We start from the raw sequence: 72089 nt of genomic DNA on the forward strand, positions 1-72089 counted from the left end.
TGATTAATCAATAGAAGTGAGTCCGTCACCATGAAAAGTTTGAGAAATATTGTCATCAATATTGCCATCTCAAATAAACTATGAACAAGGAGATGACTCATTGAGAGTCTAGAGAAGTCAGAACAAGTGGGCAGAGTTGGTAAACTCATCTTAGAAAATGTGACTACTCAGTGGACTTGGAACTCAGGAAATTGTCAGTGCTACAAAAGATCTGAGACTTGTAACACCAGAGACAAATTTCAAAACAGGAAGAGAGAGAGGAGTTGAGAGCTCCTAAAGGAAACATTTTAAGGAAGACAGACTCCTAGAATAAAGGTCTCCTCATAAGCCAGAAGCCTAGTACTTATATTAGTCACAGATTAAAAACAAACAAAAATAAGACATGAGTATTTGAATGACAAAAGAAATGTAAGAAATTAATGATTGAATGCATAAATTATACCCAGCCTCTTCTAGGGAGGAGATAAAGATTCTCTGAGGGAAAAAGATGGTGACTCTGTTGCTGGTGGAAACAATCATATAGATCTCCTAATATTTATGTATCTGGAAAGCCCATATCCATAAAATTAAATATGACTTCTAAGGGGAACTTTGAAATATAACCTGTTTAATAATTATACTTTTATAAAATCAAATTAGTTTTGTTTGCATATAACCAAGAAATTTTGTTGCAAGTTGATGACCATAACAATTAAAGAGAAATATTAGTTTTCCCAAATTCAATTAAATCTATACATGCCCAGGGTCTTTTTAAATATTGTTTCCTCTCATAAATATCATTACTGATATCTCCAAAGAGGAATTCAGGAAGAATGAGGTGATGATAATCTTTGCACCACTTCCATTTCATAAAAACAAGAATAGATTTTTACCTTGAGAATTTGCACATGGTAACCATCTCTAATAATGAGCAGTGGAGATTTGTGGGAGACAGATAGAGGAAAGGTTAATGTGCTGTGGAAATGATCACCACTTCAAGGAAATACTGTCAATGACAAAAAGGTCAGTCTTGGCTCTGAAGTGACAGATACTTTGTTGATGTAGCTCCTGATAAGATTGCCAACCAACTTGATTCATCTTGACAACACTTACCTACCTCCACCTCTACACAGGAGTGATGGGTATATCATCATAAATTATAACTCCCACCTGCCCCATCCCCTTAACCTTCCAACATTGCCTTTCTAATAAAATTGTGGAATGAAGAGATGGAGAATGGATAAAGGACACAATCTATTGTATAGGATAGGGACAAATGATCTATTTGGTCCAGCTGTTACTGAGAAAGTGGACTGGAGGGAGAAAATAAGAGGAAATCCAAACTTGCTTAGACTACATGGTGCTGCGAAAATCTGAACTATGAGTATTGGATTTTGCTTGGGTTTTGGAATTTGACATGAGCAGGGTTTAGGTACCCAAACTGTGTAGTAATCCCTTTGGGAACAGCTATTACAATTCGTTAATATTTTTTGATTGACATAAGTTAAAAGAATACCATATTCATTATCTGCAGTACCTAATATCAGCCACCCTAGCATTTAATTATGATAAATTTGACACTGCCAGGAACTATCCACATTTCCCAAATATGCCAGGTGAAATAACTGCCCAATTTAGGGAATCTGTTAATATGTGGTGTGTGACATTAGTGCCGGTGGTAACTTCAGTGGAATTTCTCATCTCCATCAGGCTAGCCCAGAGGCTCCATCAGGGATTCAGAGATGACTGGAATTTACTATCCCTTCACCCCACTGAGAGGGTCTTGTTTGAACTGATTCTCTAAAAATACCTAGCCCTGAATCCGCAGTAGTTTTGTAGAGTCACACAGAGATATCATTCAGAGTTTCTTCAACTTGCTGTGCTGACTAGAGGCTTGGGAACTGTTCTAGAAATCAGTTAGGAAGACATAAGAGTTGAAAGAGAATGGAAAAAGAAGAGAGCACATTAGGATCATATTGAGAAAATGGGAAAATCTTCTCTTTACTTCTGTATAACCTGCATGCACCCTATAAAATCAGTGTCTCCTGACTCCATTTCATTCACTCTTAACTATTGTCTGAGAATTTCTGTTGCTTTAGAACATGACTCTGTTCCTTTAGTTAATTACATGCATGCATATGTATATATAGATGTGTGTATATGTATAGAGATGTGTGTGTGTGTATATCAACTAATAAGGAATAATAGGAAGCCATGGACTGAAGACAACAATATTAAAGATCTCAACTTTTAAGTGATCATTTAAATCATACCTTAGTTATAAATTAAGATGGGAAATTAGATATGGGGAGAAAAGCTGTGAAGCTAGGAAAACCTCTATTTTATGTCAGAAAGAAAAGAGATCTGAAAGGAGATAGACAAAGAAGCAGGCAGAAATATGAGGTTAGTAAAGGTGATCTGTAATTACAAAGGTCACTGGGAAAAAAAAATATAGAAGTAGCTACTGCTGTAGTTTAACAGTGAAAAATGTCATAGAATTGCCAAGTAAGAAAAATGGAAAATATCCATTTTTTTTGGTAAATAGGCCTTTGGTGATCTTGACAGTTTCAATAGAACAGTAGGAATAGATGTCTAATGATTTTGAAATGGAAAGTGTATAAATAACAAGAAAGTGAAAACAACATAGCATTTACATTCTTCAGATGAGAAAACTGAGCCTTCACAAAGTCAAATAATTTGTCCAAGGTCCACATACATGGCGTACAGGAATTCAGACAGTTTTATCTGCCCCCAAACTCATGTTCTCAACCATCTTTTGAATATAAATGTAGTTGTCCTTCCAAGCTTGCCTTTCCATATGCTGTCCCCTTTCCTGAATTTTTCATTTCATTAAAAAAATTAAAAAGACAAGACTTTAATTCTTTCTTATCCTTTACAGAAGAACTGCATAAGCCATGTAGAAGAGTTACTGTCAGGCATCCTTGCTGCATTTAAACCCCTGGGCTTTCTTACCTGAGCTGGAGCTTTCTCTTTGTGGTTCCTGAGCATGATCTGCGGATAGGTGTGTTGCTGTATCTTCAGTGTGTGTTCAGAGTCCTAATGAGAGTTGTACTTGTTAAAGAAATTATTCCCAGGGGAGTCATTCTAGCTCATTTCCACATAGGCTATCTGGGAATACCAAATGATCCTCTTTTCCTCTTCCGTCTTAGAAAGACCCAGACCACTGAAGTTGGTCCCCAGGTCCTCCATTCTCTGGATGGAGAATCTCTCAGAGAAGAAGTATCTCTAACGTCAGATGGAGCATGGCCTATCTAAGTCATGCTCAAGTGTTCTATGGGTCATACAATGGGGAGATCAGCCAGTTTTTCCTCTTAAATGTTGACATTTGGGGAATAATATTACATTCCTCTTTTTTAAAACCGTTCATGAATTATATTCTCACACACCATAGTATTTTTAAGAATGACAATCTGAAGAGGCCCTCCAATCCAACTCTTTACCAAATCCTTGAACCACCACCTAACAATTTGACTAGGCATCTATTTGTTTCCAAATGAAGTAATCTATTCCATTTTGACTGTATATTATATATATATATATATCATATAAATAAATATGTATTTAAATATAAATCTACTTCACTGAGATATCTACCCTCTTTTCCTAGTTCTGATCTCTGGAATCAAATAGATCAGGTCTAAACCATTTCATTCACGTATTCCGTCTAAACGTTATAAAGAGATCTACATTAATATTTCTGAGACTTCTTTCTTGATGGCTGATCATCTGCTAATATGTTAATTGTTTGTCACAGAATGACTCCTAGTTCTGACTCATCTCCTACTATTCTGTTTGTAATTGTACTTCTTAATCCAGGTGTTGTCAAATCAGTCTCATTCTGAAAATCTCCTCCTCTAGATCACAAGCTTAGCTTCTATTTAAGAAGTCTATGATTATGAAGGTTTACAACTACGTATCCAGAAACCTTGTCTCAAGATACATTTCAGAATTCAGTCTTTTATATTTAAAAAGGAGATAAAATGTATATTCTGCATATTATATATGGTACCCCTAGCAGGTTGCATCCTGGAAACTATTATCTGTTTAAATTAAGAGGATAAGGAAAGACTAATTATCCTCTCATAAATTCGGGTCAGATTTGCCAAAATGTTCTTTTACATCGTGTCAGATTATGCCAAAAAACGCATTTAATAATTAATTTTGCAAAACATTTTGGCTTCAGATTTATAATCAAGGGGTTGTAGATTTTTAATAACGTTATTATCAAGTTAATTCACATTGAACTTATAATACACTAAAACTTCTGAAAGATTTTTAAAATAGTTTCATTTTCAGTGCATAGCACAGAGCTTGACTTGTGGTTGGTGCTCAGAATCATGTGCTCTGAATCATTTTATCAAGCAACTGGCTTTGTGGCCAAATTGTACATTTTTTTTTTACTTGTATCTATAATGAGACTAACAGTTTTAGATTCAGCCCCTTGCTCAAGCACATCAAATCATGATCTCTGCTTTTCTTTGTTTTTTATCATTTATATATCTCCAATTTTTATGTCAACCATATTACAGAAAGGAATGCATAAAAAGACAGGGTCAAGAATACAAATTTATGTGTCTTTTTCTTCCTGAATGTTTTGGTTGAATAGTGAGACTTAAGGTGAGGTTTTTCAACCACCTATTATAGAATTTATATTTCTTCATCCTGAATGAAAGACTGCTTTGAAAAGTGTTGTGTTGATGTTTAAATACACTAAGTCTACCTATTCTCATAATCTATCCAGATTATTAAATGACTGGACTAATACCCAGAAGAGACTTTTAGTTTCAGTAAAGTATTCTACCCAGAGGATACCGTACCACAGTTTAAATTTATTTTTTTCCTCTCTGTGTTAGCTATGTCATCGTATAGGTAGAGACAGAAAGTCATAATTGGAATCACTAAGTAAAGGCTCACATATAGGCAGGATAATTAGACCTAATGGTCCAGGGACAAGGTTGAAATGAGATGTTTTAGTATGTTGAGGATTTTAAGGGAGGTTTCCCTCTGGAGAATATAATGAAAGAAGGAGTTATAGCAAGTCTGATCCAATTAGGTTATGGAGGGCAGAATGACTAACCACTGCTTGCTTTTTTTGTTGACATGATATCTGGGAAGTCTATCTCTCTATTGATCTGTCGATCTACCATCTATTGAACAGTCAATAATATGGAGCATGTACACTTTGTATTTCCACTGAGTAGGAATTTGTGTCAACTAAACACAATACTAGGGAATTATATTCTCTGAGTCATTTTGAAACAATTCTTCTTCAGCACTAAGGGTAGCACTTAAAACAGAGCACTCAATCTCCAATGCAAAGTTTGGGGATAGCCTCACGAATAAATCGATCTCCCAGCAGTCTGCTTCCTCCATCGTGGGAACAGCCATGTTTATTCAACAGCCAGTAGCCCTCTTGAACCCCTTCAGGGGCACTCAAATTTTCTCAGGTTTCCAACCTACTATGTACCCAACAAGCATGCCAATGATGCAAGTCCACTATAGTTCAAATTCCCCATTCTTCTTAGACATAAATTACAGGTGCCTGAATAAACTTTAACTTGATCCATGCCAGGTAGGTGGGATCTATCTCACTTAGCATAAGGGAACTAACTGAGTGTTAGCATGAAAGACCTTGACTAGTTTAACTGGGGTTTCTTCCATCAAATTTAATATTGTAAGGGAGGCATCCCATCCCTAAAACTTAACTATCAGAATGGGATATAATATCACAGTAACTGGTGACCAACACAGGAGTCATAGGTTTCCCATAGCTTCTATTCTTCAAATATGACTTGCAAAACTAGTCTTTCCTCAAACACAAGAACCTCTTCACCAAGGTTAGCAAATCAAGATGTGAACAATCTGGAGTGGGATTCTCTGATAAGACACTTGTAAACATTAAACCATATTTTAGGATTTTGGTTGATATTTGACATTAGTAGCTTAAGCATTGCACTCTAGGGCACATTGCTCCAACTTATCACATTGTGGAGGAAAAATTCAGTTTCACTACTAAAAAAGTCTGAAAAAGTTCTAGTACACAGCCATACAGACAACTTCTCCCAGAAACTATTTCTTAAACTTGCAGTGATTGGATTCTACTCCACTCCATATTGTCCTATCTTCTCAATATGAAATTTTATACAGAGGAGGCCAGAGAAAATATTTATTGCAAAGACATCACCAGTTCTAATCTTATTCCCTGAAGATGGACCTATAAAATATGGAGGTCTTATGTTTCTACTTCTGGAATGATTATATTTTCTTTTTATTTATGTTGCCCTCCCACACCATTCCTAGTCAAGGGAAAAGTTTATTTACATAATCCAAAGTGCAAACTTCTTTGAACAAGCTCTCTGCTCCTTTCTCCCTTTCTTCTTCCCCTGGAATATCTATAATCCCCACGTTGCATTTCCTAATTGAGTCAGATATTAGAGAATTTCTTCCTTTCTTTTTGATCTTAGTTCTCTTTCCTCCTCCATCCACAGCATTTCTATATTTCTGTCCTCAAAATTACTAATTCTCTCCTCCATAATATCAGCTTTGATTTTCAAGGATTTCAGATTTTTCTTTATCTCCTTCATTGCTTTTTTCAACTCCATTTCTAACTTTTTAAAAAAAGTTTCAATCTCTTTTGTGAAGAATTCCCTCTGTTCATTAATTTTATTTATGAGATTATTAAACTATCTTTCTGAGTTTTCTTATAACTGATTGAGTTTCTTTATGATATCTGTTTTGAATTCTCCATCATTAAGATTGTAAATTTCTGAGACTTCAGGATTGATTTCTGGATACTTGTCAGTTTTGTTCTGATATACAGTGTTAATATACCTCTTCATGCTGTTTGATGGGGTGGACTTTTCAGTCACACAGTGGTAGTATCTGATCACAGATTCCACCTGCCATCCCTGGGGCAGGGATAGGAGCTGTGTTTTCTGAGCCTGCTGTGACCACTGGCATATGTGCCTGTCAGTTGGAAGCTGTCCTGCCAGGGCCTGTCTGTGTTTGCCTGCTGGCCACTGCTGCTGTACACACATCGGCACAGGTGCTTTGACAGGGAATCCCCTGCTCTGGCCAACTGTCTGAGCTGATTCACCAGGCAGGGTCGGGGGAGAGGCATTTTCTTTTGTGTGTGCAATCCCACCCATTCCTGCTCTATAATCACTGTCTGCCAGCCTAGACTACTTGGCTTGGTGTGGACACCCCTTGATTGATTAGCCAACTTTGTTTGGGGCATTCTCACAGGCTGGGAGGCAACTCTGAGAGCACAAACATTCCCAGAGAGGGCTGCCTTTACCCCCTTCTCCTCTAGGAGTGATACACTGGTGGCCATGGAAGGTCCAGGCTCCTAGATGGCTGCTGCTCAGGAGAGAAAGGCTATCTGCTTACCTCCTTCCACTGCCTTCTGGGGGCGGTGGGGCCCAGTACCACCACCTTCAGACATATGACTGTGTGGATTCCTCAGATGTCTATTGTGTTGTGTGAATATCCTCTGCTGATTTATGAATGTCGTTTTCATTGTATCTTAAGGAGGAGAGACTAAGGGAAGTGCTAACTTCACCAGGATGCTGACATCACTCCTTGAACTACAAACTTCTTTCCTCCAGGAAGTTTGTCTAGTTTTCTCCTTCAACGACTCAGTTTGGGCACTTTAACATTCAAAGTGAGAGGATGAGGGTAGATATATTTAGGTAAGATTTAGGTATAATGAAAGGAAGGCATGAATAATTTACTAATGATTTTATGGAAGTATTTGTGAGGAATTTATGACTTTATTAGGAAAACGTGAAATGCAAATTAGGGGCTCACGGAGTCCTCAAACTCAGACTTGAGGAGTTCCAGAAGAACATCTAGAAACACTGGTTTAAAAATAATTCAGTACACATTTCTCAAAAAAAGATATACAAAAGCCCAATAAGCACATGAAAATGTGATCAATGTCATCAGATATTAGAAAAAAACAAATCAAAAGCATAGGATACCATTTCATACCTAGTAGGATGGCTATAATCAAAATAACAGAAAACGACAAGTATTGGTGAGTATGTAGACAAACTGGAACCCTGTACAGTTCTGGTGGAAATGTGAAATGGTTCATGCTCTATGGAAAACAGTTCAGCATTTCCTCAAAAAGGTAAACATAAAGTTACCGTATGACCTATCAATTCCACTCCTAGGTATATATCCAAAATGGATGAAAATAAGTACTCAAATTGATACTTCTATGCCAATGTTCATTACAACATTATTCACAATAGCCACAATGATGTACACCTGAAATTTATATAATCTGATAAACCAATGTTTTCTCAATAAAAAATAAATTAAAAAAGTAAATTGATCACATAATAAAAATATATATGACAGGGTATTATAAATGTCTTGGATAAGAAATGAATTGGCAAAAATTGAAAATTAATCTGGGAACAATGTAAGAACGAATAATTTCTGATTATGAGGTCAATTAACTTATAACTTTGTCTCTCCCCAATTGAGATTTGTTTATAATAAAATTGATCATCTACTTTTATGTGATAATTTTCCATTCAATTATATTAGTCATGATTCACAATTATCTTCAGTTCCTGATGAAAAAAGGAATATGGAAAACTTTGGATGTTTTAAATTGTTTAGCATTTAAGTCCTTGCACTCAAGAAAATAAACGGTGCATTACTTATTTTTTAAAAAAAGAAAAATCCACTCCCTCCTGCCCCAGGGGCATTCCTGGCTGCCTATCCTAACTGGCTTGGGTGGCACCCAGCACCCTGCACTCTTGGGGCAGCTGAGGGCTCCATCTTGCCTGAGACCCTGTTGGGCTGTGATACTACTCTTGGGGGTCAGGTGAGGAAATGTGCCCACTACCCTTCCCACCCCTGTCCCCCTGGGTCATCTCCTCCCACCAGCAGCTCTGAGACTCGCCCTCCATGAGATGGTGGGGCCCTGCCCTGAGTGTCCTGTCACCAGGAAGAAGCAGAAGGTCCTGTGGGCCTCCTGGGTAATGGGGGACCATGTGCTCTTCCGGGGTCTAGGCTGCCCAGCTAGGGGTTTAGGGAGTATGCACTCGTTGGGTAGGATAGTTTAGGTAGCATGTGGCCAGCCAAAAAAAAAAAAATAGAAATAATCCAGTGTCCATCAACACGTTAATAGATAAACAAATGTATTCCATACATTCAAGAGAATACTATTCAGCTATGAAAGGAATGACGTTCTAATACATGCTACAACATGGATAAACCTTGAAATGTTATGCTAAATGAAATAAGCCAGACTCAAAAGAACAAATGTTGTATGTTTCCACTTACATGAAATATGTAGAGGAAGCAAATTCATTGGGTCCTAAAGTAGATTAGAGGTTACCAGGGGCTTGGAGGAGCATAGAATGAGGAGTTATCGATTAATGGACAGAGTTTCTGTTCGGGATAATGAAAACTGGGAAACAGTGTTGATGGTTGCACAATATTGAATGTAATTCATTTCACGAAATTGTACACTTAAAACTAGTTAAAACGGCAAATTTTACATGATATACATCATAATATATACACCATAATAAAAGTGAGTCAGTACATTCATTCTACTTATTAAAATTTATTGTGTAAGTTATAAAAGGAAAGTTTTGACATGAGAAATTATTTATAGAATAAAACATTGAATGATTTATCAGTTTCATATGTGAGTTTGCACACACACACAAATATGCCTGTGCATAGCAGTATAAAGTCTCAGATCTTAGAGATGATTTGTTGATTTTGTTTTTATAAATGAAAAGGATGATTCATTAAAGTTCACTTAAAGGAAAGAGTTATGTATAAACTTTTTTCAGTTCCGTGTCTTTCTATGATTGGTTCTCTGTGAAGATATGCCCTAAATCTATAGTAATTTAGGTAAGCCATTATGAAAGAACTTCATTTTCCAAAATATTATTGTTATTTGCTCTGAGAATAATACAGGTTTTTAGTTCTCCGCTCCATTTTCACTCATATATTTGTAACAGATCCTCTGTTTTTAACCCATTGCATCATATCATAATTTATGCGTTATTTCCTATCTGGCAGGATTTTTTAAGCTGCTGATTCAGAACTAGCTCCACTTCAATGAAAGTTACCCAGGAAAACCCTTGATCTCTCCTGCTTTATCTCTGAATAGGAGCCCAAAGACCCATTTGTTCCATGACCTTTTGGTACCATCAACTTCAGTGTGTTTCCTTTATCCCGCACCTCTAAACTTTCAGCGTATTCTGACACAAGACTTGCTGTTACTAAGACTCTTAACATTCAGGCAAAATGAACCACATACAAAACATGACTTCAGTGAATGACTGTTTAATTAATACACTAATATTTTGTTTTGAAAATCCCAGTCATAGAGCTTGAAATATTTCCTTCAGTTTCTTTATTAAATCACAACTTCATCATTTGATCTCATTCTCAAAGTCCCAGAATTTTTAAATTTCTTACTATTTTTCTTACTTAACAAACAATATATAGCCAACATTTGCTTTTACATTGGTACTACCATCTTCAAATAGCATAAAACAGAAATTTAGGGTTATGTTTGCTTCCTCTCAACCCTTTCTTCCCTCTGCTTTTCCAAAAAACCTGTGAATCTTATTAAATTCAAATACTAAATGAGTCTCATTTCTATCCATTACCTTCCATCTCCACTTTCTTAAATTGAGCAACTATTATCTCTTTCTCAAACTACTCCAATATTCTCCTATTGTTTCTTCTGTTCATCTCCTGCTCTCTCAAATGCATTTTATATGTAATACTGAAGTGATGATTTAAAAACCACAATGAAACTGTGCTACTTCCTTCAGTAGCTTTCCATGGCTCTTCGAGTAGATACTCAGACCCCTACTGTGGTCAACAGGATGCTTTGTGATCTGCCCTCGTCTTCTATCATTAACTTCTCCTCAAAGTAATCACCCTTTTTTACGTAGCAATGCTGTCTGGATGGTTCCATAATCCATCCCACTGGAGGCCTCTGCACATACTAGCATCTTATTAGAATATTCTTACTCCTATTTTCACAAGTTTCTAATCTTTTCTCAGATCTGAGCTGAAGGGACACTTTGTCAGGGAAATTTACCCTTACCTCAAGCCAGAATGTGGCCTCTTTTGGGACCCGCCATCTCAAAGCAATTTCTTCTTTCTGTTTTATTATTAATCACAGGATTTATCTCAAATTTGGATTTATTTGTGGTTTTTTTTTGACTGTCCAATTCTTTAAAAAATCGAGATGGAAAGATTTTGTTTACTTACTGCTATTACATAATTTTTGCTTAGAGAGTGCCTGTCCTATACTAGTGCCTTGAAAAAGACCAGCCAAATAAGTGATTGAGTATTAGTGCTACTTCCACAAAACAGGCATATGAGGACTGATTTAAAGTCCTTAGCCTCCTCCAGACAGAAATCTAATATGACATAGGAGATGTGAAAATAACTTATGCAAAAGTATAAGAAAAGATATAAATAAATCTGGAAACAGGAAGGCCTTTGCACTATGGCCCTGATTTCTCAATATATAAAGTAAATCATAAAATTATGCATATAGAAACTTTTAAATTATGTATATAGAAAAACAAACAGAAAACTGGAAAGTATTTACAGTATAAATAAAACTTTAGAGATAATACACAATGATACCTACAAGTCAATTAGAAAAGAATGAAAATTACCCCTCAAAAAATATGATCAGACAAGTCTAAAGTGAGACTTGCAAAAGGCTGCAGCAAACTGAAAATTGTGCTGTATCACAATAAAAAATAAATTGAATGCACAAAAACTACACTATCAGACTATATTTCATCTTACCAGGCATATCACAAGTTTTTCTGTCATCTGTTCAGCATTTAGAAAGAACATCGATAAAGAGAAACAAACCCACTCATGAAATGAACTAATGGCAAATTCATGAATTCAGAGAGACTCTACTATAAAGTTTATAAATGATATTCTATTACTTGAAAAGCAAATCTTGCTTTGAAATATTGTAGTTTTGAGATATAGTGAAGTCCCATGGTCCTCAATCCACATGTTCTAGTTCATCTTTGTGTGGCCACAGAATGAAGCTGCAATTGTACATCTTTCCTTAAATAGGCTGTACTTGACCCAGGTTCGACATTTAGCTGACCTTTTCTGAACTACTACTTGCAGTTGTTATTAATAGGGAATCTGATTTGCCCTATCTTCTCTGCCTTATTAGAGAAATTGTCTATATCCTTTATCTCCCAATTCTACTTTCCTAGAATCTCTCTCTATATCTACATATATATAAACATACATATCAACATATCTATCTCTATCATCTATCTGAATGTATAAATATGTGATTATATGTCTATATGTATTTACATATAGACATCTATATGGTATGTATATTCATTTAAATATATATATACATATTAATTTCATTCCTTCTCAATTTAGCTTGTAGCTTTATGTAATAATTAAAGCCTATTTAACTCTGATAAAAGGAAGATTAGGTATATAAAACCCTTCCAATTATTCAAAAGACCCAGAAATCCTGGAGCTCTCAAGATTTTCAAATAAAAACTCAAGCCCCACTGCGCACAGAAAACAGGCGAATGATGCTTCTCTGAATCTGCTTTATCTTGATGCTGTAGATAATGGGGTTCATAAATGGAGGAAAGAGAAAGTAGACATAGCTCATGGTAATGTGGACCACATGTGGTGCATGCTTCCCAAACCTGTGGATGAAAGTCAGGCCGATCACAGTAATATAAAAGACTAGGACACAGCTAATGTGGGAGACACAAGTGTTAAAGGCCTTAGTTCGTTCCTCTCTAGAGGCAATGCCCATAACTGTCTTAAGGATTAGGATATAAGAGAAGAGTATAATCAGAACATCAAGGAAGAAAGTCAAAGCCACCAGAATAACAGGGTATACACGATTAAATGTAATATCAGCACAGGCAAGTTTCATGACATGTTGGTGGAGGCAAAAGGCGTGGGAAAGAACATGGGAATGACAATATGGGAACCAATAGAGTGGCAGAATTGGGGGCAAAAGGGATACAAAGCCTCTCATCAATACACCTAGTCCTACCTTCATCACCCAATAGTTGGTAAGGATAGAGGTATACATCAAAGGGGTGCGGATGGCAATGAAACGGTCATAAGCCATGGCAAGCAAGACACCTGATTCCACAATGGAAAGAGAGTGAATGATGTAGGCCTGCAGGAAGCAGGATCCCTGGCTGATCTCCCGGTGATTCACCCATAAGACACCCATTACAGTTGGCATTGTGGTCCTCCAGACCTGGAAATCCAGTCAGCAAAAAGGGAGCAGCACTAATATTGGACCACATAGTATGCCCACAGGTGGAGAGCAGCTTTCTAAAATCCTTTCACCCAGGAACCCATATTTTTTAATGGTAATGTATCAAAGCAGCCTTAATCATAATCTTCATACTTGGAGATAATTAATTGGTATAATCAACTTAATCTGCAGGCATTTTCCTGCAGAAGAGTAGAGATTTGCCAGGAATACTTGAGATGAAGAATGTTGGTCTCTCCATAATTAGAAGAAAATACAGGTTAATGGTTAAAATTTTCTGAAATAAAAGAAAGTTATCTATTATTTTTTCTTTAATCATCAGCCCCTACTATTGTGTATATGCTTAAAACTATTTATAGCAACAGGGATAACCACAAACAAATAGGTACAAATGGATAATAACCTTATTTGATCGCTGACTCTTTAAATGCAATTAATTTTGATTTTATGTTTCACAATCATGATAAAGACATACTTTTTCCAGTTAGAAAAACTTTATTTTGTTTCTTTTTGAAATTAAATGTCAATGTTTTATGGAACACGACAGCATCACCATCACTTACCATTACTTTGTTGCTCCAAAAGTTACTATTTTTTAGAGCGTAAGTTGGCTTCCAGAAGTGTGAGCCACAACGCAGCCAGTAACAAGCATGTGGACCTGTTTAGATATGCAGCCTTAGATCCACCTCCAACCCACTGAATCAAAATTTGCATTTTATTGCAACCCCCAGATGATTCAAGTGCACAGCAATATCTGAGAAGCACAACTCTAAGAATTTCACATCTGTTCCATCATTGGAGACGGATGCTTTTTGATTCTTCTACCTGGTTGATTTCCTCACTGTTTCCAAATATCCTCATACAATTTTTTTTCATTGCTCCTTCACCTTTAATGGTTCTCTTTCTTCTTCTTGTTTTTACAAGTCATTTGACATAGTTAACGTTGAGATTCTTTCTCTATGTCTCCTTCTATCCTCTCACTTTTTCCTCCAACATTTAAGTCCTGGTGAGCTGTTGCTCATGTGGTGGTCACATTATAATGCTCCCACAGCCTAAAGATGTCAGTCATCTCTACTATTTCCATTTTCTTGGCTGCCACAACCTGAAATAAAGAAACTATTATCTTTTATGCTGTAATTTTATTTCACCATAAATTCAGAAGAATCAAGGCACATCTCCATTACTGAGAAATAGAAAACTTCCTTCCTTCATAACATGTCCTTAATATTAGAAATAAATCAGAATCAGTACAAATCATGAAGAGTTTAACTCTTGTGTAAGAAAATGCTCTGAAATTACATCTGTATGAGCATGGTACTCATTGAGATAGAAATCATGAACAGTAGGAGTTCCCTAAAATTAAAGCACATTTAAGGCATACAGAGGCTTAAATTATGATTATTGTGCAGATGTTGTTCTCCTCCTGAAAGTTTCCTTAGGTTTAAACATATGGATGAGAGAGCAACGTGTAAGAGGAAGAGAAAGGCAGTTTGGAGAGGAAGTGAATTAGAGATATCTATATTGAAGGGTGAAAATAGCAGAAAGACATAAGATCTTGAATTCATTTCAGAAAGGAAATTCAGAATGATTACGTTGTATTTGCAGACTTTGTAAAATTCTATGAGCTTCTTCTTGAAAATTAATTAGGTCTTTGCAGAGTGGTAATAAAACATTCAAGACCAAAAAGGACACATGTTTTCACTATTTTTATGAGCAGAAAAATGTTTGAGAAATAGGGAGGTTGTATTTCACTCTATATCTAGGCTTGAATAAGAAAAATAACAAGATATAGAGAAGGCTGTGGTAGCTCTAAGAACATGAAAAATGGGCCCTGTCCCTGAGCTTTTTGGCATAAAAAGAAAGCGCAAGGAGAAACCTTCCCAGGACCAAGAGAGGGCCCTGATATTTATCCAGAAGCAGGTGTGTGGGACTTCTAGGAGTACAAGATACTGTCATCAAACTGAGGCCCACGATAGTCAGTTTCTTCAGGCTTGGATCATACTGCATGCATTCTCCAAAACCTACATTATGTACAAAAAATTCCATAAACATGGCTTGGCTATGAATGGGTTTATTTATTGATAGATGTTAAGAAAATTACTTCAGGTGCAAAAACTAGCTTGTCTGGATGGAGATAGGGAAACTATGGTCTTGAAATTGATGGGCAACTTCCAACTCAGAACGTGCTTTTTTTTTTTCTTTTGGTGAGGAAGATTGGCCCCGAGCTAACATCTGTGCCAACCTTCCTCTATTTCGTATGTCAGATGCCACCATGGCATGGCTTGATGAGAGATGTGTAGGTGTACACCCAGGATCTGAACCCACAAACACCAGGCCGCCAAAGCAGAGTGCACAAACTTAACCACTACGTCACTGGACTGGTCCTATGAAAGTGTTCTTTCTTTAGTGACTTCCTAAGGTTCTGGGGGGTCCTGTCTTATTAATACCTGATGAATTGTCCTTCAAAGGTCATCTTACACATGAAGGTATAAGCAGCCAGTATGAATACCATTCCTTAATATCATCTAGGACTAGTGGAAAGATTACTATTTTGACTGCACAGGATTAGTGGGCACATGCCACATGACTGCTGCTGTGTTGATTGCTGGGAAAGCCATTTAATGATCACAGTCTTTGTCTTGAAGAAGCTCACAATGCAAACCAGGAGTTTGTAATTGGGCTTAACGATCATCCTGCAATTTTATGCAAAGTATTGCCCACGCATATCTCAATAGGGTCCTTAATGCTGAAAACGTGGAAAAGCACAGACAGATCTGAGCCCTGCTTCTGGCAGCATTTTGGATTTGCTACCAACCTGATCTTCATGTTCTGACATTTTTCTAGGTGAATAGGATTCCTAGACTTGTAACAACACCCACGTGCACACACACAGATATCCATGGAAACAGCACAAACTGCTCCGTCTGAGAGCATAACATGATCCTTAGTCGATATGGGAGAAGGAGAATGGACAGAGGAACTTAGATGTATGAGGAAAGAAAAGATAGAAAAAAATATGTGTACATCAAAAGAAAATAGTAAATTCATCACTAAGTCCAAATAAACAAGTGAACAGAGAAGACAGTGTGATTCTTCCTCCCTTTGTTTGCTCTCCACATATACTCCATTCCTCCTGAGTGGGATAGGGGATAGGCCCCCATAGACCCTAGGGTGATGGGCCAAGGCCAAAGTTTCAGGATTTTTCTTAATGAGTCTCACTGACAATTACCCATACCCTTTCTAAGAAAGCAGTTCTGAAAGTGTAAACACACACACATAAGTAAACACACACACGTGTGTGTTTCGAGGTCTGCTATTAAAATTTGATAAAAACTATAAACCTCTACCCAGAAGAAAATGGTTATGAGCACACAGTGTAACATTTAATTTACAGCACTCACAGTTCTCCTGAAGCCAATTCAAGAATACAAGATTAGAAAAGCCAAATCTAGCACAATTTCTTGAATATACTTATTGAAAAGAAGGAAAAGGCCATGCTGTAGATGTTTCCCACCTCAAGTGGGATCTTCCCTTTATGCAAGCCTCCATAAAACCTTCTTTAATGCTTTCCTTGGCTGCATATAACATCAGTAAGGAGAGGAGTCATTCTATATTTCTGTTCTTGGCACTCACCCACTCCAGTATTGTCATGGGAATAGCAACTCATTGTTGCCGCATTTGAAGACTCAGTCCAGATGATTCCCTCATATGGCCTCCTGAAGAAGCCTCATTAGAAACCTCATGTATGTAGAAATTACCTCCCCAGAGTTTCAGCTGTACAGCCACTCAGGAGACTCCTTGATCTCTCTTGCCTCTCTCCTCTTTCTGGGAGGAGTTGGGCCACTTAATCAATGCCCTCAGGACTTGCATACATTTCCCAAAGGATGTATGAGGAAACTGGAAACTCAAATGCCAGCAAAGGAAAGGACTTCAGGACTTAGTTATGTGACCTCTCTGCCTCCAGAATCCTCAGCATCAGGATTTAAGAAATGCATGCATGTCCTTCCTGTTGTCTGCCTCAAATGCTAAAGGCATACCAGTTTCTCTCAGCATCACGTGTACCATTGTTGATCTTAGAGACTGTCAATTCCAATTGCATTTTTGTCTTTCCTGTTTCTTTGGGAAATAAGTTCTGTTCCAGAGGAATATCAATGGATTTCTTAATAGCCATGTGTATGGAGACAGTCAATGTTTTGTCTTAAAATTACATTATTTTTAGATCGTTGACCAGTTTGTGTCAGGTTCATGATGTGAACCATAGTCTTTTTATTCTCAGAATGTAACAGTATAGGGTACTAGGAAAAAAATTTACCTTAAATTTTTATAGTTCTCTTATGGCTGCATGGATGATAGCATGCCAAGGGGAGCACATAGAGGATATCTTTAGGATCAGGAAAACTTCCCAGAAGAAATGTGATTTAAACTGAGAATTTAACAATGAGAATGGTAAGAAATACCATAGTTGTAAGTGGAATAGAGTTTAGTTCCAAACAGAGACCAAAAAAGCGCACAGGATAAAGGGAAGAAAAATATGATGAATTCAAACAAAAATAATTTTAATATAGCTGTAACAAAATGTGGGAAAATTTGACACAAAATGAATTTGCGGGAGGAAATTCTAATCAAGCAACATCTTACAAATTAGATAAAGAGTTAGGACTCTACCCTAAGAGCAATGAGTGTAAAGTGATTGGGAGGAGAGTGATAATCTGATGATCATTGTTATAAACTTACTTTGGTTAAAGTGTGAGGAACGCATTGGAAAGATGCAAGAGTGAGTGATACAACTGCAATAATCCAGGTGAGAAATCGTGTTGGCGTGGATACGATGAGGTGGGGTCAGTCTGGTTGGCTAGAAGTGGATGAGAGAATGAGTCTATGGCTTGGAAAGAAGAGAAGTTGGTGACTGATTGACAGTGGCAGATTGAGGAGGGAGAATAGTGATAGATGACATCTGCATTTCTGATTTTACCTGAGTGGAGAGCAGCTCTATCTATTAAGATAGGGATCACAGGAAGAGAATGACTTTATCAAGTAATCAACAATTATTTGTTGTTTGACCCTTTTGCACTAAACATTGTTTTACACTCTAGATTTGACAAAAGAATGGCGCGAACCCACTCAGTTTAAGGCATTCCACATCTGTAAGCAGTCAGATAGAGGTGTTTTATGGGCAGGTATATATATGTACCTTGAGTTTGGAAAACAAATATAAGAGCAGAAGAGACTTGAGGATGATGAATAATCAGATCAGATCAGATTAGATTAGAAATATTGTTTCAAACTACAGGAATTAGTTTCAAAGAGCATGGGCTCTGGAGCCAGTCAAGCTGAGTATGCACTCTAACCCTACTTCTTATAGGTTCTCTTTCTTTACATACTCAGCACTTTAGCTTCCTCATCTGAAAAATGGGGATGGTAAAAGTTGTTGGCAAGATTTTTACAAGGATTAAATAAATACTCCTAAGAATGATGGTAAAAATTGTATAAGTTAATGCACGTGAGTGTTGGCTCAAGGCCTGGAAATTGTTAAAAGCTGAATGAGGGGTAGTTTTGCTATGTTTTGTTATGTTTTCTCAGAAGAGTATACAAGAATGAAATGTCTAGAATGGATTTAAAATAAGCAAAAAAAAAAAAAAAAAAACCATAGGATAAGGACATGACACTCTTTAAAGAACTGAATAGTAAAATCCATTTGGAGTGTAAAGGTAAATGAAGACAAGAAGGAATCAGAAACAAAAGTATCAGAGAACTGGACGTCCTGGCCTTGTTGGAGAAAGCTACACTGGGAGTCACTGAGGGAGAAAGCTTGAAGTAGTCCCTCATTTTCGAAGGCTGTTTAAAACTTCTCATAATGTCATTCTTACTAGCTACATATTTCATCATATAAAAGAATAATCATATATTTAATAATTCCTACTAGCTGAATGCCCTTCCTTCTTATTTTCATGTTGACAGGTCAAAATTTTCAGATGTGTGTCTTTGATGATGTTACCAATATAATTAATAGAACATATGAGTACTAACAGCAATATGTATTTTCTCAAATTTTCAGGGAAAAACTCTCACAAGGTGCATTTTCTTATTAATTGATAGAGGGGATAACTAAGCCTCAGAGATTAAATGGCCTGTTCAAAGACCACATTCTTTCTGCAATGCTATAACTTTTTTTTTTACAAATTTTCCTTATTTTGTAAGAATAAATTGACATTAGTAAATTTACCATATCCAAAAGTAGAAAAATAATTACAGTTTTGGTCTTTTTAAATGTAATAGGATGTTCCTTATTTCTAGCATATACTCTGTTCGTTTTATCTAGGGAAATTTGGGAAAAATGCACATATTATAAAAGTTAGAATATAACTTTATGTGTGTTAAGATAGTATAATAGAAATGGTTGTTAACTACATTTCTATTAAATTTTCTCACATTTTTTTGCTTATGTATTTTGATAAGAAAATAAAGATCATGCTTGTTTCATATTCTTTAAATAGATTGTAAACATGAAATTACTTTCTCTTTTTCATTGTTTCTCTTTGAATTTGTTTCCAGGTATCACTATTAGAGACACTTAGTATGTTAGAACAAAATGTCATGTTGCCTTATGATTTTTTTAAATGTAACTTTCTCCTTGCTTTTAAGTTCTTGTAATATACCCTTTTTTTTTTGCATTTTTAAACTGACTGGATTGCACACATTAATTGATCTACTCGTTATTTTCTCTCATAAAATTAATGGGAAAAACCTAATTAAAATGAGAAAAAAAACTAGGTGAATTGAGAATGAGAGTGCACAATGATGGAAGATCTAAATCAGTAGCTGTCAAAGGTTATTTTGTAAATAACCGTTTTCAGTGGAAGTAAATTCCTTTAAAAGAGAATCTATTGCTTACAGGAAATAACCCCAGTGATCCTGGAAACACATGGGAATATGCAACTCCTTCTACAATAAAAAAGTCGTGGACTAATTATTGATTGAATACACTGACATTTTATCGGCCAAAATATTTTTTATAATTTTGCTTAATGTACATCATTTTCCCCATCCTCCTTACCTCTTGAGGAACTAATAAAATTTAGCTTCTCTTCCTATATTGCTGATACACAGATTCTGGTCATGTTGACCCCTGCGAGGAATAAAATGCATGCAAGGCCTTGAATGAACTTCCCTTAAATATCTTATGTGTTTCAAGACCATACAATTACAATATTTCCTGAAGACAGTTTATTTCACTACCATCACCCTGATCCAGAAAAAAGACAAAATGTTCCCTCTGCAAGCATATTATTAGAATGCTTCCATGACTAATATCACTTTTTCATTAGCATGTGTAGAGGTTATGAATTGCAGAACGCAGAACAAAGACTCATGTATGCAAGAAATAGAACTTTATTTTATTATGAATAGTTTGGAGTCCTCATACCATAAGGTTGAAGACATCAGGTATTATCAACTAGAGGCTTCTCACTAATCCTTAGTGGACATTTAGCTATGCTGGCATCTGCTCGTTTAGCCTTTGGTTTTTTTGTCAGCAACACCTCTCTTTTTTTGAATATTTTATTCTCATCCACTTTTGATACATTCTAGTGCCATGCAGTACCAGTGGTGTTGTCCAAGACCTTTCATCATCTCTGATGCACTGCAAGGCATACAGATCATTTTTTAAATGTTTTCCACACAGTGCTGGGAAACTCTATTAAGGTATGCCATTCTCCTCTTGTCATATAGACTCTTCAGCCATATCAAGTATCATTGACCTTATATAATCATGAAGACAGTGATTCTGCCAGTGTAGAATATGACAGAATAAAGCAAACCAAGCTACCAAGAGCAGCAGGAGTAAGGTCAATGTCCTTGGGAGTGTAACAGGGATGAGGGGTTGAGAATCAGAGCAATGGCTCTGGGTCTTTTAAATGACAGGAATGCTAGTCTTTTTGATTCTGAATCACACTGGCGTTATATAGTCCATTGTTCCAAGAAACCCATCATGCAATGGGGAGAAGCTCCAAAGTAAGTGAATCAGGCTCAAATTCTGTGGAAAGAAAGAAGGTGATTGATACCATTCTGTATCTGCTTGGTCTTAATACTATAGATTATTGAATTCACAAAAGGGGGAAGAGGAAGTAGACATAGCTCATGATAATATGCACTACATGTGACACATATTTTCCAAATCGATGAATGAGGGTCAGCCCAGTGACAGTGACATAAAAAACCAGAACAGCTAATATGGGAGATACAAGTATTTAGAGCCTTAGCCCGCTCTTTACCTGAGGCAATTCCCATGACAGTCTTAAGAATTAGGATATAAGAGATAAGGATAAGCACAGAGTCCGAGAAACCAGTTAATGAGACCACAGCTATAGGATAGAGTCTGTTGAAGGTGATGTCAGCACAGGCCAGTTTGATCACATCCTGGTGCAGACAGAAGGCATGGGAGAGGACATGAGATTTGCAGTAGGGGAATTGAGAAAGGGTGATGATTATGGGCACAATAAATATAAATCCCCTCATTAGAACCCCAAGACCTATCTTCACCACGGTTGTGTTGGTGAGAATGGAGGTGTATCTCAGGGGATTGCAGATGGCAATAAAACGATCATAGGCCATGACAAGTAAGACTCCCGACTCCACAATAGAGAATGAGTGGATTAGATAGGCCTGGAAGTATCAGGCCTCATGGCTGATCTCCCTGTGATTCAGCCACAGAACACCAAGCACGGTAGGCATTGTTGTCAAAGTCACTCCAAGGTCTGTGGCTGCCAGCATAGCCAGAAAGTAGTACATCGGCTCATGAAGAGTGTGTTCTTCTCTGATAAGGAATAGAAGGGTGCCATTGCTGAGAAGTATGGAGACATAGATGACAAAGAAGGAGATGGAAATCCAACGATGAAATATCTCCAGACCTGGGAAGCCAGTCAGTAGAAAAGGGACAGCACTGATGTTGGACCACATGGTGGAATCCTGAGGAGAAGCAGAAAAAGATCTCTGCAGACCAGAACTGTCCAGTAGAAATATAATTTGAGCCACTTATGTTATTTTAAATTTTCTAGTAGCCACATTAAAAAGGGTAGAAAGGAAAGAGTTGAAATTATTTTAATAATATATTATATTTAATCCACTATATCCAAAATATTGTCATTTCATAGGTAATCAGTGTGAGGATCATGAATGAGCTATTTTTACGTTTTTTGTGCTAATTATTCAAAATCCAGTTTGTAGTTTATACTTACAGAACATCCTAAATCAAGCTAACCATAGGCTACAGTATTGGATAGTACAGCTCCAGACTACAAAATTTATTTTTGCCATATCATTTGAAAACTAAGAAGTCAGTCTTTGAATAGAATAGTGCTCAACTTGTATCCCTTCTTAGTAAACTTCTCTTCTGGGTACTCTAATTCCAATATTTTCTAATCCCTCATTACCTTGGTCAGAATCTTCTGCTAAAGCTTACCTGAATGTCTAGCTCGATCTCACCTAAATCCAAGACTCTTTGTCTGTTTCTAGTACTGACTTCTAGTTTTTTCTCCTCTCTATTGTGAATAAGTTTTATATCATAGGAAAAAAATTCAGCACACTTATTTTGGATACACCATTCATATTATGTGTTCATTGATTTAACAAATGGGAATTTATGATATCTATATAAATGAGGAAATGGGTGGAACTCTAAGTATACAAACCTCATCATTTGTGAATAATAAAAATAAGTTCTCTTTGGATTATATCATCTTTACTAGAATTGAAGCTTACTTAATACTTTGTATGGATAAATGTATTATGCAATCCCACAGGATCAACCCACTCAGGGAGCCCCAAAGAAGGGTGCTTGAAGTCTGCAGGTATGTTCTGACCCCATGTAATTGTTATATTTCTAAACTTTATGGAGTTTACTACTCCACTGTATTTGGTGTCAGAAGACAGAAGAGAGAAACTTGGAAGTGACTCTTTTCTCAGTTCCTAAAGTTTACCTAAGGACAATCATATTTGTTTCCATTACTCAGTAATCTGATATTTCTTGCTTCTTTAAATCACACATGGTTGTGCTAAATGCAATGAATATAGTAGTAAAAAAGTAGGCACACTTATTAGAATGGACAAAATCGAGAACACTAACAACACCAAATGCTGGTGAGAATTTGGAGACACAAGAACTCTCATTCATTGCGGTGGAACTGCAATATGGTACAGCTGCTTTGGAAGACAGTTTGACAGTTTCTTACAAAACAAAACACACTCTTATCATACAATCCAGTAATCATGCTCCTTGGTATTTACTCAAAGAAGTGGAAAACATATCTACACAAAAACTTGCACACATATGTTTATAGTATCTTTATTCATAACTGTCAAAATTGGAAGCAACCAAGATGTCCTTCAATAGGTGAATGGATACATAAACTGTGATAATCCATATAGTGGAATATTATTCAGCACTAACAAGAATTGAGCTATCAACCCATGAGAAGACATGGAGGAACCTTAGATGAATATTAACTAAATGAAAGAAGTTAATATGAAAAGGCTACATATTGTATGATTCCAATTATATGAGATCTGGAAAAGGCAAAACTATGGAGACAATAAAAAGATCAGTGGTTTCCAGGAGCGGATGGATGGGGGAGATGAATAAGCAGAGCACAGAGGATTTTTAGGGTAGAGAAAATACTTTGTATGGTATTATAATGATGGATATATGTCATCATACTTTTGCCAAGCCCACAGAATGTACAATACCAAGAGTAGGGAACCCTAAGGTAAACTATGGACTTTGGGTGATTGATTTGTCAATCAAGTTCATCTTTGGTAAAAAAATGTGCTATTCTGATGAACGATGTTGATCATGAGGGAGGCTATGCATGTGTGGGGACAGAGAGCATATGGGAAATCTCTGTATCTTCCTCTCAATTTTCTTGTAAATCTAAAACTGCTCTAATAAACTTAAATCTTAAAACAAAAGGAAAACAGATAGTATTCCTGAACTCTTATCTTATAGTCTAATGAGGTGGATGCATATTAAACATTGATTGTCATAACAGACATGTGAAAAATAAAAGTGACAATAAATGTAGAATCCTTAGATTATACTAAATGCAAAATAAATATTAGTGAGCAATAAATATAAATGTCTTTTCCCATCTTTCTGTTTAATTGATATTTCCCTTCCATCTCAATAATCAATCTTTTGTTTCTCCTAGAATTCTCACTTTCGTTTTTCCTAAACTCTCATTACTTCATTTTCAGTTCTGTCTTTTATCTTCTATCTTTTTCTTTTATCTTTTATCTTTTATCTATCTTTTATTTTCTATTACCAATCTCTCATACCTAGTGGCTCTAATTAAATCAATCTAATTAAAACATGGATGTACTCCCAATCAGTTACTAACATTGATGGTTAAACTGATTTATGTAATTAACATTGACTTCCAAATAATATTTACTTATACCCTAGTTGGTTATTTGTAAGCTGACTGATCCGAGCACTGAATTCTCTCAAATGTGTCCAATTAAGAATCACCAATATTGGGCCGGCTCCGTGGCCGAGTGGTTAAGTTCAAGCGCTCCACTGCAGCAGCCCAGGGTTCGGATCCTGGGCGCGGACATGGCACCACTCGTCAGGCCACGTTGAGGCAGCGTCCCACATCCCACAACTAGAAGGACATGCAACTAAGATATACAACTGTGTATGGGGGGGTTTGGGGAGATAAAGCAGAAAAAAAAAAAGGAAGATTGTCAACAGTTGTTAGCCCAGGTGCCAATCTTTAAAAAAAAAAAAAAAGAATCACCAATAACTCACCAACTACCTGCATATGTGGACACCATCAGGCCCTCCAGGCTCAAGTTTTTCTCCAATAGTAGACATGACTGATCAGGACTGACTGTGTCTTACCCCCAGTGGAGCTCTTACTCAATGATCATTTCCAAGACTTAAGGGAACATTAGCTCTTAAAGGTAGGCATTGAGATAAGAATACACACATAGTTTCATCCTATAACTAAGAATTAGTCAAATTAATGAAGGCAAAAGGAACAAAGAAGAAGAAAGAGAGGCAGAAAGGTAATATAGGGATATATGATAGAAGGAAAACAGCATAGAGAACAGCACCAAAAAGAGAAGTAATATAGAGACCTACATGCGTCGTAATGACCCCGCCCTGCATTTTCACTACCAACCTCAGTCTCTCTTTCCCTTCCTGCCTCTTCCAAAGAATATTCCTATTGCTAGAAAAATTTCTTGATAGCCTTGGGCTATCAAGAAAGTCTAGGTAGCAACCTGAATCTCTTGGTTATTTATACAAGCATCCAGGACAAAAATATCACTGCTTATCTCTGAGGACTGGGTATTTTCTAGGGAGTTGAACTTTTATACTGCAATTTGTTACAGTGGACAGAATTGTGGAGATGGATAGCTTTCCTCAGTTCTCTATTTACCTTCTTGCAACATCTACATGAAGGAAGAGTAGTCCAAGAAGACTGGTCATCTTTATGATCCTCTCTATTATTTCCATTCCATTTTCCCACGGTCACCAGAGCCTTACCTGGGGCACCGGGAACTAAGGAGAGGGGTAATTGCTGGGTCTCAATGTAGAACCTCACGCAAGGAGTTCTCTTTGAAGACTGCCAACAAAGTAAAAAGGGAGGTCTTTATTACGCTGTGGAATCAAAGGAGAAAAATCAACTACTCTCCTTGTCACTGAGCCTCAGAAAAACATGGAACCAGAGACTTGAGGGTTTGGGGGGATTTTTGCATTTCCTTGTTTATAATTTAATCCAAATGCTTATTATAGTCTGAGACCACTCATCTCATGGAAAACATGACTATTAACAATTCTAAGCATATCATCTTTCTAAGTCTACCACAATGAAAGCATAACTCTTTTTTATTATTTTATTATGAAAATTCCTGAAAAAGATTCTGACTGGCTTTACATGGCAGGGAATAGGGGTTTGGAGATATAGTGAAAAATATCAACTCCTATAAGGAAGCACATTTTCGGAGTGTAAGAAGGAGAAATTCTCAGAAGACGGTAGATGCTGCTTCTATAAGCATGGTGGAGTACAGGGAAGAAAACAGATTCCACTCGAGATGGCAGAGTACAGTTTACACTGGCCTTAGAATTAGGAGATATGGATTTGAATCACAACTATACTGCTTATAAACTGTATGTCCTTGAATAAGATATTTAACTTTTCTTATCTTCGTATTCCTCATCTATAAATTAGTGACAATGATATCTACCTCATGATATTATTATAAATAATATAAGTTATAGATGTAGTGGTCAGAGTAGGAGAAATTGAGGGACACATGTTGGATTTCACGGACATTTGAAAAGTGACATAACTTACTGTCACATACATACACGCAAACTAACAATTTAGTATTCAAACTGTGTTACTTGGATACCATAGAATATGAAAGAATAAAAAAATGAATAAAACATATAGTTACTCTCTTTTTATGAGCTCACTCCTTTCACAAGTAAATTTCTTGATGAAATAGACAAAAAATGAGAGTTGCAGGTTTCTTATGTTGGACTCCTTATAAGCAAAGCCAGGCGAGGGATTCAGATGTATGTAATTTATTAATAGATTCTCTTGGGAGACTGGTAGTGAGGAAAAGCAGGGCAGGTGGGGAAAGGAGCTAAGTTAGGACAAAGTCCCATGGGGATTTTAACGTCAGAAAGTAAGAGCATTGGTATATGTCCATGGCCTGCTTCCTGGGGACCAGGGACTGCAATCTTGGTGAGGCAATTCTAGTTGAGCTGAGAATGATAACCTGAAGAAAGCAGTAAATGTGAGCAATGAGCAACCAACACTCACAGGAGCAAGGGGTATGTGCACACTTCTGAAAAGGGATCTGAACAAAGCACCAATGACACCAATAGCATGTACTATATAAGTCCCTCTCTTGGTTCACCTAGTTCCTTCTCTGCTTTGATTGAGGTGTAATAAAGATATAGCTTCCACACTTTGAGATTGCTTTAACTTGAGTTCAAGTCCTTTCCTAACTCATCAGAATATTTCAATCAAATAAGAATAATATTATTTTATTTCTTGAGACATTCACAATTATAATATGGAGTCAGGGTACATGTACAAAAAGAAATTATTCTTCCAAAATTGTGGAAATCTATGCCTTCAGTCCCTCAGGACTTGTTCATAGCAAAAGGATGGAGAGGAAACTCCCTCTTCCACTCAGAAAGACTAGTTAGCCACTGGCAGATGCTCTGGAGATGGCAGCAACATCAGAACTAAAGATTGGGGTAGTAGGATAAGAATGAGGGCAAAGAGGGAGAGAAGTGCTCATTATATCTATTTCCTCTCATTTATCCATGGTTCCTCTTATCACAAACAACTTTATCATAAGTAGATACTGCCTTGGGGAGTAAATATAAGCATATGGCTTTTGAGACAAAGTTATGATTATTTGATGGAGAAGTGAGGAATCAATGAGATAGTTGGGATGATAAGTAATTACAACACTAATAAAAGAGAATTCACACTTCTTTTTTGGAAAGTTCCTGAGCGTTAGTGACCAAACATATAGGTCCCTACAATTTGTGTGGGTATCTATGGGGGAATTCATGGGAGTTAGAGATTGAATTGAATATAAATTGACCAAACTTTACTCCATTTGACCCAAACCAACTCATAATTTTATATCCTTATAACTGTTGTTTCTATCTGCTACCTTTCTAATCCCAAAGAAATATATGTTAGGTACCTTATAGCCTACCTATAAACACCTTGGTTATTATTATCATAAGAATTGAATGGCAAACAGACAGAGATATTCAGTATGCAGAAATTCTTTAAAAAATTGCATAGACTAGATGATGCCAAAGACCTGGGTTTAAAGATATACTTTACAGCAGTTTGTATCTCTATTTTCACAACTATTTTACCAACATCATGGGTGTTGGAAGTGTGACTTCTTTGCTGCTCTGCCAAAGACTGGAGTTCTCACATTCTGTGTGAGGGGCTACGATGGTCATAGATCAGGCTCCAACTCTATGAGTAGTAAAAATACGAAGAATGTCACTCTGGATCTGCTTGGTCTTGACACTAGATTATAGGATTCATTAGCGGAGGGAATAGAAGATACACACAGCTCATAATGAGGTGGGAAATATATGGAAGCTGCTTCCCAAACTGACGAATCAGAGACAACCCAATCGCTGTGACATAGAAAACCAGGACACAACAAATATAGGAGATACAAGTGTTGAAGGTCTTGGCCCTCTCTTCTCTAGAGGCGATCCTCAGGACACTCTTGAGTATCAACACATAGGAGATGAGGATGATCAGAGAATCCAGCAAAAGTATAATGACTACAAGCATAACTGGATACAGTTGATTGAAGGTGGTGTCCAGTTTGATGACATCCTAGTAAAGGCATAATGCATGGAAAAGGACATGGTAGTGGCAATAGGGAGAAAAAATAGAGGGATAAGATTAGGGGGACAACAGATACAAATCCCCTCATTAGAACTCCTGGCCCAATTTTCACCACTCAAGTATTAGTGAGTATAAAGGTATACCTAAGGGAGTTGCAAATGGCAATAAGATGGTCATAGGCCATGGTAAGCAAAACACCAGACTCTACAAAGAAAAGCAAGTGTATAAAGTAGGTTTGAGAAAAGAAGGCTATATTTCCAACCTCCCTGTGATCCAACCAGAGGACTCCCAGCACCATGGGCATGGTGGTCAAGGTCACTGCAAGGTCTGTAGCTACCAGCCTGGCCAGGAAGTAGTACATAGACTCATGAGGATTGCTATCTTCCTTAATGAGACATAGGAGGGTGCCATTGCCAAAAAGGACAGAGAGGTAGATGAAAAAGAAGGGTGTGGAAATCCAGTGGTGAGCTGCTTCCAAGCCTGGAAAACCAGTCAACAGGAAGGAATTGGAGCTGCTGTTGGGCCACTGGTTGGGTTTGCCATAAGAAATATCCTTTGTTCTCAGTTATTACCATTGAAATGCAGCTCTTCTTTAAAGATATTATTCCAAGTATATCATCTTAGAATTATTTCTTAAAGGTAATAATGATATCAATATAAGCCATTGTTTCTCAAAACATATTCTTAGGACAATCTGCATCTTGTGTGTTTTAACTGCATTTTCCAGGGACCATCTTCTACCTACTTAACTAAGTCCTTGGAGGTTCACATCGTCATCTGCATTTAAAGAAGCTCCTTAGGAAATTTGAGATGCAAACTACAACTTAGAAACCATTTTCATCACTCATGCATCAACTAGATTTCACTGAAGAATCCAGGCTTGAAGGATTTCAAGGAACCCAACCCTAACCTTACTCTAATCTACTACCCAAAGCCGCAATTGCCTTCACACTAGTGATTCCTAATCCATATTACACTGCATATATACGGCTTCTCTGAATAGTCAACAAAAGTCAGGAATCAAAAAGAAAAACTTATAGATAAAGAAGCTGTGCCACTAGTACTGTTGCTAAGGAGCGGACACATATGAGGAAGAGGCACTTTCCTCCAAATTTCATGGATTAGAGTTGGGGAGAACAAAAATGTTTACATTGTTTATTAGCTTTCTCCTGGACAGTACATAACTACTCAATTCTCACTACAATAGTCCAGAAGTTAGATGAGTCTAGACACTCGGGCTGGAATAAATGCTTAGGCCAGCCAATGACATGGTTCATGATAGAGTTTATCCTTTATTTCAAAAAAAATTATCTTCTCTTATTTCCATGTGGTTTCTTTCTCTCTCCCCATTATTTTTCTGTAGGCCCACTATAGCAACTCCCCAGAACTCCCCAGAATTTCTCACCTTTCAGGTTTTCCATTTACATTTAAGCAACCACATTCGCATCTTCTTCTTTTTATATTCAGCCATAGGCTTCTGAACCTGTCCCACTCAATACTAAATGATAGCTCTATTGCTACTTAAACAGAGAGTTGTCTGTTAATGGAGGGAAGAGATATGCCCTTTAAGGAGATTTTAACATCTCTTCTGCCACTAGATTATGGGCTTCTTGCATATAGAAACCATGTTTTGCTTGCCTTGTTCAACACCTAGTGAAGTACCTAAAATGTGATGTATGTGTATACATACACACACACACACACGTGTTACATATATACATAAATTGTATGTATGCACACCTACATATATGCCTATATGTGCACATGTACATATACGTCTATATGTACATATGTATGAAATTATACTTGCATACATTAATCCACCCAATAATTTTGAGCGCCCACTTTGTGATAGGCACTATATTTTAAGCACTGGAATTAAATGACCATGAGACAAAATCCCTGATCTTATAAACCGTAAACTAAGTTGGATAATAAATAAGAAAAAATTAGGTAAATATAATGCAATTTTAAAATAAAACAGTACTACTGAGTAGAGATTGATTTGGATGATAATTGCATATAGTTTCATACAGTATTTTGATTGACCTAAGACTGCATCTTAGAGGAGGTAACATTTGAGCTGAGACCTGACAAAAAAGAAAAACTGGCCATATGAAGATTTAGAAGAATATCGTTCCATTGGGGGAGAAATTAGCCTGTCTGGAGCTAGTGAACAAAGAATAGACGGACAATAGGTCACGTCAGAGATCCATGCTCTGGTCAGGTCTCATATGGCTTTATAGATAACAATAGGAACTTTGTTTTTACTACAAATACAAAGAGAAGACATTGGAGAGTTTTAAAAATCACAGTGGAGGGGGAGTGGTGACATATTCTGATTTGCATTTTTAAGTTATCCCTTGGACTGCTATGAAAAGAATGGATAATCAAGCAAGATAAAAGAAGGGAGGGTAGTTAGAAAGCTATTGAAATAACCCAGATGAGGCATTAGAGTGACTTTGACTAGTAGAATAGTGGAAATGAAGAAAATTTAAAGAGATAAGCATACAGTTTTTGAGGTAGTACTAAGACTTTCTTATATATTGGAAACTGGAATGAAGGAAAAATAAAGAGAGTCTGACTAATTTTTCTTTTTTTTTTCATTTCTGGCTCAGGTAAATAGGAGAATGGTGAAGTCATTTATTCAAAGGAGGAAGTCTGGGGGAGATATATATTTACTCTTGAGTAAATCAAGAGTTATCAGTAAATATGACTAAATTGGAGCAAATGGATGCCCTATTTTTTTCCTGTCCCATACCAGGATAGTTTATTCAAGTTGGATTTTTTTCCATTTAAGATATTCTCATTCAAATATGCTTCTTTGAAGTTATATTTTGCCAACAAAAACCACCACCTTTAAGATGTACCCAAAGAAAACTCTCCGCTTCCCTTGTACCTGAATAGATGAAATCTACCTGAAAGTTTCTAGCACTGGAGAGGTGCCAGGCAACTGCTCATGAGACAGTGATTCAGCCCTTTTGGCTTGGCCCCAATGGATAGAAAATTGACAGAATCACTTCTCATTCTCCATACTCTGTTCTCAGGAATAAGAGCTATAACTCAAAATTTAGTGCTTATTGAAAATGTAATATGTGTTGTTTATTCTTCAATCATTGATGCAAAGATAATCCTACATAGCCCCTTGTCTTGTGTGTTCTAAATACAACTTCATTATTTTACTTCTCTGATCCTTGAGCAATGATCTTTAACTCAGTCTCTCAATGCAAGTTGGTGAAGAATTTTCTCTTGTAAAAGAATGCGTAACACAAATAGTGAATCACTACACAGAACACTACCCAAAGTGGAAGAAATTCCATTTTTCTGATAACCTTTGACTCAAGTTCCTCTTCTCTATTCCCCCAAATCCCATGCTGATCTAGGCTTTGCTTCATGCTGTGGGAAATTCGCTGTCTTCAGCTAGGTTCTCTTGGTTTCTAAAAAAAGGGACATTGAGGGAAGAGACAAAAGCTGAGGAAAGACCATCTAGAAGGAGAGATTACGAGGAATGAGATTAAAGTTTGAGAATAGAACCAAGAGGAAGAATCTACAGTTGAGTATGTTGAAATTCAGGTAACCTTTCTGCCATTCACACCCAACTCTGCCTCATTTAAATGTCTTGTAGAATACGAGGTGCCTCAAGTTTATTCCCTAGATAGAAGACATATAAGATAGTCAGTCATATTCATACTACTGGTCCTGGCAGGTCTTAGGTACTCTTGCCCAAATCTCTTTCCACGTGCTACCAACTTCAGACTGAGATCTGTATACTCATCAAGAACTATGGGATATAAATATTCTTCCTTTTTTCTTCTCTCTAGACAGCTTATAGAGGAATCCCCTAGTACCCTCTTTCTGCATCTTCTGGACGTTTTCCAATACTCACATGTACCATAGTTTCATTGTTAAGAATGAGGAGCAGGGTTCTTGAGTGTTGCCTGAGGACTCTGATCATATGGCTCCTTCTCAAAGTCAGCTAAGAGATCCAGTCAGTGAGGTTATCAATGGGGAAAGCACCTCCTCAGTGTTTTTCCTGTTTCAGGCAAATGGGAACTTAAGAAATATTTTCTCTATATTAACCTCTTCTATGAAGGAGTTGGAACACTTAATTAATCTCTCTAAAGTCTTAGAGCATCTTCTCCAAATAAGGTGTGGAGCTAATAGAGTCTCAGGTGGAGCTTTATGTATGAGAAAGCAGAGTTCTTGTCTTTATTGCCCCAGCAGACCCTGGTATCACCTACAGGAGGTTGTTTATCCCACATATCTACTTCAAAATTCAAATCATGCCCAATTGCTCTCATGAGGAAGTGTATACATCTTCTTGGCCTAAGTTATTTGAATTCTAATTGTATGTCCTGCTTGGTTTATCTCAAAGGTAGCTTGGGAGTGGAAAGTTAGAAGGACTAGAGTCAATATGTAAAAGCCAGTCAGCTTCCCATAGTACCCAACATGAACCCACAATCTGCAGTCCACACTGTTACTTTATTGAGTTCATCTTGCTAGAGTTTTTCTCTTTTCCTAGAACTGCAGTGAACGTACTTATAACACATTGCTTTAGCCAAGCACACCTCATCACTTTAGTCCCATGAGCGATAATATCTGTGGTTTCTCCTTCAACCCTGCTAGGAACCATCCTGCTGGTTACCAGTTTTAGAGGAAAATAAGCATATATGACCAGAAGAACAAATTTCCTGTTCCTAAAGAAATGTTTTGGTTTTTAACATGCTTTGTTAGGATTAAAGTAATGTGTAGTGCAAATCACAGACACAGATGATTCCTACTGGAATTATCAACTGGTTACCAGCTATTATGGGTTGAATTGTGTTAATCCAAAAAAATTCAGATGTTGAATTTCTAACTCTCAGTACCTCAGAAGGTGACTGCATTTGGACATATGGCCTATAGGTAAGTAATAAAGTTAAAATGAGGCTGTTGGAGTGGGCCTTAATCTAATCTGACTAGTGTTCATATAAGAGGAAATTTAAGCACACAGAGAGATACCAGTGTTCACAGAGGAAAACCAGGGGAAGACACAAAGCAGACGGCCATCTACAAGCAAAAGAGACAGGCCTCAGAAGAAACCAATCCTGCCACTATCTTGATCCTGGACTACTAGCTTCCAGACCTATAAGAAAATCAATCTCTGTTGTTTAAGCCATTCAGTCTGAAGTACGTTGTTGTGGCAGCCCTTGAAAACTAATACACTAGCAATGTAAACACGGACAAATTATGTAACCTCTTTAATACTCAATGCATATTTAGGGATAAACAAAATAAAACACGTACAGGATGGGATGCTAAAAATTACAAAATCCTGATGGACAATATCAAGGAGGACCTAAATAAATAGAGACACATACTGTGTTCATGGATTGTAAGACTCAAGGTAGTAAAGATATCAATTTCCCCCAAATTGACCAATAGTTTATTGAAATTCCTGTCAACATCTCAGCAAAGCTTTTTAAAGATAGGCTTATTCTAAAATTTATATGAGAAGACAAAGAATTTAAATAGTTAAAATAATTTTGAAAAAGAATAAAATGGAAGGATTAACTCTATTCAATGTTAAGATGTATTATACAGTTATAACAATCAAAACTGTATGGTATTGATGGAGTGATAGATGTATAAAACAGTGGAAGAGAATACAGAATCCAGAAATAACCTACATAAATATGCCCAATTGATTTTTTTAAAAAATTTTTTTGGATTTTATTTTTAAAATTTTTCCCCAGCTTTATTGAGATATAATTGACATATAACCTTGGGTAAGTTTAAGGTTTACAATATGACGATTTCATAACACATGTATTATAAAATGATTACCACAATAAGGTTAATAAACAGCTTCATCACCTCACATAATTACCGTCTTTTTTGTGGTGAGACCATTTAAGATTTACTTTCTTAGCAACTTTCCAGTACTTAATATAGTGTTGTTAGTCACCATGCTAACAATGCTTGCATAAGATCCCCAGAACTTATTCATCTTATAAGTGCAAGTGTGTACCCTTAGATCAACATCTGCCCATTTCCTCAACTCTCAGCCCCTGTCAACCACCATGCTACTCTCTATTTCTATGAGTTTGTGTGTTTTAGATTCCACATATAAGTGAGATCATACAGAATTTGTCTTTCTCTATTTAACTTTTTTCACTTAGCATAATGCTGTCAAGTTTCATCCATGTTGCTGCAAAAGGCATAATTTCCTTATTTTTTATGATTGAACAATATACCATTATATCAGATATGGAATGATATATACAATATATATGATAATATAATTTTATTTATCCATTCATTTATTGATGAATACTTAGGTAGCTTCCATACCTTGGCAATTGTGTATAATGCTGCATTGAGCTTGGGGGTGCAGATATCTCTTTGAGATAGAGATTTCATTTCCTTCAGATATATATCCAGAAGTTGGATTGCTGGATCGTGTGATCATATGGAAGTTCTGTTTTTAATATTTTGAGTAACCTCCAAAGTGTTTTCTACACTGGCTGCATCAATTTACATTTCCACCAACAGTGCACAGAGATTTCCTTTTTCCACATCATACCCAACAGTTGTTATCTCTTGTCTTCTTGATGATAGCCATTCTAACAATTGTGAGGTGATATCTCATTGTGGTTTTCATTTGCATTTCCCAGATGATTAGGGATGTTGTATATTTTTCCATGTACCTGTTGGCCATTTGTATGTCATTCTTGAAAAATGTCTATAAAGGACCTCTGACAACTTATTAATCGAATTGTTGGTTTTTTTGCTACTGAGTTGTATGAGTTCCTAATATATTTTGGATATTAAGACCTTATCAGATATGGTTTGCAGGTATTTTCTCTCATTCCATAAGTTGCTTTTTCATTTGGTTGATTGTTTCTTTTGCTATGCAGAAGCTTTTTAGTTTGATATAACTCAACTTGTTTAATTGTGTGTTTCTTACTTCTCTTTTAGTGTCTTATCCAAAATATCGTTGTCAAAACCAATGTCAAGGAGTTTTTCTCTATGTTTTCTCCTAGGAATTTTATACTTTCAAGTCCTACATTAAGTCTTTGAACCATTTCAAGTTAATTTCTGTGAGTGCTATAAGATAAGGGTCCATTTTTATTATTTTGCACATGAATATCCATTTTTCTCAAAACCCTTTATTTAAGAAATTTTCCCCATTGAGTATTCTTGGCTCACCTGTAGACTAGTAGTTGACCACACATGTTGGGGTTTATTTCTGGGCTCCCCGTTTTGTTCCATTGGTCCATGTGTCTGTCTGTTTCTATGCCAGTGCTACACTGTTTTGATTACTATAGCTTTGTAATACAATTTGAAATCAGTAAGCGTGATGTTTCCAGTTTTATTCTTCTTTCTCAGGATTTCTTTAGTTATCTAGGGATTTTGGTTGTTCCATATGAGCAATTAGGCAAGAAAAATAAATAAAAGGTGTCCAAGTCAGAAAGGAATAAGTAAAATTATCTCTGTTTGCAGATGATATTATCTTATATATAGACAATCCTACAGATTCCACAACAAATTGTTATAACTAATAAGCAATTTCAATAAAGTTGAAAGTTAAAAAATCAAGATGTAAAAACAAGTTTCATTTCTATCCACTAAAGATGCACTATCTGAAAAGAAAATCTCCTTTACAATAGCATCAAAATCAACAAAATATTTAGGAATAAATTTAACCAAAGAGGTGAAAGATCTGTACATGAAAAATTACAAGATACTGATGAAAGAAATTGAAAAAGACACAGATAAATGGAAGATATTCCATGTTCCTGGATATGAAGGATTCATATTGTGATTTTGGATTTAAGAGTTCTTACATATTACACACAAACAAAAGCCATAAGTAAATATACATTAAAAATAACACTTTTGTGAAAAAATATTATTAAGAAAATCAAAAGGCCAGCTGTAGAGTAGTAACGATATTTGTTATACATATGTCTGACATAACTCATTTCAAGAATTTATAAATAACACCTGAAAATAATGCAGACAATGACAGACAACCTATTTCTTTTCACTGCGAAAAAGACTGGAACAGGTATTTTACGAAAAAGACAAGTGACCAATAAATACTTGAAAGTGAGCACAACATTATTACTGATCAAGGAAATCCAAATTAAAGCCCCAATGAAATATGACTACACACTCAGCAGAATGGCTTTTTTAAAAAAAAAACCAAAATATCCAGTGAGTGTTGTTAAGAATATGAACCAATTGAGAGTCATGAGGTGCTAATGAAATATAAAACTATATAAGAACTTTAGAAAATAATTGATAGTATCTACTATAAATGAACACATGCTTATACAAGAAACTGTATATGATTAGGTTCAAATTTATACCTTTGTGCACAAAACAAACATTCAAATAAACATATAGCAGAATGTTCAAAGCAACACTATTTGTAGTAGCCTCAACTATTACTGCAAACTATCCAGACTAGAAAGTTAACTATGGAGTGCATTCATATAATGAGACACTGTACAGGAATGGAAATGAAGAAACCACTGCTAGATACAAACACACCGGTATTTCTCGCAAAGTTTGGGATAACATAGATGCCAGACACAAAAGAACACTTTGTAAACGTCTACTTTGTAAACGTCACAACTAGGTAAAACCAGTGTAGGAGGCAGACTGGATAGGGGCACAAAGGGGCTTTTGCTGTGCTTATAAAGTTCTATTTTTGGTTCTGGGTGTCAATTACAATGGTGAATTTATTTTGCAACAAATTCATTGAAATATACTTTTATGATTTGTTCACATTTCTTTACATAAACTAACTTCAATAAAATTTTTACTCAAAGAAATGTTCATTGAAGCCTTTCTTGATTGTCTGTCTAGGTTTATCTATAATATATTTTCTTAATACTGTTTTCTTCCGCATTGTGTCAATAATTAAATAAATTTAAATAAAATAAAATAAATTACTTAATAATTTAAAACTGAATTTCATAATTTCCTTAATGAGAAAAGGAATGTATCTGTGTTTATTCATATATGCTTTATGTATACATCTGTGACTATCAAGTAGTGGACTTTATAAAGATTCTTTGCTAAGTAGAGTAGTGTACATGAGACAGTGTTTTTAATATGGAAATAAAAATCACGCTATCAGTTAGAGACACATCATTAAAATGCCTGCAACATCTCCTAGCTCCAGTAGCAGAAATTGGAGACTATTATGTTGATTTTATAGTTTAATCACTTAGATATCCATGTGCTATAAAATTGTCAAAGATAGGATATATTTCTCATATAGTTCACTGTCCAATGTGGGAAGATAGTCCAAAATACAAATAATTAAGATAAGTGTGATTGATTACAACAGATGTAATTGTAGCTGACATTGACTGACCTCTTATTACATGTTGAGTACCATTCTAAGTGCTGTATACTTAAACCTCACAACAACTTTATGCAATAATAATTATTGTTACATGCATTTTAGAAATAAGGAACAATGAGGTTACATAACTTTCTCAAAGGGGTACAGAAGAGCTGGAGTCAGTGTTAACCAAGTGCTCACTTTCCAATGTGCAGCTTTTAATCACAGGTATACTGAATTGTCATTTTTCTATGAGAAGAGAGAGTAAGACTCTTGGCTTCCAGACAACAGACATTGCGATTCTTGTCCTCCACATCTTACTCTAAACTTGATTAAAAATGACTCCTGTCTTGTGCTGTCTTCTTATGGAGAACAAGGGGTTGGAGGATGTAGACAAAGGGAAGAGAGGGAATCACAGACTGAAAAGGGGAGTTCTTTGGCTATGAGACAGGGCTCTGGGCTCCCATCAGCTGCAGCCAGACATCAAGACTAAGGGAAAGACGGTTGGTAAGAGGAATCCTTTTACTTCACCAAAAGTAATGCCCTGCTCTCTAATTTTCACACATTCCTCACTTGAAGGATAGGGTTTGGGAGTTCTCACAGACAGCTGGAGAAAAGTGCTCTCCCAAGAACTCAGTTTCAGTCCAGATGCCTAACTGGTCTACCTTTCCTTCCATATGTTGTTAGATATAAATAACTAATCACTCTCTTAGCAACAGGGCTTAAGTAAAAGCTAAGACACAGATAGAGACCTTGGGGACTACTATTCAAAGCTCCAGATCTCCAAAACTGAGTGTGCAAATAAGGATGAAAAAGATGGAATGAGGGAGGCACAATAGAAGGAGGGAGGAAAGGAGGACAGAAAGGGAGGGGCAATGAGTGGCCTAAATCAGGAATGGACCCTAGAGAGGAGATTCTAAAATAAATGTTCCTGCCAGTCAGGCTTTCATGCAGATTATGAAAACAATGGGGTATGACTAAATCGTTGATAAGGCCAAGGATTCCAGATTCATGACTATGGCACTGAAGAATGGGAGAGAACCAAATTCAGGTCAATGATGGTGTGTAATGAATCTTCTCTCTGAGGTCTCACCACCAGTGCTTGAGTGGAGGGGGCAGGAAATAGGGAGCTGGTTTCTCAACAAGAGAAATGTGAAACTATTATCTGTCAAGAGCATGTGAAGAATAGTCATGAGTCCTACAGACTCTTCAATGTTTCTAAAACCTGACTCTTTAAGGATTACCTCCTCAGTAGTGGAAAGTAAGACCAAGGAGAGATTCTGGAACACATGAGGCAAAGAAGAGATACAGGTAATGAGTATAGACTCAGGAATGAATTATGCACTTCTGCTTCTTACTCTCCTTGTATGTGAACTTTCAACCACTCTGGACACCATTCCAACCCCATGGTTTCCTGTATGGTTTTTTTCCTGGAAGACTAGATAAGCTCCACGGATAGAATCTCTATCGGAAAGTTTGTGGAGGGTAGCTTTGTAATCTTTAGAGGTATGAACACTTTCTAGAAAGAAGTCTGTATCTCATCATCATCCAGGCCCAATCAGGCAAGTCAAAATTAATCTTGGATGGAGTGTGGGCTGTGTGTGCCTTTAGATCAGGGACAGTGCCTTACAAAGCTGTGTATCTTCAGCACCTGGAAAGGCACATAGTGTGCAATAAGCTTTCAGTACCCTCTAAATTGAAAACAGGGTAGAATCTTTCTTTCTATATCACTATAGCAACCCTCAGAGCATTTCCAGGTGCTGGGGATACACAGCTATGTTTTCAGATTCAATCAACCACTAGGAAGTGTTTATCACTTAATCTATGTGCTTTGATGATTTGAGAACATGCTCAAAATCAGACTGTAAGATGGTCAGAAAATAAATTTGTATGTGAAGGAAAACTGATCATTCAACAACTGAAAAAGAACACACATTATGTGCCAGGTGTTGTGCCAAGATTTAAGTATTGAGAATGGAGTCAAGGAAAGCCCTGCTGACAGAAGAAACAATAGAATGGGTTACAAATTTGGACTATCCAGAAAGGAATGACAAGGGACAAAGGTTAGGAGATTAAAGAAAAATGAAGAAAGGGAGGAAATATTTGAGATAGAGGAGAAAGTGTCAGGAAAAGTGAAGGAAAGAAACCCAAGGAAAGGTGAGGGAATATGTGAAAAGTCAAAACAGGATCTCCGGGTGTCTGCATGGAGCCCACAGCTCATGTGGCGGGGTTGGAGATTGGGAATTGGTTTCTCATCAATGAAAACCCAAGTCCAACTTTAAGACAGAGATTCTGGGAGATGATGGGTGGCTGCAGGGATGAGGCAAAAGACTAGGATTTTTAACTTCTCCAGAATTCACAGATAATCTCTTGTACCAAAAAAGCAGCTCAGAATAAATAAAGTAAAGCACTCAGATTTTCAGTATGAAAATGGAAAAGAAAAGCAGCCAGCTTAGTTGTACACTTAAATATTAGAAAGATTTCTTTCTAATTCCTGGAATCTTCCTAATCCACAATACACAAAAAGGACTCCGTCATTTGCTTATTGTGTCACCTTGGACATGTAACGTGACTGTGTAAAGTGGGGTAAACAGGCTATTGTGAGGATTCTAAAGAAAAATGAGGCACGTGTAATGTCCTAGGGTCTTGACTCATGATGGAAATTCAAAAATTATCTGTGCCTACAATTGCCTTTCACCTCTATCTTCTCTGTCTGGTGCCCCTGATTCTTCAAACTTGCATAAGCTGATTATTTTCTGAGTCTTTCGCTTACAGGCAGGAGTCAGCTATTCTTTCTCTTCTCACTGCTGTTAAGACAGAATTCCTTTTCCCTCAACCTACTCCAGTCCCAGGGCTCCAGGCTTGATGTCATGTCGCCTTTAGCTACTATAGGAAGTCCCTACACTCACTCGCCACTCTCCTTCTCTCCTTTCACTTTCCACTCATCTTTTATGCACTGCTCAAACAAACTCTAGTTTAATACTTTGTTAAAGTTAAATCTAAGCTCCTCAAAACCCAATCATCTACCTGTTCCAAGGCTTCTTAAGAAAATTTGACACATATCAGGGTTAATTAATCATCCTGGTGTATACCCACCAGATAGAGCACAAGGAACACCTTCTCAGTAATAGTAACAAAATTTTGAAAAATAAGAGTAATTTACCTTTTGCAAAGCACTTTTCTATTGGCAATTCCATTCCATTCTCACACATCGTATCAAAAACATGACTGGGAAAGGTAGAAATTACTAGTTTAAATCATCATTGAAAGATAGTGAAACCAAAGCCTGAGATTAAATGAGTTTCCCAGTATCACTAATGTTATAACGTAGCACAGCTGGAACTTCAAACAAATTCTTCTGAAGGTGAAAGCACAGCAATCTTGCAAACGTTTTTTCATGGGCAAAAAGGGGTCCTGGGAGCCATGCATTAAATTCACAACCAGATGTTCTTTTAGTAGCATGAGACACGTACAGTCCATACCAACTATAAAAGAAGATCACCCCATTTTTCTCTGGCTGATGCAGCCAATACATGCTTTTTTACTCCCAGAGATTGGCCGCCTGTACCAGATGATACCTTAACATTCACAGACTCCTCACTTTTGTTAAATCTCTTCTGACTCTATAGCTTTTAAAAATATTCTCCTTGAACTTGCCTAAATAACTAATTTCTATCTTTGTATCTCCAAATAGGTGATATGTCAGCAGTAATTTTTCTTCTGCTGTTAATAAATAGTGCTCTCAAATGTTTATTATAAAATCCTCATTTTATTGCTCATTTTTGTCTCTATAGAATGAAATTTTGAATTCTTTGAGACACAGCACATCGAATAATGAAGCTGTTATGAAGCCAGGCAACATGGATTTCAAGGTCTATGTGTTTTGGAGATAAACTCATATAATTAACTCGTATCATTTTTGTAACCTCACAAAAGTCTCCAGAGCTTCATCAACTGGATTTTCCCTAAAGACATGTTGAATATTAGCATTCCCTCAAATCAACTAAGTCTATTTTATTTTATTTATTTGCTTGTTTATTTGTTATTTGCTTGAGCATAGAATGTTTATTTTTGTTCCTCCAACACTTCTTAGAATCAATTTTTTATGGATCCTTTAGGTTTCATACGTTCTTATAAACCTTTATCTATCCTCAATACCACCAGTCAAGAAAAGGAACAGCATAAAAAACACTCTGGAAGTTCCAATGCTATTAGGACACTATTTAAATATAGTGATTTCCTCCTTCGTTTTGTCTTTATCTTCTTGGTTATATAATTTATAAGGACATCAACCAGATCTATTTTGTATGAACTGTTGTGTCCCATTATATTGTCCAATAACCTTGTATATAATCAATGCTGCAAAATAAGTAGAATTGTTTATTATACATTCTATTCTCCCATACCTAGGAATCTCCAGGATAGGCCTAAATTACCATCCTTGCTATCACTGGAAGTCAAGACTGATACACAGCATGTGAATAGGTAGTGTACTCAAGGGCAACGTCCACAGAAGTAGAGCTTATATTGCATTACCTGAAGGGGCTATTTTCCTCTTTGCAAGGCATGCAATGTGGATCAATGCCAGTGCTTCCTCATTTCTGCTTACTGGCTTCCCAGGCATGGAGGAAGCACATCACTGGATCTCTATCCCATTATTGGTGGTTTACATCTCCATACTTCTTGGTAATGGAACCCTTCTCTTTCTCGTCAGAGATGATCATAACCTCCATGAGCCCATGTACTATTTCTTAGCTATGTTGGCAGCCACAGACCTTGGAGTGACCTTGACCACCATGCCCACAGTTCTGGGCATCCTTTGGTTGAATCACAGAGAGATAGGCCATGGAGCCTGCTTCTCTCAGGCCTACTTTATCCATACTCTTTCTATTGTGGAATCTGGTGTTTTGCTTGCCATGGCCTATGATCGTTTCATTGCCATCTGCAACCCCTTAAGATATACTTCCATCCTTACCAACACCAGGGTAATGAAGATTGGGATGGGGCTATTGACAAGGGCTGGTCTGTCAATTATGCCAATAATTATTCGCCTTCATTGGCTTCCCTATTGTCGATCCCATATACTCTCCCATGCTTTCTGTCTACACCAAGATGTTATCAAGTTGGCCTGTGCTGACATCACATTCAATCGTCTCTATCCAGTTGTGATTGTATTTGCAATGGTCTTGCTGGACTTTTTCATCATCTCTTTCTCCTACATTTTGATCCTCAAGACTGTCATGGGCATTGCTTCTGGAGAAGAAAGGGCCAAGGCCCTCAACACCTGTGTCTCCCACATCTGCTGCATCCTTGTCTTCTATGTCACTGTAGTTGGTCTGACATTTATCCATAGGTTTGGAAAACATGCTCCTCGTGTGGTCCACATCACAATGAGCTATATATACTTTCTTTTCCCCCCTTTTATGAATCCTGTAATTTATAGTATTAAAACCAAGCAAATCCAGAGTGGTGTAATTCGCTTATTCTCTCTGCCTTGTCCTAGAGCATAAGTTGACTCACTGCTCTCCAAGGAATAACTCTGGGAACTTGGACAAGTTGACGGCTTTGTTGGTAGGTGCCACTAGGGAAACATATGTCAATGGAAACCACCCCATCTGCTATTTAAAACTTCATCTCACCCTGCCCATTTATGGCTGAGTTGTATATGCCGTATATATGTACAATGTTAAGCATATATCTCAAACGTCCAAATGATTGACTGTTTTCTCAGATAACTCATCTTCTTTGGTTAGCCTGTGGCACCTGATGTATGATTTTTGGACCTACAATGTAAGTCACCAGTGTTCAAGTCAATGCCTATTGTTTTTCCATATGTTGCATGTATTGGCTCTGATATACTAGAAATGACACTCTTAACCTTAGACATTCATAGACATTCATCTAGTCTTTTCTCTTATATGTAGCTGGTTACTATTTCTAGAAAACTGTGCAAAGGGAAGCAATAAGGCTTACCTTGTCCTCAGTTCAATCTGGCAACTCTAGGGAAAGTATATCTAAAAAAGTCTGTTAAATTTATGAATTAAATTTCTGAAAAACATTGAGTAAATATTATTGTTATTGTTAATAATACAGGCAAATATATATAAATAAATAATGCATAGATATAATTATATAATAATAAACAGAGATATAATTCCTAATCCAGATGACTGTTGTCTTAATTAGTTAATCCTACATACTCCTGAACAAATATATACATTTTCAGATGGTAAAGTGGTATTAAGTTCCAGTTTGGAAGTACATCAAAGATAAAGCTAGATGAGTTTACCTGGAAAGTGTGAAATGCAGAGTTGAAAAACAGTTGGTTATATGTGTGAGTGGGGAGGAAGGGAGAGGATGAGGCAATGCTTATGATTAGAAGAAAAATTGGTCTCTTCTGGCTCCAAATTTCTATCAAAGTTGATTTTGTTCACAGTCTAGGCATAAGGAGAAGGAATTCATGCTCTTATGGTCAGCTGAAGAGACAAGGCCATGACTCAAATGATAGATTTTAAAGTGAATCAAAAAAAATATTCCTATGAACAGAAGATGGGAGTATAAAATGCTAGAATTACACAAAGGGCCACCCAATGACTAGTCACTTCCCTTCCTATGGATGAACTCTGTCTCTGGTCTCCGTCACATTGATATTCGAAGTGATCTCTGATACCTCTACCCACTCTTGGTGATGAAAGCGTGAGAATTTCCCAGAACTCTTGGTATTTATAAGTAACGTGGAGAAAAAAATAAAAAATGAGAAAACAGATCTTTAGAGCAGCTTCTAGGCTAGGAAAACATCTTTACCAGATCAGCTCAAGGAACTGTTTCTTTGTTTATTATTTATTTATTTTTACTCAACTCACTGTGTAATTTTCTATAATTAGCTGAGATATTTGTGTTTCTCCTTTCATACCTTCTAGACTGTGTGTTCCAGAAGGATGATTCTGTTGTAGTTCTTTTTATTCCCCACTGTATTACAAAAGCATGGATAATTTTTAATAAGATACAATGTTTGACTAAAATGAATGAAACTTAAAGTGACCCATATTTCTCTGTATGTCTATTGGTTCTTCTGTTTATGCCTCTGGATATGCATGTACACTGAATGTCTCTGTTATTATGCTCTATACGCCTCCAGATATTTGGGAATTCTAAGTTGTAGTCTCATCTAATACCCTCAAAAAGATAAGATCGCGGCTCTTTAAGTCAGAATTTATCCTTTCCTTGTGTTCTTGAAAACGAATTCAGGGGCATCTAAACTACATCAAAGGAAATCCTTCTTGACTTTCTCTCTAGGACTAGTGATCCTGGTACCTACCATAGCAGACTAACATAAAGGACATTAGAAAAACAATATATTATATAAATTCTTCAAATGGGTACATTTGATTGACACCCCCAAATGTTTCTGTCTTCTCTTTCTGTCCTTCCTTATCTTACAGAGAGGGGATGGAAACATCAGAGAAAGAGCTCATAAGAAACAAAGGAGTGAGAAATTCAGTTTCTTTTTGATAGAGCTGAATCCTAGCAAACAGAGTAGAGCTCTGAGATCATCGTGGCCCTGGCTGAATATCTCAAGAGTATGGTCAAGGGAGGTAGGGTGAGGAAACCTTCCTGACAGATCATTTTAATGCCCTGTTCTGATTCTTATAATCATAGAAGCTTCAGTGTAGAGACAAAGTCTTGTGAGTTATCCAAAAAAGCTGGAGCAAAAATGCCATCCTCACCACTTTTTCGTACCTATCAGTATGAAATGCTTAAAATTAATCACCTTCCTGATGACAAGTCTAATGTCCAAACCAGGACACAGGACAAGAACTTGGGACAACTGTTCAACAGCTCCAAATTCCCAAGGCTGCGAGAACAAAGAAGGAGGGAAGAGGCAGAAATGGGCCTCGAGGAGGGCCTTCTGGAACAATGCTCTAGATATAATCTAAAGAGATGCTGTTGGAACCAAGAACTCCGCCAGGCTCAGGGTTCCAGGGTCACTTCTATAGCACTGATGAACAAAAGACTGATGAACAGGTTAGTAGATGGCCTCAGTGTCTTGTCCTGGAAGATGAATTATCAGAAATAGGGGATGACAGGGCAAGGTGGAGTATAGAGAGTTGGCTTATTGGAATTTACACAGAAAAGCAGTAATACATCAGTCATGAGGTGATGGGGCATAGGGATATATTCCAAAGCCCTCCCAGAAAACTTGGCTTCCAATGGAATAGCTGGATCATATGGTAGATCTATTTTTAGTTTTCTGAGGATACTCCATACTGCTTTCCATAATGGCTGCACCAGTTTTCACTCCCACCCACAGCGTATGAGGGTCCCCTTCGCGCCACATCCTCTCTAACACTTTTTGTTTCCTGTCTTGTTAATTATAGCCATTCTGGCCAGAGTGAGGTGATATCTCATTACAGTTTTGATTTGCATTTCCTTGATAGCTACTGATGTTGAACATATTTTCATATGCCTGTTGGCCATCCGTATATCTTCTTTGGAGAAATCTCTGTTCAGATATTTTGTCCATTTTTTAAATTGGGTTGTTGGTCTTTTTGTTGTTGAGATATATGAGTTCTTTGCATATTTTGGATATTAACCCTTTATTTGATATATAGTTTGCAAATATCTTCTCCCCACTGCTGGGTATTTATCCAAATAACTTGAAAACACAAATGCATAAAGATACATGCACCCCTATGTTCATTGCAGCATTATACACAATAGTCAAGCCTTGAAAGCAACCTAGGTGTCCATCAAGGGACGAATGGATAAAGAAGATGTGGTACATATACAAAATAGAATACTACTCAGCCATAAGAAATGATGAAATCCGGCCATTTGTGACAACATGGATGGACCTTGAGTATATTATGCTAAGTGAAATAAGTCAGAGAAGAAAATCAAATACCGGATGATCTTGCTCATAAGTAGAAGATAAAAACAACAACAAACAAGCACAGAGCAACAGAGATTGGATTGGTGGTTACCATGGGGGAAGCAGAAAGGGGGAAGGCAAAAGGGGGGATTAGGCTTACATGTGTGGTGATGGACTATAATTAGTTTTTGTGTGGTGAACATAATGTAATCTACACAGAGTTCGAAATATATTACGACATACATCTGAAAGCTGTATAATGTTATAATCCAATGTTACTGCAAGAAAAAAAAAAAACTTGCCGATTTTTAGAACAGGTAAAAACCGACAGTAGGAAGACAGATTGCGGAAGAACAAACCAGAAGATCCTTAGGAATAGATATCTCTGGTGTGGATCAGGACTCTGGGAGGAATTGTTTGTTTTGCTGCTCTCTTCAGCTGTTTGAACCAACTTCCTCTTTGCCCCTGTGTGTTCCAGCAGGTATTTACTCCCCAAGAGCATAACTCAGGTTTAGGAGGGGAAGCACTAAATTGACCAAGGGTGCATACGAAGAGAAACAAAAACTTGCCAAATAGACCAGTCTCAGATTAAAGCAGAGGCAGACTTTGAGAGCCAAATTATTTCCCTAAAGACTGTTGAAACCATGGCCCTTGGTTCTGTCCAGACATAGGTGAACTTCTAACTTCTGCACATTCCCTTGCCCTTGATAACCAAAGGATGAGAAGTTCACAGAATCACTGGGATTTGGGGTAATATGGGGGCAAGCCAAATGTGCAAATGTGGCACCAAGGCAAATGCTGTGGTGCAGTTTATAAGCTCCATAATGCATCATGTGTGTGATATGCCCATGAGATTGGCAGATCTTTCTGTTTAGAAATACCTCCCACACTTGAAATTTCCTCTTTCATGTCTACTCCCCTCCTCCTCTACTGGACTATGAAACAGTCTGTATTCCAGCTCCAAGCACAATGCTTTGAATAGAGTAGGAGCTTAATCCAATGTTATTTTTAAGTGAAATAATAAACTAAGAGTGCATGATGTCCCTATGTCTCTCTATTCTTCTAATTCCTGCATCTTCATGTATATTTTTGGATGTCTCTGTCTCTGTACATTCTGGGACATCCCTCTCAACTGTTGGCCCATCCACTAGGTGACAGGAGATTCCCCAAAATGAATTATCAGAGTCCCTAGTCTACAGAATTTGCCCATTCTTTCCTGAGCATGAATTTTGGCTATACTGAAGCCAATCTTACAGGACATCTTTATCAACTTTCCTAAGTTTCCATTGATGAATTTCCATTCTAATGTGATAATATGAAGTGTTGATTTTTAGTGAATGATTTTCAATCATTGTGGTCTCTGTCTTTTCCTAAGAGCTGCTGGATACACAAGGAGAAAAAAAGATAGAGATCAGAATACTACAAGGTAGTTGCTCAGGCTGTCACTGCTGCTTCTCCTCTTTACCACAGCAGCCCAGTTAGTGTGGGGGGAATAGGAGGCTTTCAAGAAAACGAAGTATGTTGGTCACAATGCTTCTAATAATGTTCAGTTCAAGTGGTGGTTTATTGCAGCTGACTAAGAACATGTCTTTTTTGTCTGATGATTGTTCGGTAGACATTGAGACCACTAGAACCAGTAAATGTTCAGATCTTAAAATAAAGTCTTTATTATGTCATTAGTCCATCGAAGTACCTAGTGAACCTGAGGGACAAGAAGTCACTCAGCAACAAGTTCAGTGCCTTGAAAGCAGTGTTATTTTAGTGTCATTGGTGTTTGCCAGCTATGGAAATCATGGGATTAGAGCATATAATGATGCCAAAGACAAAACAACGTTAGGTTGGTTCCAGCCTGGCAATAAGTATCAAAGTTTTCTTATCCCTTATCCCATAATGAGGATGGATAAGATCAAGCATTTGATGGAAAATATTGTGAAGAGATGCATTTAAAGAGAAGCAGAGGAACAGCCCAATGTATTTTGACCTACCAGTCAGCGACGATCTTCTCCTCTATGCATAGAGTTGATAAGTTTTTACTACCCTAAAGAAGTCCTTCAATAAAGCGTGTTCATACATGAAAGCATTGGTGAGATACACATGTCATCTTGTAGCCCTGACAAGGCTCTGGGTGTGACTGTGACTTCAAATCATTTCAGATGCATTGAGGCCCTGGTGAGACTTAAAATTTCAATAAAATGTACCTGAGTGCATTCAACACAACTGATACATTTAAATTATATACTAATTTTTAAAAATTTTTTAGATATAACCTTTGAGGGAAGGAGTTATGATCCAGTCACCTCCAATTAAACCAACATTTTCTCCCACATCACAGATGCTTACTTGCTGGCAGGATGAGGTTTATGTCCCTAACCATACTTAGAAGGCCTCTGCCTCCATCTCTGGGGATCTGAGGATTCTGATTGTGGCCAAAGAGGCATGAATGTAAGCTGGAGAGGGGACCAGAGCATCAACACCTGTACTGGGACTCACATACGTCGACGGACTTCTAGGTGCTGGTTAGAGGGGGCTTAGAATCAACCAACAACCCTGGAGAGAAGCCAAGCCACCAGCACATTTGTGCACCAGCTGGTAACAAATGAGCTCCTAAAGGACATGCATTGCCTGTCCAGGTTTGTGCTAAAGATTAGATGACTTAGAGGTGAGCCCACGGGGGCAAGATAAGAAATGGTGAGTGAATAGGACGCAATCAGCTTCAGGTGAGAAGTTAAAGGTCAGTGGAATGGAGGGGAAGGAAAATGAGGGAAGAAAGTATAGAAGGCAAAGGAGGGAGACAGGAAGGAGGATAAGCAAAGGATCTTGAGGGAAGGTCTCTTCATGTGTAGGATGCTTAAGGAAGAAGAGTAATCAGGGTGTTCCACTGGAAAACAAAGTCTCTGGAAAAAAATTTAAATTCACAAAAATAATTCTTCATCAGTCACTAACCCCTATCCATCCTGAAGCAGGAGTTCCTGTGCAGGCAGGATTGAGAGGGTTGAGGTGGGGGTTTTATCTGAGCCATGAGACAAGAGGCCCAAACTTTTAGCCCCTCCCAGGACTTGGAGTCTTATCTCTTGGGCACATGCTTTATCGTCTCCCACCATCCCCCTCCCATGCTTAGCAAATACTGCCACCTCCTCCTATAGTGAATGAACCAGGATAAAGGCCTCTGGGAATGGGTCGGAGGATAGTATCTCAAGTCTCAATACGGTTCAGATGGAAGAGATGGTCTGCCACATACAGGTATGTGACCTTGCAAAGTCACTTAACCATTGAGTTTTAGTTAATTCAAGATTAACTGGAATAAAACCATACTTAACAGAGGTTTTTGAAGGTAGAATAAAAAATGATGTTTTTGATGTGCTGATATGTCATAAGAGAGACACTGGCACATTATATGCATTGAAATGTATTCTTTTACGTATGGATGTGTCTTGTATCTATGTTTATTATATAGTGCCTTACCTCCAAATCTTGACCATGACTAAGCATTTCCCAGTCCTTACTCAAAGTTAGTTAAGAGTTAGTAAAGAGTCAGACATTCTTCAAAGTTTTACCAAGGCAAAACTACTCCTTTATTACACCTCACAACTAACCCAAAGTCACTTGGCCCTTTGATTCCTACGGAACCTCCAGCTCACTCACATTTGTTGTGTCTTCAATCAGTTGTTTAATTGTGACCCACCATGGGTAATCCAGCCATGACCTCTCTAGCTGTCTAAACCCATCATTTCATGCATCTATAAACACAATCCAGTAGAGTAGTTTTGGAATTTAACAATCTGGATTAGAATGCCAGCTTCCATTTACTGGCTGCTTATCTTTTTGGCAGATCATTTCATGTTTCTGTGCTTTGGTCTGCTCCATTATTAGATTGTGTTAATGAGTAAACGTGTTTATGGATATAATTCACTCGGTATTTTCTGACCCATAATAAATACTATAGAAGTTTTAGTTATCATTTTTATTATTATTATTGGACATTTTATGAAAATGGGATCATTTGACATTCAAGGTGAGAAACATCTGGTCTGGCAAAGAAATTGAGGACTTAGTAAAAACTTGCTGAAAAGCACAGTACTTGACATTGTGCAGAATGTGAAATATCCCAATGTAAAGACTTGCATTCTATTCTCACAAGGATCCTGTGAGCTAGCAGGACATGATGGAGGTTTTACTTCTATTTGTCCAAAGAAGATTTTGAGATTCCCAGAGGTTGAGTGACTTTAGGTGTTCAGCTTAGAAACTAGAGGAAGCAAATGTGTAGAGCTGGTGGTGGCTTTCCTCTGTAGGCCACAGTGTTCTTGGAAGTAGGACACTGAATTTGGTCATTGTCTTGAGGATTCGGATGAATTCCTGAGGATGCTTGAACCCTTTACTTAGAACTTTTTCCTTTCCTCATGGCCCTCACAAATCAGGTACAGACCTAGAGGAAGTCTAAACTATGGCTCAGCCATGTAGACCAGATGCTTTTTGGACTCTTTCTGAGATTGAACAACCATTCATTGGCATTTATTGAGTGACTTTGAAGCAGAATCTGTGATAAAGCATTTGATTTATCAGAATATATATGGCCATATGACCAAGATCTAAGATTAGACATATAGGGAGGATGAAGTCTTTAAAAGTAGGTACTCATTCAAACATTCACAAATATAATCTGAGTACCTACTTGTTATCTAGTACTGCATGAGGCGAACATGATAGAAGATGATATGTATGTGCATGTGTGTGGGATCTTAGGCACAAAATGATGGTCTAATAAATATTAATTGAAATTACTACTAATAGTAAAAATGTATTTGCAGTAGTATTTTAGCAGCTACTATGTGCCAAGTACAGCACTATTAGGAGATTTACATTCACTATACCTTGGTAAAAATCTATAAAATTGATAAAAAATAAAATCTGATAATTTGAGAAATTTTTCAAGACCATGTAACTAGTAAATAATTAAGTTAGCTAGGACTGAGACCACATTGGCTTTACCCTTTAGGTCACTGTGATATTGTGATTTATAGTAAGATATATATTTGGTCTTTGTCAACTTTTCTGGCACAAAACACCTAAAAACTTTGGAATTCTCTAAGTAGTGAGAGCATAAAGATGTCTTTTGTCATATGAATGAGGTGACTTTTGGATTCCATCTAAGGATGGGGGCTGTGCCGGAAGAACCAATCTTATGGTTAAAGGGTTAGAACTTTCAGGCCCATCACCCGGACCCCTGGGAAGGGGAGAGGGGTTGAGGTTGAATCAGTTGCCAATAGCCAGTGATTTCATCAATTGTACCTATGAAATTAAACCTCCATAGAAACCCAAAGGTGAGGGGTTTGGAGAGCTTCCAGGTTATTGAACACATGGAGGTGATGGGAGAGTGGGAACCTTGCCTGGGGAGAGCATGGAACCTCTGCACCCTTTTCCCATACCTTGCCCTATGGTTTTCTTTCATCTAGGTCTTCCTGAATTATATTCTTCTATCATAAGCTGGTGGTCTAGTAAGTAAAATATTTCTCTGATTTCTGTGAGCTGCTCTGACAAATTGATCCAACCCAAGGAGGAGATCTTGGGAACTTCTAATTTGTAGTCAGTTCGTCAGCAGTAAGATAACAACTTGGACTTGTGATTGGCATTCTGACGTGGAAGAGGTCATTGGAATCTCCAATCTGTAGCCAATTGGCCAGAAATGCCCATGGCAACCAGGACTTGCCATTGGCATCTGAAGTGAAGGGATTGAGCCCTTAACCTGTAGGATCTGACCCTCTCTCTCAGTGGATAGTGTCAGAATTGAGCTGGATTCTAGAACACTAAGCTGGTGTCTGAGAATTGCTCATTGGTGGTATGGGGAAACTGCCATCCCGCAGTGGAATTGGGTCCGAGAACCCAAAACTGTTATTAAGTCTGAATCCTTTAGAAAACAAAACTGGAGAAAAAGCCAATGGGCTAATGTTTTATTGGAGGATACAATCTGAAGGCAGGGAAAATGAAGGGAGAAAAAGATGAAACATGGAAAAAGAGAAGGCAAACACAAAGAGGTATATTACCAACCTAGCAATAGCTTTGCATAAAAATAAATCTAGTTACTTGGTAACGAGAGATGTCTTAGGATAAGCCACCATGCATTTGCACAGTCCCTAGTAGAATTTACCTGATGTTTCCTTCTGATCTTCTTTCTCTCATTGGTTAAATTTCTTGCAAGTGGATGTTAATTCCCATGCACTTCCTTGTTAGGTTACCAGGTACCTCTAGGCGAACCCTAGAGAAGTCAGATTCCACTTGCTGTGCTGTCTGAGACCAGAATTGAGAGGGGAATAGGAGCTAGTTAGTTTGAATTTTAGCACTAATGCTATGGTGGCTTCAGGAGACACAATTAACCCTGTGGAGAGACTGGCCCTTATCCTGGGAGGGGCTAAGACATCTATCAATGTCAGAAAATGAAGAAATGGAAGCAATTGATGAAGCTCTCCACTGAGCAAATGATGGAGAGTCAAGAATGCAAGTATGTGGATCCCATCAAATCTGAGAAGGTGCATCAAAATTGGGTCCACTATACACTTCTCTCACCTATATACCAATGTAATGGTACAGCATTCCCACTTTTCCATCTCTAGTATACTGACTTCAGGGATAAGACTGAAACAATTCCTTGAGATGACAACATGGCTTTTTTGCTGTAGATAATGAGGTTTATGACAGGCAGATCATCACTAGCAGATGTTGCCCTTGGCAAATCAGTGATGATGGACAGGCTCATGAAAAGCACAAGAAGACCTGGAACTTGCAAAATGTGGAGCAGACAGTCATTACGGATGTGAATCCACTTAGCCAAGGAGTGAGTGCACATGATAATGATGACCTGCATAACCCATACAAATTACTGACAATCGTATCAGCACATCCCAGGAAAACCACGTTATGGTGAAGGTAGTGAGAATGAGAGAGATCAGAGAAAAAAATATGAACATTTGCTACAGTATTTTATATGTTAGAAATTACCTATAAAATAATGTGGGAAAATTTGCGAAACTGTAAAAAATTTAGAAGTTTGTCGAAAACCTCTTGTCTTTGTGTTATTTCTCTATATTTTGATAAGTGAATTTGCAATGTCTGCTAGTACCTATCTCAAAATGCAGAATTTGCTTGAAAGAATGTACTATTGCTGGCACGCTCTGACCTGCTTGCAAGACGGGAGGGGGCTTCGTTATCTTGACTCTCATTGTTTACTGCCACCATGGAATTTAGGTCTATGTTACAGAGCTACAACAGAATGCATCCAGTCTACTGTTTTCAAGTTACACTTCCTTCAACTCTGCAAGTTACCTTCACATTCAAGCAACTTACTCATGGGACCACTGAAACATTTCCTTCTCAGAGATGGCTTCCCGTCCCACCCTATTTTAAAATTGTAAACCTGTCCCATTGTTGCCTATCTTTTCCTTGCTTTATTCTTCTCCATTGCACTGCTAGCACCTGGTATACTCTATATTTTAATTAGTTTTTTTTTTCATAGTGTAGTGTAAGTTCTATAAGGTCGAGAGTATCTGGTTTATCCGTTGCAATAGCCTCAGTATCTAGAACATTGCCTTGACTGTATTTATTAAATTTTTTAAAATGAAGGAATAAATGAATATATCAAAAGACATACATGAAGACACTATTTCAACACATATACAGAGGCCCACCAAGACTGAAACATACACACTCAGGGATAATCTCACATATCACCTTATATACACATTCCTGCTACCATCCTTTCATTCTCCATCAGAGAGATCTGCAGTCTTCTCCTTCAAAACATGGCCCATGTCATAGCAATATTGTGAAGATTTGAATTAGGTAATCATTGAAAGCTCTTATTACAGTGGTTAGTATATCCTAAGGAGTAGGACAGCCAAAAATGCTTTTAAAGAAGCATATTTGTAGCTAGCACATAGTTTATTTAGATTGAATTTTTGTTTGGCTTCACTTTGAGTGAAGTTCTAGTGGATGCTAGTTGCCTTTGCATAACAAGCATACAGCTTTACTTATATTGCACAAAAAGAACACTTTTGTTTTAGTGAATCAGGAGCCAATAATTGGCTGGTTAAATGAATAAATCAGAAAATTATAAAAATTAATACATCAGAATTATTTTAAGTTATTTTGTTAAAGAAATTGTGATTTTAAGTTGTTTCCAGAAGATATAGGCTCTTTGTCACAGTGTAACTTCGATTTTTTGTTTATTATCATTAAATAATTTGTTCCTTAGAATGCAAAATTATTTAGGCCAACTGTAGAATTGAGCAATGTTTTACTCTCTTGGTCCCTTCTTACCCGTTGCTTTTTCATGTTCAATCCTGTGTTTCTGTTACAGTATATATATGCATCATTCATAGTTTCCAAAAATATTTCTTCCTTTTTAAGTTTTTTTTTTTTTTGAGGAAAATTACTCCTGAGCTAACTACTGCCAATCCTCCTCTTTTCCTGAGGAAGACTGGCCCTGAGCTAACATCCGTGCTCATCTTTCTTTACTTTATACATGGGATGCCTACCACAGCATACATTTTGCCAAGCAGTGCCATGTCTGCACCTGGGATCTGAACCAGTGACCCCAGGCCGCCGAGAAGCAGAAATTGTGAACTTAACCGCTGTGCCATGGGGCCTATCCCAAAATGTTTCTTCCCTTAATTCATAACTATGCAATTTTCTTTTGTATAATTGCAAGCTGCAAGCTGTGTGAAATAAATTAACAAATTTCAGGGAACAGGAAGTTTCCCAATATCAATTTGTCACATTCCATAAAATTATCAGCACCAGTAAGCTCTGGATACACAACCAGTCCCTTTCCTTTTGATAAGATTCTTTGGCTAGAATCCCGTGTTGTCTTTCTTGCATAAGGTTTCCTAATATTGTGTCATCTATTCTTTCCATTCTTTAGACCAGAAGGAGAATACTTAGATACTGAGATTTGTTCTACTTAGTCCTCATTCCTTCCCTCACTGCTTTCACAGTTGTCAGATCAGCATCTTGGTCTGAGGTTTTCCCTGACTATTAAAGTTTTCCCTCCTCATTATCCATCATGGCGTTTACCATAATAAACTCCTGTATTAGTTTCCTAGGGCTGCTGTAACAAATCGGTACAGATAGGAGGCTTGAAACAACAGAAAACTATCCCTCACAGTTCTGGATGCTGGAATTCCAAAATCAAGGCGCTGTCAGGGCCATGATCACTCTGAGGTTCTAGGGAAGAATTTTTTCCACACCTCTCTTTCCTAGTTTCTAGTGGTTTCTGGCAATTCATGGCATTCTTTGGCTTGTAATTTCACCATTCCAATTTTTGCCTGCATCTTCACATGGGTGACTTTTCTCTGTGTGTGATGATGTCTCTGTGTTTTTCCTTACAAGGAAACCAGCGATTGGATTTAAGGCCCACTGTAATCCAGCATGCCCTCATCTTAACTTGATTTCATCTGAAAATGCCCTATTTCTAGATAAGATCATGTTCACAGATTCTAGTTCGGCATGAATTTTTGAACGATACTGTCCAACCCAGTATACAGGTTAAACCCATACTGGCAGGTGTCAGCTTGCTGGAAGAGTTAAACTGACACATCTATACAGTTGAAGCCTCAGCAAAGAGAGGTAGAGCCTGGCACTTGGATATGCAATCTATTGACTTATGGAACAGACTAGGGCTCAAGAAAAGGCAAAGAATAGACAATGTCCTCATCATATCAAAGACTCAGATTTCTAAAAACTATTCCTAACTGCCCAGTCACTGAAATCTGTAGTAGGTTACGGTTTCTATAGTGAATATGGATCATATTTTTGGGGTAGCAATTCAGAATCTAATTTCTCCTATCTTGAAGAAATAACTTATTTTGTTGTTTGTACCTTTGTTGACAGACAGACCCCCAGCTTCTTATGGAGAAGAAAAAGAGGCTAGATTCTTGTTCTCACCAAGTTTTGTAGTGAGAGCTCAACAATATACCCCCAAGCAAATTAGTGTGTTCACTTGTGACTTTAGATATTGAAGAATGATGTGAAAATAATGAATAGTGTTAGTGAATGGCAGTGGTTATGACATTGCTTAAAGTACAAAGGTCTTGGATTTGTTGTAGCAATGGTCCGAATATCCCCATAAGTCCATTTCTGCTTTATGTAGTTTGAATTCCTGATTCTTGGCTCATGGAAACTATCAGTATTTCTGTTCAAATATTCGGTTCTTTTCCTGGTGGAAATAAAAGCTAATACACGGTTTGTATGTGTAGAGCCTACTGGAGTTCTGTAAAAGAGAATATACTGCTAAAGTGGGATGTGGTGAGGAATGACAGTAATTCATGATTAAGACAGAACATGGAATAGAATGATTACCCATTGGAAAAACATCATGTCATTTATTAATGCTTTCTACAAAGGGTCTCAAATATTAAAAAGGAACTTGTCAGGGGGCCAGCCTGGTGGCGTAGTGGTTAAGTTCACACACTCCATTTCGGCAGCCCAGGGTTCCCGGGTTTGGATCCTGGGCATGGACATACAAATCACTCATCAAGCCATACTGTGGCAGTATCCCACATACAAAATAGAGGAAGATTGGCACAGAAGTTAGTTCAGGGACAATCTTCCTCAAGCAAAAAGAGGAAGATTGTCAACAGATGTTTGCTCAGGGCCAATCTTCCTCATCACAAAAAAAAAGAAGAAGAAGAAGAAAGAAAAAGAAAAGAAAAACTTAAAAGTAAGGAAAAGCAACTTAGAGATATTTAAAAGGAAGAAGTGTTTGACAATGGAAAACACAACAGTCTTAGTGGAAACCAGAAGGAACATTTTACAGTCATATAGCCTTGGAGGATGAGGTACATATTGCCCTAATGGTAATAAAAGCTGAGAGTTAACTTTCATTAAAGAATTTTAAGTGCTTAGCATGGATAATATGCTTCAATCAAACTCAAAAGTAAAAATAATAGCTTAAGTATAACAAGATAACTTCAGGTACCTGGAACCACTGGGAGAGCGAGACAATAAACAATTAACTAAGCACATACCAAGTACATGTTGTGCATTACTGTTCTGAAGGAAATAAATATGTTATTATGTTAGAGAACAGTGGTAAGAATAAGGAGATCAGTTACTACCATATATTAGATAAGCTGGCAAAGGAAGATAAATTTGAGGATATGAATTAGGATTGGAGTATGATGGGAAAAAGAAGACAGAGCAAATATTACTGTACAAGCCATGGTTCTATGATGACGTAACTAGGACCTAAGATGCTCCTAAGTTTCTGTGGTTCACCAGAGGAAGATTTGGAATGTGCGTTGGGACATAATTTGAGACTCCAGAATAGGGGACTAAGCACTACAACTGTTATGAATTTTATGTCTGCAATAAACACAATGAGAACTATAGAAACTGGAGAAAATTTTTGTCTCTCAAGTAGTATCCTGCTCATTTTTTCTAACACATTTGAAATATAGCAAGAATTTGTCTTTAACCCTTTGGTTTCCATCAGGGGCCATGGCCAATCATACAATCATTTTATGAAAAATCAGACCAGAAAAAATGTAAATAACTCATCCTACTTCACCAAAGTCTAAGTCTATCTGGAACATTAACCACATTTTCACTTCCCAAACAATGTGATTCAGGGAGATGAGATTTAATCATAATGGGTCTTTTTACCCAGAGAGGACAGAAGATGATGAAGTTAGAGAATAGTGAAAATCATGCCTGACAGAGGATGCTATGGTTACAATCAGGAATGCCATGAACTAATGACAACTGACAGATAAGAATAGCATTAGCTAGGTAGTATTAAGAACAGAAATTTCATGAGTAAATGAAGCAAAAAGAAAAAGTCGAGAGTTACAGCTTTGAGGAACTTGGTATGCAAATATCTCATGCAACGAAGCAGCCACATGATGTGTCAGTGATTCAGCTTAGCTTAAATTACAAATCAGGGAGCGTGATAATATATTTAACTCTCAGTCTTGTTTTGTGATTTATACAAGACTGGACACCAAAACCATAACTTTACAAGTTTCCCAAATTCTTTTTTTTTAAGGAGTAGTATGAAAATCCTACTTCTCGACATTCTACTACAGTGGTCTATGAGAGAAGAGGAGAAAAATCCTTCGACGAATCTGTTTGGTTTTTACACTGTAGATAATGGGGTTTATCACAGGAGGTGCTAGCACATAGATGTTGGCCATAAGGACATGTACAATTGGAGGGGCATGCTTTGCAAAGCGGTGAGTCATGGACAAACCCACCATGGGCACAAAGAGGACCAAAACAGCCAAAATGTGCGACAGACAGTTATTGAGTGCCCTGAGCCTTTCAACCTGGGAGCCAACTCTCAGAACACTTCTCAGGATGAGTGCATAGGAGAACACTATGAGCAGGGGGTCCAGTGTAATAATGAGCAGAGCTAGAACAAATCCATACCAATTATTGATAGTGGTGTCGGCACACACCAGGCGAATCATGTCTTGATGGAGGCAGTAGGAGTGGGAGAGATGATTGGAGCCACAAAAGGGAAGCTGTTTCAGCAGGAACAATGGGGGAAGAACAGCCACAACACAGCGGCAAATGATGGCTATACCTATTCTGCTGACTACCCGATTGGTGAGAATAGAGACATAATGGAGGGGACGACAGATGGCCACATAGCGGTCAAAGGACATGGCCAACAACACAGAAGACTCCATGAAGGAGAATCCATGGAGGAAGAAGAACTGAGCAAAACAAGCCTCAAAGCTGATCTCTGAGGCACTGCACCAGAAGATCCCCATGACCGTAGGCAGAGTGGTGAGGGTAAGCCCCAGGTCTGTCAAGGCCAACATAGAGAGGAACAAATACATGGGCTCGCGGAGGGAGGGCTCTGACCTGATGACAGCCAGTATTGTGGTATTGCCCATGAGAGAGACAGCATAGAGACAACAGAAGGGGATGGAAATCCAGGTATGGAAAACCTCAAAGCCAGGGATGCCCATGAGGATGAAGTAGAAGGGGACTTGAGTGGAGTTAGTAACCAATAACATGACTGGAAGAGGCAGCCACAAGACCAGAGTTCTTAGCCAAATCTGTGAAAAGTGGAAAACATAAGGATTTGGGTAAATCTTCTATGACCACGTGAAATCACTAGGCAGTGTATTGTCAAGGAAGACCTGGGGAAAGGGAAATATTTGGGAAATGAGTTAACAAAATGTTATCATTTTTGCTTGTTTTAGCTCAGAGCTTGTCATCTCTTGTCTATCACTGAGTTGAAAGCATGAAGTGATCACGTGTTTTAACCTGAAGTCTTGTTTACCTGTCTAGAAGCAGCTATGCCTTTGCAGCAGGAAGGTGTGGGAGGTTTTATGGCTGCTGGAGGGAATAGCTGTGGAGAAGACACTACTGTAGGACATCTTTCGATGCCATGAGACTAGGAGAAAAGCAGGAGCTAAGACAAGTAAATTTAAAAAATAATCCCAATATAGCTACTGACACTTTTGAGCCAAGCAAACCTCAAAGAGAGAAATGAACTGAGGTGAAGGAGTAGGGAAGATAATGCCTGTCCTCAGAACCTAGGAGTCCTGAGAAGGAAGAACTTATAGAGGCCGGGTGGTACAGGGACTATTCGTTGGCAAAGGGACGAGAAGAGGACTTTGCGTGAACCAAACAGGTAAAACTCTGGTACCCAGATATCTGTCAAAAGGACCTATATTAAGAGACCAGCCTAGGAAGCCCTTTCTGGGAAAGATTGCAGCCATGAGTAGGGACAACTTTGTGGAACAGCCTCATAGGGTGGGCTTGAGGCAAAATACCCTCGGCACATAAAGCAATTTGACCCTTAGAATCAGCCAGTAGTTTTCTGTGAAGCTCTTTCAGTTCATACTGATTGATTTTTGGAAAAAATACTTCATCTATTTTTTTGTTAACATTGCCGTTTATTAAAACTTCCTTGTGCTTTCTCTAACCTTGCCTTTGAAAAGCTTAAAATAGCTTGCTATTTCTGCCTTGCACCAGAAAATGGCAGTGGGTACTCAGGAATCCCCAAGTGACCAAGGGTCATCATAGATGTCATCTTAACCACTATGAAGACTGGTAGATTGAGGAAACAGAAGAGAACTGGAGTAAATCCTGGGCTGTGGAAACCAGAATCCCTTCCTGCTGACCCATCACTATACTGCCTCTGTACTGATGGTCTCAGAGCTTCAGCAGCTTTTCCATCACTGAGGGACCATTTCCTTGGTGCATTTCCTCCCAAAATAATGTTACCCATAGAGGGTTTCCTTCAGTAATCTGTGTCTTGGCACAATATACTGAGTTTGTAGACCATGATTGAGAGTTTTAGATCACATATCCCAAGCTCCTCTAGCTCCACTCATCCTTCCCTCAGCTCTGTAGTGACATAGATCTCTTCATCCGATTCACAGAAATAACTCTTCCTGTCCAGCCTCACTTCCTATCCCGTCTTTCTGGTAGTCCATGACCACGTACTTCACCTGTGTCTGCTTGCCAGGTGCCTTCTGTTTTCTGTATGACTTCTCACCCTGCTGCCTAGCAGCATTTGTATAGGCTCCTACAAATCCTCAGGGAAGGGAGTAGTGTCTTTGTTTACAGGAGGCCAAGAGACAGAAGCAAGGAAGGTATTAGTGGCAAAGGCTGCTCTAGACTGTGTCTAGAGAAGAGACACAGAGAAGAGCACAGAGATTCCAAGCTGATTTTCCAAGGATGACCTGAGCAAAATCAAAACTAAACCAACCAACCAAATAAAAAACTTTGTGTAGTGTCTCCAGAGATGCTTTTGACAGAGAATTTGTGGAATTCTTTTTCTTTCTTTCTTTGTGTTTTTTTTGATGAGGAAGATTGTCCATGTGCTAACATCTGTGGCCAATCTTCCTCTATTTTGTATATGTCATGCCATCACAGTATGGTTGATGAGAGTTGTGTAGGTCCATGCTTGAGATCCGAACCTGCAAACCCCTGACTGCTAAAGTGGAGCACACAGACTTAACCACCATGCCACAGGGCTGGCTCCTGGAATTCTTTTGATAGGGAAAAATTACTAAGAGGAAGTTCTCTTTATGAAGTATTTATTGTATAAATCCCTGGGCCAGGAGTTTTTCAGCATTCTTCTGTATTACATACTGCTTTTGTTTTTATCACTAGTTATAAACATAAGTTAAGTTAGACTCAAGGAAGCATAATGATAAAAGATGGAATTAAGCATCAAGTAACACTATTTGTTCTATAATAGAACAACATTAGTATTTTTCTTTATAAAACATGCATTTCTTTGCAAAATTTTTCATATCCTTTGCCCCAGTATGATCGGTAATTCTTTTTTTAAATTTTTTATTGAGTTAATGATAGGTAACAATCTTGTGAAATTTCAGTTGTACATTATTGTCTGTCAGTCGTGTTGTAGGTGCACCCCTTCACCCTTTGTGCCCAGCCCCCACCCCGCCTTTTCCCTGGTAGCCACTAATCTGTTCTCTTTGTCCACATGTTTAAATTCCTCATATGAGTGGAGTCATACAGAGATTGTCCTTCTCTATCTGGCTTATTTCACTTAACATAATTCCCCCAAGGTCCATCCATGTTGTTGCAAGTGGGACGATTTTGTTCTTTTTTATGGCTGAGTAGTATTCCATTGTATATACATCCCACATCGGCTTTATCCAATCATCTGTTGATGGGCACTTAGGTTGCTTCCACATCTTGGCTGTTGTAAATAATGCTGCAATGAACATTGGGGTGCATGGGACTTTCGGAATTGCTGATTTCAAGTTCTTTGGATAGATACCCAGTAGTGGGATAGCTGTATTGTATGCTAGTTCTATTTTTAATTTTTTGAGGAATCTGCACACTGTTTTCCATAGTGGCTGCACCAGTTTGCATTCTCACCAGCAGTGTATGAGGGTTCCTTTTTCTCCACCACCTCTCCAAAATTTCTTACTATTTGTTTTAGTTATTTTTGTCATTCTAATGGGTGTAAGGTGATATCTTAGTGTAGTTTTGATTTGCATTTCCCTGATGCACAGCGATGATGACTATCTTTTCATGTGCCTATTTATGGGGCAATAAAAGACCCCAAATTGCTAAAGCAATCCTGAGAAAAAAGAACACAGCTGGAGGCATCACAATCCTTGACTTCAAAACATACTACAAAGCTACACTAATCAAAAGAGCATGGTACTGGTACAAAAGCAGGTGCACAGATCAATGGAACAGAATTGAAAGCCCAGAAATAAAACCACACATATATGGACAGCTAATCTTTGACAATGGAGCTGAGGGCATACAATGGAGAAAAGAAAGTCTTTTCAACAAACGGTGCTGGGAAAACTGGAAAGCCACATGTAAAAGAATGAAAATTGACCATTCTTTTTCACCATTCACAAAAATAAACTCAAAATGGATCAAAGACCTAAAGCTGAGACCTGAAACCATAAGGCTTCTAGAAGAAAATGTAGGCAGTACACTCTTTGACATCAGTATTAAAAGGATCTTTTCAGGCATCATGCCTTCTCAGAAAAGGGAAACAATAGAAAGAATAAACAAATGGGACTTCATGAGACTAAAGAGCTTCTTCAAGGCAAAGGAAAACAAGATTGAAACCAAAAAAAAAAAAAAACAACATACTAACTGGGAAAAAATATTTGCAAGTAATACACCTGAAAAAGGCTTAATATCCATAATATATAAAGAACTCACACAACTCAACACCAAAAAATCAAACAACCCAATCAAAAAATGGGCAGGAGACATGAACAGACATTTCTCCAAAGAAGATATACGGATGGCCAATAGACACATGAAGAGATGTTCATCATTGCTGTGCATCAGTAATTCTTTTTTTAAGGAAGAACAGATATTGAATTTTCCTACCTAAGTGGTTATGAATTAGAAGAGTTTGGATTAAAAATCTAATTTGTCTATTCACTAATTGTGTTACTTTGGGCTGGTAACTTCAATTTCTTTGCTTTAATTTTATTTCCAGTATATCAGGGATAATAATCTTGATTGGAAAGTGCTTAGGACACTTCCTGGGACACACCAAGACCTGAATACTTGTTAGCAATTGTCATACTAATTGTTATTGTTGTTTTATTGTTATTACTATTATTATCCAAACTTTCAAAGACTAAACTATTTTATTTTGTTCAACCTACCTTTTTTCCTAATCTTCAGGCACTGTGTAAGGATCTTTAAGTAAAGAAAAATAGATTATTAAGAAGATGTCCTTGTTAGAAATGTAAAAGTGGTTTGGGAACCCTAATGTTTTTTCTCAGTAATTTCAGCAGACCTATATCACGTAACCATTTAATGCCGTGATGTTGCTATATCTTAGACATGCATGAACAAAAATGACCATCCTTCCCTTCAGTGTAGAAAGAGCAGAAAAATAACTAAGGCATCAGGGAAGCAAACAGAAATGTATCATCTATATACTTAGGCAGAGGGAACACAGAAAGGGAAGATCTATGTATCTAATGACATTTCAAATTGATAGTATTCTTTTGAAATATACTCTCTCCCAATAGAAAATATTAAAGACTGAAACTTACAGACTTTCACTAAAATGCCATTGACTTGTGTTTTGGTAAAGACTTGTACTCTTGGGTTGGCCCCATGGCCGAGTGGTTAAGTTCACGTGTTCTGCTGCCCAGGGTTTTGCCTGTTTGGATCCTGGGCACGGACATGGCACCTCTCCACTCATCAGGCCATGCTGAGGCGGCGTCCCACATAGCACAACTACAGGCATTCACAACTAGAATATACAACTATGTACTGGGGACTTTGGAGAGAAGAAAAGAAAAAAAGTTTGGCAACAGATGGTAGCGCAGGTGCCAATCTTAAACAAAAGAAAACAAAGACTTGAACTCTGACATTAGACCTCTGGGTTCTAATTCGAACTATCATTTACTAGCTGTGAGACCTTGAGATACTTATCCAAACACACTGTGCCTGAACATCCCAGCTCTCAAGGTTTTCCCACGTTTGTTGAAGACTTTTACTCTCCCACAGCAACATATGAGAGCTCCAGGTGCCGCATTTGTAACAATACATGATATTATTGTCTGTTGTTTTAATTGTAGCCATTCTGGGGCGTATACAGTGGTATTTTATGGTGGGTTTTATTTATACTTCCTTGATGACTAATAATTTGATCCTCTTTCCATATGATTCTTAGCCATTCAATCAAAAACCAAAGTTTTTTGATTAAATGTTTCCTGTTTTTAATGGATTGTTTGTCAAATTATTATTGAATTGTAAGAGTTCTTTATTTAGTCTGGACATATGCCTTTTCAAATGTAAATAAAGTAAGTATTTTTTTTTCCCAATCTCTGGATTGATTTTTCATTTTCTTAACAGTCTTTTGAAGAGGAGACTTTATTATTTTTGATGAAATTGAACTTATCAATTAATTTTTCTTTGTGTCATTTGCTGTTTTGTCCTAACTAAAAAAGTTCACAAAGATTTTCCCTTATATTTTCCTCTAGATGCTTTATAGTTTTGGTATCTTTTTATAATGGATGTATAGGTCTTTGTTGTGATTAAATTGATTTTTATGTAAGACATGAGGTAGGTCAAAGCTATTTTTATTTCGTATGAATAATCAGTTGTACTGGCACTGTTTGTTGAAAAGATTATTCTTTCTCCCAAAAATAGTTGGTGGCTTTGTTAAATATCAATGCTTGATTTATATGAAGGTCTTTTTCTGGACTCTCTCATTGGTTCCATTGATGCTTTTGTCTCTCATTATGAGGATTCTGGCTTTTTCACTTAGCAGTATTTAAAATTCACCCATGTCTTTATGTATCTTGATAGCTCATTGCTTTTTAATCTCTGAATAGTATTCCATTGTATAGATATACCATAATATGTCTATCCATTTGCCTACCAAAGGACACCTTGGTTGCTTCAAGTTTTCTGTCTTTTCCTTTTGTACTCATTATTTGCAAAAAGGTTCTTAGGTACTTGGATGGAATTGGGTTCTTTCATGTGTAACAAAACAGCCTGGGCTCTCTTCTGCTTGAATTAGTGTAATCCAGCTAACATCTCCAAAAAATTGATATTCAATTCTATGTCCTCTCATATATCTTGCTTAAAGTAATTTACAAAGGATCAATAAGACCACCTTCTACATTTATGAAATACAAACATTTCCATAATAAAATGTGACCAGTATAGTTACTCACATTCTAGGTACTGAATAACTTATGCAGAAACATTTATTGATAAAAAAGTTTCCAAAAAACTGAATCTATTTTGAAACCTAAACATATCGTGCCATTTCTTAAGTTATAAAGCCCATAGAAATGCACACATACACAAAGAAAATAATTAACAGTTTTGTCTAGGGGAAGGAAATGGAAAAGGTTGAGGAACAAAAGATAAGGGCCAACTTCTTGATTTAATCTTCATTTGATTTCCTGTTAAATTTTGGCCGTTTTCTGCAGTTCATGACCTATCACCCACCATAAAATTCAATTGACAGATAGATCTCATCAAGAAAGTATTTAAAAGGCAGAGATAACTCTCAGCAGCTGCTGAAAAGGCATTATGCAGAGACGTGACTGACACCAGTTTGTCAGCTTTCCATCAAAGTGTACCTTGTCTTTATATGCTTAGCCTACATTTTGTAATCAGGACAGTCAGTCAGACAATTAATTGGTCGTTGAACAACTTATTTCAAGTTCCCCAAACATAAATTATTATTTTCTTTGACGTTCTCCTTGGAAATTTCATGACCATAAACCTGAGGAATTCATTAAACAAAGAAATACTAATAGACAATTTCAAATTCGTTATTCCATTGCACTATTATTGCTTATTAATTTGCACAACTTAACTTCTAACCTAGTGCTTTCCAATAGACTTATAATACAAGTATATATTAGTTACAATTTTCTATTAGCACCATTATAAAAGTAAAAAGATAGGTAAAAATAATTTTCAAAGTATGTGTTGTTTAAGCCAGTACATCCAAATGACATCATTTCATTATTTCAACACGTAAGCTATGTTAAGAAAAATAAGATATTTTACTCTTTTTTTTTCATGTTAAGTCTTCAAAATCAGGTCACGTCATTACAATACAGGTCAATTCAAACAAGCCACTTTTCAAGGGCTCAATAGCCTAGCAGCCACCATATTAGACACTGTAACTTTAAACAACCTCACAAGGCTGCAAAACATCTATGCTTTTGTCATTTGGAAATTGTTACTCAAATTCACAGAGAGAGAGTCAGAAGACAACCACAGAGATTTACCAGATAATGTTTTAACATGATATTTTAAAAATAAAATCATGCAACTATCAATTTGTGTTTTTTTAGTGTTGGATTCCAGATTGACTGTGAAAAAAAAATCTATTAAGAATGATCTGGACATCTCTCTGAGTATTGCTGCTAAGCAATCATGTCCCTAGACGTAATGATTTCCATTATAAAAGATGTGACAGAGAAAGTAATTTTGCTAAAAATGAGATTTGATCACATATCCGAAGTCTATTTGTGCATATTTATGCTTTAGACTTGTGGCTTACGTGGTATGTCCATCTGCTGATGATATTTAAAACCTAGAAGTAAATATTGGACCTGCCCCAAGAAATTACTGCAACTTCCATTGTTAAGATTTTAGATGTATTCTTCAAGATATATCTAAAAATAAAATGTTATATATCTACTGCTTACATGTAAGAAGTGCTAAAATATTACTTGACTAAATGCAGAAAGTAATTAGCCACTCTTCAGTGAAAGACACCCATATTCATTCGCAAATCTTTGGGAACCACTCCAGAAGAAATCATCATCCCTAATATTTGATAATTAGATTTACCAGGATTTTTCCAGGACAAAAACCTTGGCTTTACAGAAGCTGCCATTGGTGGACATTCAATCTAGTGGTCTTCAAACTGATTACAGGTTCCCCTGGAGAAATGAGAAGATGTTCCTGGAAGTGCCTGACAGAGCCAGTGGACAGGTGAGGTTACGAAATAGATGAGGGCCGGCCCAGTGGCACAGTGGTTAAGTGAGCACGTCCTGCTTCAGCGGCCTGGGGTTCACAGGTTCGGATCCTGGGTGCAGACATGGCACTGCTTGGCAAGCCATGCTGTGGCAGGCATGCTACATATAAAGTAGAGGAAGAAGGGCATGGATGTTAGCTCAGTGCCAGTCTTCCTAAGCAAAAAAGAGGAGAATGGGCAGCAGATGTTAGCTAAGGGCTAATCTTCCTCAAAAAAAAAAAAAGAAAGAAATAGATGAAAATATACCTGCCACATGGCATGAAGAGGTTACTGAGGGCTGAAGAGATGGGAAGAAAGAGGAACAGGAATATTCAAGCACAGTGACACCAGACAAATTTGGCCCTAAGATAGGGCCTGAGTTTCTACTAAAGCAGAATTTGGTGCTTTGGCTCAGATTCTTAGGATTTGAAACTTGGGCATTATGAGGTTGTCCATATTTTATTTTAAGCCCAAGATGAGGCCATTGAGTCAGCTGTTTCTCATCCTCAGAGTCTCCTATTACATAATTTATGGGGGTAGAGATAATGGGATGCTGGGCTGAGGGGACAGTCTGGTTCCTTATATTAGAGGAAGAGGGTTGCTTCATAGGTAAGTTTACTATATAATTTGTTTCCGAAACAAGGACCTTTTTGAGAGGGAGGAGAGTGCTATTAATGATGCTGCTGAGGAAAATAAGTATAAACCATGATTATCTGAGGCATACCAGAGAGTATGCTCACTTTACTCAAAAGTGTGTTGCTAGGATGATCTTCTTTTATTGGAGGAGACTTTTAATCCCTGTATAACCCATCAAACAGAAATTTATTTTATTTCAGTTCAAATACCATTAAGTGTCAAGCCTTTACTATTCTTTACTATTACTTTACTATTTGCCAGGCTTTTTGCTAGGAGTTTTGTGGGGAAAGAGAAAAGAGAAGTTCATGATGTGTTCCCTCACGTTGATCATATGTGTTAGAGATGACATGCACATGTACACCTATAGAGACCCACATACACTGATATGATGTGGGATGGGAAGGGCTAGGGATAACTCTTGTGACCCAGATTCAAGCCTGTGGCAATGCTCTGAATTCCTTGTTCCTTTTCCTCCTCAAAATGCCTGGTGTAATCTATGGACAGCTAATCTTCCACAAAGGAGCTGAGGGCCTACAATGGAGAAAAGAAAGTCTCTTCAACAGATGGTGCTGGGAAAACTGGACAGGCATATGTAAAAGAATGAAAATTGACCATTCTTTTCCACCATTCACCAAAATAAACTCAAAATGGATCAAAGAACTCAAGATTAGGCCTGAAACAATAAGTCTTCTCAAAGAGAATATAGGCAGAACACTCTTTGACATCAGTTTCAAAAGAATTTTTTTGGACACCATAACTCCTCAGATGAGGGAAACAATAGAAAGAATAAACAAATGGGACTTCATGAGACTAAAGAGCTTCCTCAAGGCAAGGGAAAACAGGATTGAAACAAAAAAACAGCCCACTAATTGGGAAAAAAATATTTACAAGCTACTTATCCGACAAAGGGTTAATCTCCATAATATGCAAAGAACTCACACAGCTCAACAACAAAAAATCAAACAACCCTATCAAAAAATGGGCAGGGGACATGAACAGACATTTCTCCAAAGAAGATATAAGGATGGCCAATAGACACATGAAAAGATGCTCATCATCACTAATCATCAGGGAAATGCAAATCAAAACTACACTAAGATATCACCTTACACCAGTTAGATTGGCAAAAATATCCAAAACCAAGAGTGACAAATGTTGGAGAGGTTGTGGAGAAAAAGGAACCCTCATACACCGTTGGTGGGAATGCAAACTGGTGCAGCCACTATGGAAAACAGTATGGAGATTTCTCAAAAAGTTAAAAATAGAAATACCTTATGACCCAGCCATCCCACTACTGGGTATCTATCCTAAGATCCTGAAATCAGCAATTCCAAGAGACCCATGCACCCCTATGTTCATCACAGCATTATTTACAATAGCCAAGACGTGGAACCAACCTAAGTGCCCAGCAACTGATCATTGGATAAAGAAGATATGGTATATATACACAATGGAATACTACTCAGCCATAAAAAGGACAAAATTGTCCCATTCACAACAACATGGGTGGACCTTGAGGGTATTATGTTAAGCGAAATAAGCCAGACAGAGAAAGACAAACTCTATATGACTCCACTCATAGGTGGAAGTTAACACATAGACGAGAACTGATCGGTGGTTACCAGGGAAAGGCCGGGGTCGGGGGGTGGTGGTGCGTAGAGGGAGGACACAAAGGGTGAAGTTGTGTACCCACAACATGACTAACAATAATGTACAACTGAAATTTCACAAGGTTGTAAACTATCATAATCTTAATAAAAAAAAAAAAATGCCTGGTGTAGAGCTTTGCCCACAGCAGAAACACCATCAGAGTTTATGGACTGACTCAAAACCCCTGCCTCCTTGGAGTGATTCAGGGAAATTGTCTCTCACAGGAAAACAAGGTGGCAATTCCCTGTTGGATTGGCTTGGTCTTAGAGTTGAGCACAGGAGGCACAAAGAGGTAGATGCTACACTTGAGCATGTGAACCAGAGGTGAGGCATGCTTGGCAGCACAATGCATCACACACACACCAATCATAGGCACATAGTACACAAGCACTGCACAGATGCATTACACGCATGTATTCAGAACCCTCCTCCATCCCTCCCTAGAAGCAATGTCCAGCGCTGTGTAAAGAATCAGCATATAAGAGACCACGATGAGCAGTGAGTCCAGTCCAACAGTGACCAGGACACTGGCCAAGCCCGGGATTCTATTGAGCTTAGTATCAGCAAAAGGCAGCTGGATCAGATCTGAGTGGAGGCAGCAGGAGTGGGAGAAACATTAGTGTGGCAGTAGGGTAATTGCCACAAAATGATTGAAAGGCAAGCCATGAGAGTCAAACTGTTCAGTGAAATGTCCAGACCCATGGAGATGATACAGGATGGGGTCAGGATGGCTGTCTAGTGCAGTGGATTGTAGATGGCAACAAAGCAATTATAACTCATGGCCAGCAGGACCCCTGACTCCATGTAAGAAAAGGTGTGAATGAAGAACATTTAGGGCAGGGAGCAATCAAAGCCAATCTGGTGGGCATCAAATCAAAAAATGCCCATGACACTGGGCAGTGTAGACACAGAAACACTTCCTCAGTGACAGCCAACATGGAGAGGAACAGGTACATGGGTTCATGTAAGGAAGGGTTCACAGGCACTGTTGCCATGATTAGACTGTTACCCCAAATAGCCACAATGTACAGAGTGAATAAGGGGATGGACAGCCAGCCACATTGGGCTTCCAATCCCCGGATGCCAGTCAGGAAGACGGATAAGAGGTCCCAACTTTCATTACTCTTAGCCCCCACGTCACCAACAGCAGAGCTCAGTCTTCACCTGCCGTTTGAAAAAACCAAAGTTAGCTCTCACCTACAGGGTCTTCTGCTTTAGCAGCCTACCTCAAAGGCTGAAGGAGGGAGATGGAAGGAGATGCGGAAATTGGAGTCATTTACATCATTCTGAGTAAAAATGTAACAGACGTTCTTTTCTCACCTCCTGTTCCCTGACAGCCAAAATCCTAAAATTTACATGTAAAAGAGATATTTGAGACTGACTAATCTTATGAGAGACAGCATAGCTTAAAAATTAAAAGCAGTAACACTGGAATAAATTAGAACTGGGTCAAAATCCATAGTCAGCCCATTATTAGATGTGTGATATGGGCAACTTATTTATACTCTGATCCAAAGTTGTTGTTTATCAACTTCTAAAGTGGAAGTAATAATAATACTATTTTCTTAGTTGGATGTAAGAAACAACTGGGAAAATTAACACCATATGTTCAGTGTTTTAGAGCTCTGCAAATGGATTCTGGCAGACAGTTTGAAGCACAGTTGATAGTTTACTCTCGGTGTGACCTTGAGCAGGTGACTTAAGCTTTCCAAGCCTCAGTGTGTCCCTTTGTAAATTATGGATAAAAGTACATCTGCCTCATATGGTTGTAGAAAATGTAAACAAGATATTACACGGGATATGAAACACTGAATAAATATAAACTATTTTACCCTTAGGGGAAACTAAGACCCAGAGAGGAAGAGTGGGTAATGTACCAAAAGCCTAAGAATCAATTTCTGCAGAGCCTA

At 37.6% G+C, this 72089-nt stretch overlaps 2 protein-coding genes and 4 pseudogenes across 2 annotated transcripts; 1 reads left to right on the forward strand and 5 right to left on the reverse strand.

Annotated features, from left to right (window-relative positions):
• OR51B22P (olfactory receptor family 51 subfamily B member 22, pseudogene) lies at window positions 12563-13270 on the reverse strand (annotated as a pseudogene).
• On the reverse strand, window positions 21341-22258 carry OR51B25P (olfactory receptor family 51 subfamily B member 25, pseudogene; annotated as a pseudogene).
• On the reverse strand, window positions 28375-29230 carry OR51B23P (olfactory receptor family 51 subfamily B member 23, pseudogene; annotated as a pseudogene).
• Window positions 42622-43560, forward strand: OR51B6 (olfactory receptor family 51 subfamily B member 6). The gene has a single exon (XM_001498810.2). The coding sequence runs from the start codon at window positions 42622-42624 to the stop codon at window positions 43558-43560; it is 939 nt and encodes a 312-aa protein (XP_001498860.2).
• Window positions 43561-58990: 15430 nt separating this feature from the next.
• OR51Q9 (olfactory receptor family 51 subfamily Q member 9) lies at window positions 58991-59935 on the reverse strand. Its single transcript, NM_001390902.1, has one exon. It carries the CDS (start codon window positions 59933-59935, stop codon window positions 58991-58993), a length of 945 nt encoding a protein of 314 aa, NP_001377831.1.
• Window positions 70382-71309, reverse strand: OR51K6P (olfactory receptor family 51 subfamily K member 6, pseudogene; annotated as a pseudogene).

This window comes from Equus caballus, chromosome 7 (genome assembly GCF_041296265.1).
Source record: "Equus caballus isolate H_3958 breed thoroughbred chromosome 7, TB-T2T, whole genome shotgun sequence".
In the NCBI taxonomy this organism is placed as follows: domain Eukaryota; kingdom Metazoa; phylum Chordata; class Mammalia; order Perissodactyla; family Equidae; genus Equus; species Equus caballus.

Coding starts and splice junctions, on each gene's coding strand:
- OR51B6 (XM_001498810.2), top strand. CDS start 42,622: ATGTGGATCAATGCCAGTGCTTCCTCATTTCTGCTTACTGGCTTCCCA.
- OR51Q9 (NM_001390902.1), bottom strand. CDS start 59,935: ATGTTATTGGTTACTAACTCCACTCAAGTCCCCTTCTACTTCATCCTC.